Source organism: Diuraphis noxia, unplaced genomic scaffold (genome assembly GCF_037042655.1).
Source record: "Diuraphis noxia isolate RWA-SAM2 unplaced genomic scaffold, SU_Dnox_SAM2 contig0002, whole genome shotgun sequence".
In the NCBI taxonomy this organism is placed as follows: Eukaryota; Metazoa; Arthropoda; class Insecta; order Hemiptera; family Aphididae; genus Diuraphis; species Diuraphis noxia.
The window spans coordinates 75,009,215-75,079,482 of NW_028301712.1; the positions used below are offsets into that span (position 1 = coordinate 75,009,215).

At 28.1% G+C, this 70,268-nt stretch overlaps 2 protein-coding genes and 1 long non-coding RNA gene across 7 annotated transcripts; 1 reads left to right on the plus strand and 2 right to left on the minus strand.

The window, feature by feature from the left end:
• Positions 1-8,150: 8,150 nt before the first annotated feature.
• Positions 8,151-19,660, minus strand: LOC149058915 (uncharacterized). 2 transcript variants are annotated; one of them, XR_016190414.1, is made up of 5 exons: positions 19,525-19,660; positions 13,160-13,273; positions 12,933-13,094; positions 12,746-12,850; positions 8,151-9,517 (listed from the first exon to the last, which is right to left on the minus strand). It is a non-coding gene; the product is annotated as an uncharacterized LOC149058915 (long non-coding RNA). The 2 variants fall into 2 exon arrangements; XR_016190413.1 differs by having other exon boundaries at positions 12,746-13,094.
• Positions 19,661-19,821: 161 nt separating this feature from the next.
• LOC149058916 (uncharacterized) lies at positions 19,822-51,230 on the plus strand. Of its 3 annotated transcripts, XM_089219609.1 has the most exons (5): positions 32,955-33,077; positions 37,072-37,296; positions 37,390-37,525; positions 38,714-38,847; positions 39,134-51,230. In XM_089219609.1, exons 3-5 carry the CDS (start codon positions 37,414-37,416, stop codon positions 50,933-50,935), a joined length of 12,048 nt encoding a protein of 4,015 aa, XP_089075735.1. In that variant the 5' UTR covers positions 32,955-33,077; positions 37,072-37,296; positions 37,390-37,413; the 3' UTR covers positions 50,936-51,230. The 3 variants fall into 3 exon arrangements, with proteins under 3 accessions (XP_089075734.1, XP_089075735.1, XP_089075736.1); XM_089219608.1 differs by lacking the exons at positions 32,955-33,077; positions 37,072-37,296 and adding an exon at positions 19,822-19,953; XM_089219610.1 differs by lacking the exon at positions 37,072-37,296 and having other exon boundaries at positions 32,973-33,077.
• An 8,375-nt stretch (positions 51,231-59,605) lies between these two features.
• On the minus strand, positions 59,606-68,979 carry LOC107162283 (X-ray radiation resistance-associated protein 1-like). Of its 2 annotated transcripts, none has more exons than XM_089221451.1 (5): positions 68,609-68,979; positions 62,082-62,347; positions 60,730-61,039; positions 59,963-60,050; positions 59,606-59,873 (listed from the first exon to the last, which is right to left on the minus strand). In XM_089221451.1, the coding sequence occupies exons 1-5, from the start codon at positions 68,615-68,617 to the stop codon at positions 59,650-59,652; spliced, it is 897 nt and encodes a 298-aa protein (XP_089077577.1). In that variant the 5' UTR covers positions 68,618-68,979; the 3' UTR covers positions 59,606-59,649. The 2 variants fall into 2 exon arrangements, with proteins under 2 accessions (XP_089077577.1, XP_089077578.1); XM_089221452.1 differs by having other exon boundaries at positions 67,746-68,979.
• Between the last annotated feature and the right edge of the window lie 1,289 nt (positions 68,980-70,268).

Consider the following 70,268-nt stretch of genomic DNA (forward strand, 5'->3'; position numbering starts at 1 on the left):
CAGAATAATGATTCCACTGTGAAAATCTTGGTGTCACGTGGGACCCATAAAGGAACTAACATCGTTGTAAAATTAATATATTTGCTTAGAATTTAGAACATTATAAATTCTTCAGTCACCGTCGTGATATTTGAGACAAAAATGAATTTCACTCGTGTAGTTGTGTGGATACAAATTTGAATATAATTTTTATTTTTTTTTTATTGGGAGTTGAGACTTGGACATCACGGGCCATTAGCCTGTGGAACTGTCGGGCAGGGAACTGTTGGTTTTGGTACTCGTGGATGTTTTTGGCAGAATTTCGAATGTGCACCCGTAGGTTTCTGCCATTTCTGGGTGGGGAGTGGTGGCCTCTCTTTCCAGACAGCATGAACTGCCTCCGAAAAGCGATGCCACCCGTGGGATTCAAACTGGTGACGGTGCACGTTGCAACCAACGCCTTAATCCGCCCGGCCACTACACCACCTACTATAATATTTTATTATACCGACATATAATATAATATTTCGAGTATATTTTATCTTTAATGTAAAATTATAATATCATTCATAGTATTGTAGTTGTAATTGTATCTTTTAAAACAATTCAAGTGAATTAATGTTTAAGTTATTAAAAAAATTCAGTCAAATGACAATATTTTTCATAATTATTATTTCTTTTTGTACTTTCGATTAAGTAGTTTAAAGTTAAGTATTAATGTTTTAATGTCCCGACGATATATAAATAAAGCATAAAAATAAATCTTTATTATAGTTGAATAAAATACTAATGGACATTTAAGCATGTTTGCAGGTGATAAAAGAGAATAATTAGTTTTTGTATTTTGATGGAAAATAATTCTCTATTTCTCGTGTCTTAAAAATTAATTTAAACAGTTAATTATCTTTAAACACCAACGGTTGTCTAATTCATTATTTATTTATTTAAAAAGAAATTTTGGAGCTAAAATATTTTATCCAACTGTTTTGGAGCATAATTATTTTTAAGGAAATCTAAAATGGGATCATACAAAAATTGATATTGGATTCATTTTAACCAACTAAACATGGTACAATTGCAAATAATCAAAATATAATTGTATGAGAAATATTCAAGCTATGACTAAACGATGAACAATTTGTATGCATTATTATATATTTAAATTATATATATTTTTTTTTTAATCTCGAACAGACATAGCCACAAATGTTGGTTAATACGTAAAAATATAATATGCCGTATGAGTTTAAAAAATATGCCTATTGTTATGATGCATATAATATTGTATTATATATAAAATCTAGATCACCGTGTAGGTTTTAATATTTTTTTACTTTATCCACAGCCAACTCGAACATAAAATTGAGAAAAAATTGCCATAGCAGCAAATGTAGTTTGACGGTGTGAGAAACATATAGTACGAGAGACGAATAGAGTGACTTGTGCAAATGACACAATATTATAGTTTTAACTATATAGGAAGTAGGTAAACGTAGTAAAAAAGGCGTAAAACTTTTTATATTCTACGAGTACTGTGCGATGAAAACTTTATACTACATAATACGCCCCATGCTCGTCGGAAGTAATCCAGAATAATCGAATTTTTGTTACCGTTTAGCCAATGGTATGTACAATAATAATAATAATTACATTTCACCTACTGTACGTGGGCACGCAAAACTCGCAAGTCTTTAAAACACGTTCCAATAGTTCCTTGTAAATTATAAAAGTTCCTGCAGCTGCGACGACCGTCATGTCCAACTCCACTATAAACCGTAATGATTTTTCAAAAAAAAATGTGAAAATTCACCTGTCGAAAGTAATAATTCGAAAAGATCGAATACCATTTAGAAAATAGGACTTTTATAGCAAACATTATAATATAATTACACATCAACTATACTCCAGCTTGGCTCACACAACACGCTAATCTTTCCTACACGTACCAATAGTAAATTATAAAAGTTTCTGTAGCTGCGACGATCATGACGTCAAGTTCAACAAAGCCTTAGGTAAAGATTTTTCACAAAATATTAATAGTATTTTCAATTTGATTAGCGCTGTAGCGTATATTGGTTAAATTACGAGACAGAAGACTAGGTTACAATGATATTTGAATTTGTATATTAATAATTAGTATTTCTATAATATTTATAATAGTCCATCATTCTATAATAATAAACCAATCATAGTATGCAGTCCATTACCGACCGTTAAACTACATTATCTTCCAACGAAAAATATAGATTGTGTTCATACGCCGGTTTCCTAATGGAATTTTAAAACCTAGCAGCGATTAAAAATTGGATTATTTAAATTTCGTGGTAAAGTTCAGTAAATACCATTACGCTTATTAAAAATGGTAATCGGTTTTGATAATGTTGCTAACAGATTATATCCAAACTGTATTTTACGCTTAACGCATTGAGATGAGGCAAATAATAATATTGAAAAATGTAGAGCGTCGTCGTCAGTATAATATTATACTGAATTTACTTTACAATATTATGCTTTAGTGATTATTTGATGAAAGCCTCAGACAATTTATTGACCATACTAAAACAATATAATTTTCAAATACAAAACAAGTAGAACTACAACGTAATAATTGCATTTGAGATAGAAGCATGTGCAACATACAACAACCGAATGGAATATTAAATGCCGAGTATATCTATATTTATCTATTAAACTGCTGCAGATATATAACAAAGATAAATAAATACAATTTAGGAAATATTACAAAGGTCTTTATATGAAATTGTTTTACTTTGAAGATAAAATTCTTATTATATTAATATGTTGCCAAGAAACAAGTCCGGGTCAGCTAAAGGGACAAGTGTATAATACATATTTATATACAATATACATATATATATATATACATATATACATATTATATATACATACACGTAAAGTTCCCTCATAAATGATATATTGTGTTAATGGTTCACCGAAAATACTTTTGGCAACAACTTCCTTTGTGACCACACTCTCAGTAAATCAAAAACAAAACTCAAATGTTTTTCTCGTTTTGATTCATCTTTTAGTTTATTTTATTCGTTGTTACGTTTGCGTCATATTATGACTATAATTCTAAGCCGTACATAAAATAGCTTGGTTTCTGTTCAAAAGAAAAATATATTATACATTATATATTTATTTAAAATTTCATTTCCGTTAATAATAACAAGAATGGCATAATAAAATGTATAATTTTATTGATCTCATCGTGTGCCTAAAGGTGATGCACACATGCACTAATGATTTCAAATTTACACAAATACAAGTTACTACAAGTATTACTATTTAAATAACACACGGACCCATTACAATAATATATTAGTATACCGAACAGTTTATTTATTGCATTAAAATGATTTAAAATAAGTTTAGAAGTTCGATAATCTATACAACGCGTGTAATTATACTCTGTAGTCTGTATACCATTAGTGCACTTTGATTTAAAATATTTTATTACATTTCTGTTTATTTTATTTTATTATTTTTTTTTTTTATTGATATTAATAGAAACGGGAATTACCCGTTTCCGCCAAAATTTGAAATGACCGATTCCGCCATCGCCCGTTTCCGCCAATTTAAAAAAAGGTTCGATTCCCGTTTCCGCCAATTTACCTGCTATTCACTTATTCATAATTAATATACACAACATTTTGTCATAGTTTTAATAAATATAATAATAAAGTAAAAATCACTTATTCATAATTAATATACACAATATTTTGTCATAGTTTTAATAAATATAATAATAATACATAAATACATATAATATTTTGATATTTTGTCAAACCTAATTTTAAGAAATACAGTAATTGAAATAATTTCAAAAGTCATAATATTTTGTTAATTTATTTAATATAATTAAATGCAACACTCTTTACGTACGAATAACGCAATATTAGTTTATTTTTAAAATCAGTTATAGCCTTATTAGTCCTATCACATTTTAACAAAGTGTATCATATATGATACAGTACAAGGCAATGTTAGATACAAACGAAAAATCCCCTTGTAAATTTTTACTCATTAATGTATGATAGTGTACGTACCAAATATATGGAATATATTACAATAATTTTACCATAGCAGGTAAATTGGCGGAAACGGGAATCGAACCTTTTTCAAATTGGCGGAAACGGGCGATGGCGGAATCGGTCATTTCAAATTTTGGCGGAAACGGTACATGCCCATAGAAACATCAAAACAATTAAAATAAATAACATTTATTCAATCTATGAAATATTAAAATATTTTTTATAATATATCTATCTACTTTTTTTTTCAAGTGTTGTATAAAATATTAAAATGAAGTCATCAGTTCATTTTATTCTTATAATTTTATAATTCTAAGAGTCAAATTCAATATGAAAGTAGGTAGCAACTTTACTGTAGGTGTCGAATGTACCTCATAATCGAGTTAGTGTAAAAGTTAAATGTTAAGTTTGAATTCAATGAGATGTCATTTCGTTCGTAAACGATTTTGAATAAAGACGGTCTGATAACCTATATTATTAGGTACTTAATATGAATCATTCTATTGAATATCGATGTAAGTACATAAAAATAATAATAAATTATCCAATAAACAATTTATATAGAAGGGAAGGAGAGGTTCTGATTTGAAAAACGCAAGTTTGGCCACAGAACACTCCTTAAATGGTACACAAAATAAAATTACTTAAATAATTTAAACATAATAATTTATAGTTATTGTACAATATATATTATATATAACTTTAATTAAATGACTCATCATTATTAAAGAAAAACTTTGTGGGTTGTCCTTATATACTACATCACCCTGTGCATAATAGAGTATTTTTCTTCTGTTATTTTTTTCACTAGTACTTATATTATAGATACAATATTGTGTTTATTAATACATTGACAGACAACACTGCTATTATGTCAGTAATTACGAACCTACAGGCTAAAATTCTATTGTCATTTGTATGAATTATTATTAATTGATTTGATCGAAACACAAATAAGAATTGTTTATAACCATTTTAGGTACAACAAATTTTGAAAATTGTATACATATTAAACATAAAAATTATATTTTATTACATTATATGTATGATATTAAGGTTTTTTCCCTGAAATATTAAAGGAACGTTTCGTCAAGGGTACTTATTTATTTATAATATTATAATCATCAAAAGGTCTAAATATTGTAATCATCAAGCATGCATACTCCATACTCAAGCTTACCAGCCAAATATGGTTGGCATAAGACAGTCTCTGGTTATTTTATTTAACTACTAGCTCTGATTTATTGTCTTGTAGCATGCGATAAATGTTGTCAAACGATCGTTAGAGAGGGAACTCAAGGTGAATGGTCGTCATCGATTCAAGATTATAAACTGATAAGTCATGTGGCCATGCCGATGGTCCGTCGTCCGTCGAGTTTCATGTCCTACGAGGACGTCGTGGTCATTGAAGTAGGAAAGATTATTGTGTCAGCTGATACTGCGACCGATAAGGACAAGGAACCCCGGGTCAGAGACGACAGATCGAAGGAACCAGGTACATATCGATATTCTGAACAAACCTTGTGCTGTAGGAATGGTGATGACGAAGGCGATGACGGTAACAGCGACGAGTGATAGAAAATCTTGTAGTGTTTCGCTATTTCCGTATGAACTGCACAATAATTATAAAGTTTAAAGGTGACTGTGGTTATAATCAGAATGAATATTTTTATAGAACACTGTATAGTGTAACTATAATATTGTGTGAAACATTAAAATTATATAATAAATAAATTTTTTTTTTTAAATAAAAATATCACATACGGTTATTGTTATTTTAATAGTTAATTCCATGGCGCTGAAATAACTCCACAAAAGTACAAAAGTATAAAAACTAAGAATTAATGAGTTAACTACTTATTATATGAAATCTAATAATTACTTTATCAACGGACTCCGTCGAAAAACAATAGTTTCTATTCTGTAACCATCGTTAGCAGAATGTAATTAGATACTTATTTTCGGCTTCATCCTGCTTCAACGTACCACTATTGAGTCAAATCCATAAATCATAATAGTTTATTATTAAATCCAAATTATGAGCCATATATTTTTGCATTGATGTAGCCTATCTTTGATGTAATTTAATCCATATTATATATTATTGTCATTAACTTTTGAGTCCATTGAGGTATGAATAAGATCATGATATAAACAGAAAATTGCATAAACCGAATCCAAATATTTTTAAAATGCCATCGTGTGTACCAAGTCCCCTCAAAAAGATTTTTTAAACCAGGTATGCAATAAAATACTAAAATTGCACTTCTTCGTTTGAATATTTAATTTCGTGCAATTGAAACTTCAAAATAAATTTCTATAGAAAAAATGTGTTTTAATATTTATGTTTCAGAATGAACACGACGTACCTATGCATAACCTTATATATTAAATATTCAAATATACAAATTGAACATTTTATGAATTTTTAACGACGAAATTCATCAAAATTCTTTTCTAAAATATTTATAAACGTTAAATATCATCGTGGATTTACATTCAAATTTTGTTTCAATTCAATAAATAAAAATTAATAAGGAACCTTGTATTACATTTTAAAGATTTTGATCAATCAAAAAATTATTAACCAAAAACTATGGAAAAAAAATCAAAAGAGTTCTTGTTTCTATAAATAGCATAAAATTTGGTGAATATTTCAAGTATTTACAGTTTTTCATTTTTGAACTACAATCAAATATAAAAATAAATTTTGTTAAAAATTGGTTTTGTGTTAAAATTCTCGCTTTTCACTAATAAGTGATGGTTATCATTATTATAATTATTAATTTTTTGATTAGTTGAATAGATTCACTTTTCTACCAGAAAACATATTGTATAAGTTCAGAATTTAATCATTTTCAATACTCCGAAAAGGTGATGACAGACACAAAATTAAAATTAAATAAATTACTATATCTCTCCGCTTAGAATCTAAAAACACCTGAAATTATAACTTATGTTGTTACTAAAACAGTAGGGTATACGTAATATTTATAAAAATGTAATTATTACTTTAATCTGAAAAAAAAAAATGTATTTTTGAAATATTTTAAAACTGATTCTAGTACGAAATGAGACTTTTAATTCCACTGGGAATCCACGGAGAAAATAATGTTCCCCAGAAACCATGTCTTCAAAACACATATAACGGCAGACTAACTGGATCAAGTCTTTGATAGGTCACGGTATATTCTTGTAAAGAATTTATTGATTAACGATTAAAAAAAAAAAAAAAAATAGAAATAGAAAACGTTTCCCTTTTATGGCACTTTGCAAAAACTTTATTGTGTTTGGTTTTCTTTCAAAACAAAACATATCGCTGCTCAAGAGTACAAAATAAAATTTAAAAAATGTATTGTCGTCTCCAGTTGTATAACACTGTTTATTATTTCAATTAAAATTCGTATAACGCATCGGTTTGAGATTCGCAAGTTACTCGTGCGAAATATATTTTACGTATTTAAATGTATTATATAATTACCCATATTCTGTTATTTGTTACCTATTATAATATATTAATATTATTTGCCAATCACTATATAAAATTGCTTGTTTTTTTTTTTTTTTTTTTTGATTTAACTTATCTAAATACTAAATGGAACACCAAAAATTCCTATAATTAGTATTACCTGCTAAGTAGTTTTAAAATTAATAATAAACGAGACTTGAAACCAAGGACAATGGAAAGATAATAACATTTTTAAAATTATCAAATATATACAAAATAATTTAAAAATAAATTTAAAACATAAAATTATCACCTATATAAAAAAAATAAAAAAATACCTTATTGTTTTGCTCTTAATATTTTATCCTCTATTTTTGTATACTTGTAAATAACATACTTATAATTATAACTAATGACTATAAAATCTGAGTTTAAAAACCAATAAAAAAAAAAAAAATACAAATACAAATATGTTTTATTACATCGATAATAACCTTTAATTATGACTAAGTTATGTTTAATATATACAAAATAGAATACAATTCAGTCATACTTTTAGTCGAAATGTAAATAGGAATTATGAATTTTAATAATGTTACGTAATATAGTTGACCAAATTTGTATAAAATAAAACAAATTTGTTTCATTTGTTTTATTTGTGTCCAGTGACTAATAATAAATGATAAGAATTCTCACAAATTACTGAGCACTTTAAATTTGTTAAACTAGTATAAATACAAAACGAATAGGATTTGTAATAAAATTCATTTTAACCAGTAACGTATTTATTGGGTTGTTGGGTGGATTATGTTATGTGTATCGATTTATGTGTAGTTATTCATAAATCATAATAAAATAAATAATAAAGAAGCATTAAATATAGCCTATATCTATTTTTAATAGTTGATAAATTTGTTGTAATGTATAGCTATACAATAATATATAATATGTAATATACTTGCAATATTTTTATATGACTTAATAGACGTCCATCCACTTGCAATATCAATATCAGTGCAAACAAGTACCTATATGCTTTATATGACATTAAATATTTACTTGTGCACAGAATATTTACGAGACCAACTATTTTTAAAACAACACTTTTCCAATCGTTCTTCATTGTTAAGGGTAGGAAAAATGAGGGATACCTATACCTCAACATAAATAATATGGTTTTTTTCCTTTTCTTGAGAGTTGTTGGGAGTAGCCATTTGATTATACGTCTGTCTAGATTGTATATCACTAAATTAAAGACTGAAACAATTACCTACTTATAATAGGAGATGACCAAATGTTATTTTTTTAAGAATCACAATTTATATGAATTTTTATTTAGTAAAATGTTATTTTTTTGTAACCAGAAATAAAACAATAAAAAAATGTTTGAATAAAAAGAAAAATCAAATATAATTAATACGAATTCAAATTAAATCTCTAAAATTAATCCGAAATGAAGTGCTCCTCTTATCAGTTATTGGTATGATTTTTTCAGATAGGAGATTAAACTTATTTGGGCATGACAGCTGCTATAACTGTAGCAGTGATCTACTATGGAGAATAACATACACCTAGAACTTTTTTACTTGTTACTAACAAGTTAGTATACGGGGCAACCGAGCATAATTATTGATATAATTCATACAAACCTATAAGCATATTATAAAAACTAACTGCAATTTGCTAATTCAGTAATATTGGCCTCGAAAAATGTTTGCAAATATTAATTATCTTACCAATAAAATATTCAACTCTCATCTCAATATCAGTAAACGTGATTAAGATAATTATATAATATAATCATTGGCTGTAAGAAAAGATCTGAAATTCTAATAGTGTTACATTGATATGTTATGTTATTTTCTATATTACATGACAATGGAAGTTATTTAGTAATAGTTAATCAAATTAAAATATGAAAGGATCATGTGCTTCACTATGAAAATAGTATCGATCAGTAATTTTGCTATCCCGGTGATGTATTTGTGGTCACAAATCTATCAATATTCTTCTCTAAATTTCGAATGATTTTATACTGAAAAAACAAAATAAAGTTAGATAAAAAATATTTATAAACGACACACATCATGAGGTTTAGGTTAGACAAGGCCAATGTTTTACAATAATAATCAAAACTGTGCTATAATTAATATTTAGTTTCAGTGACCATTGTTTTTAATCTCAGAAACAGCAAACAATATTTATATTTATAATATTGTGTAAAAATTTGAGACACGCAACTATCACTCCATGTGGTTATTTACCTGAAAATTTTAATTTACCTAGATTTTATCGTAATTATTGCATTATTACATTAAATTGTTTTCATGGCACTATTAAAACATAAATTCAATATAGAAACGGTACTTAGGATTTCCCAGAAAATTATGATAAGACCTTGGTGATAAGAACTGTGACAGTTTAGCGATAAAATGTTTATAACTCGTTAATTATTCATTCTATCTTAATTCGTAATTATTGGTTAGGTTACTGTTTATTCACAAACAAAAATTTTAATTTAATTTTTTGTCGATTATAGCGGTGATTTTAATAAAACTTACCCTTAAATTTAAAACAAAATTAGTTCAATTTGTTCAATACTTTATTATATTCATATGACCATTTTCTGATAGCTGTATTATTTTTATCTTTAGATTAACAAAAGAAAAAATTTCAAAGTTATTTAGAAGTAAAATACTAGGTATAAGCTATAAACGAAACTTGTTTTAATTTTTTTAGAAAATTTTATTTTGCTTTTTAAAATTAATTACTCTAGGGTAAAATATTATAACAAATTTGATAGAAATAATGTTTAAATGATATTATTTTTACCACCATAATAATATGATTTAGTATTAATATTATAATATCTTTGCTAATATAGTTTTAAATGTTAGAATAATGTGTATATATAGATGACATGTTCAAAACTTTGAAAATGTACAAGTATAATAATAATTATAGTAATGAAACAACAAAAAAACATTAAATACGTAGTATTATATAATAACAATGCACCTACATGTTGGACGATATATTATTCAAATACGCAACTATCACTGTGACTAACAAATATGAATTTTTCGTAACGATTTTATGTCGGCGCTCGCTTTGTATTCCTCGGGAATCCGATTTAATGACCCGGAATTTATTTTACATCGCAACGAGAAATATTATTTTAATAAATTCAATGAATTTTTTTTTTAATTATAATGATGAAAAAATGTTAACTATAAAATATTTTATGTTGCTTCAGATTTTAATGACATTTTTTTCCTGAACAGTATTTACCGGTCATTTAAATAATACCGCAAATACACGTATTTTATTTATGTACATAATATTTCGAATGTAAATACAAATAAATTTGAATAATTTTCAAAAAAAAATCCACATACATGTATGTCGTCTTTGTCATCCACCGCTAATACTAACATAGCATCGACAAATAGCAACAATTACGTGAATACAAAATTATTATTGTATATATTATATTATGCTAACTATATATGTTATATGATGTATACCTACGTAGCACTTGCAATCTTAATTTAATATGCAAACCGGCTAATATACACGTATATAGTAGGAAATTGGGGAGGGCCTCATTGGAGATTACACCGCTCAAATAATTCTTAAAATAAGCCTTCCAAAAAAAACTCTACGTTGACGATTATTTTTAATTTATAATTCGTATAGGTACATGGGAACGGTTAGCATTTAACAATTTTAAAATAATTATAATTGCATCTTAATTTTAGAATCAACATGATTTGTTTATCCTTGGTCCGATCATCTCGCATGTTTGTGAAGTACAAATATATTGTTTTTTTTTTTTTTTTAATATTCTGCGATAAAAAGTGCACTGTGTTTTTTCTACTCTATTAATATTATGTTTGATTACTGGAATTTAAAACATCGATATAGGGGAAGGGTAGTTATGTTAATTTGTACCCAAGTTAAATGTAAGCTTTAGTTTAAAAAAAAATCAACTTTCACTTCGTAAAATTGTACTGAATCACCTCTATAATATTTTATATTATACTCGAGTAGGTACAACCCCAGGGTCTATTTAACTATTGCCATCGGTTTCTCTTATCATTATTATTAACAATAAAGACTCGTATGGCCTTGTAACATTTACGAGGACGACGTATGAGAAACTTGGACAATAATGCCCTCTTGTCGCTCGTAGTTTGTTCTACCGAAGATCGCAGAAAATCTATCGTTTATGGTTTTGTATTTTACGATAATATGTTACCATCGAACTTTATGTAAATTATGATGCCGCGCGTTTCGTTTATATTTCAGAAAAAAAGTTAGTCGTCGAGAGGTTTTACAAACGAATAAGCGTACCTATGTATGAAAGTCACAAAAGTGTTGATTTTGAACAACGAGTTCGGAAATATGTAAACGCATTGATGTGTAAAAACAAAGTTGCGAATCGGGAACTTTAAGGCTTCAAAAGAAATATAACACGTACTGTCAACAATGATTGGTAATATAAGAATAACAACATTATAATCACCAGGCCTGTGAGCCATGACTTGTGGCATTTGCATAATATATTATGCTGTGTCCTAGATACACTCAAGTGAGTTGTAAACATGTTTCAGGTAATGAAGGCGCAATAACTACTAGTTTTACACTTTTAAATAATATTTGGAGTAATATTTTTTATTATTATTTTACCAAGTTTTATGTTTCAGTGTTTTTAGTACTATTTTAAACTTACTTTGTCGTCTAAATGTCTAGAAAGTCATTATTAATATTATTTTATTACATATTTAATACATTTTTGTTTTAGCATTTTATCGTTTTATATTTCTGTATAAATTAAAAATTTTATCGTTGCAGTATAATATGGTCACACTTTTTATAATTGTAGTAGAGTACGTATTTTTGATTTTTTTCAAAACTCAATAAAGTGTAGGTAGTTATAGATTTCATTAAAAAAGTTCAAAATTAAAAAAAAAAAAAATTACACTACCAGAACCATATAACACATATTATATAAAACAGAAATCGATTATTTATAGTTTACACATACGTTATTTAATTTCAAGGAAACAACGTTCTCATCATGATAACAATATATTGTCTATAATAATATTATGCTCCTGAAGATCTGTTAAGAGTTAAAAATTTACCAATAGTAGTTTTAATGAATGCGATTTTCCAACACAAAAGCTATGTAGCTATTATTGTAAAATAATATTATATAATAAAATGATAATAATATTAATATTTTGTTGCACTTTACCTATGGAAATTAAGCCAAACCGAGGAAAACTGCATCAGCACCCACGAATCATTGTTGTATTCTTTTGTCGGATCGCATGTCGTCGGAACGCTTAAAAGTGCACATCTACAGTGTATTAGTATACTATTATTATTAATATCATTATTGCTGTACACAACATACTTAAAACACAACAGTAATTTTATACCATTATAATATACATATATTGGCACCTATTGACCGTCATTCGACCAAGCTAAATCTATCGAACGACTTCGTGTGTAATGCAATTCTGCAGCGCTGCAAATTGGATAAGACCGGAAGCCATTTCTCGGGATTATTTCGACAGCGGCATTTTCCATGTACGATACTATTCAATAATATAATAACAATAATAACATAATCATGTGCACATACCTATATAATTATAGATACCATAATTTCATGTACATGAGTACATGTACAGTTATAATAAGATATATCATATTGTAATACCGACGAATGGATTTTCGATGTAAAAAATGTTCGGATCCATGTCTATATCTTTACCTATAATATAGTATACATGTTATTAGATTTATTTAATGTAATAAATTACAATTATTATAGATTAATAAAAATATTAAATTATTAAAAATATACTAAAATTATTAGGAAATATATTACCTACTAAAATTGTGTCTGCAACAGTAAACTAATGACCTAGTTGTTGAAGCCTTATTCTCAATAAATAAAATAAAATACCTACTAAATGTTAAAAGTATATTCCACTCTTGACACATAATATTTATATTTAAAATACCTACCAAACTTTAGTATTTATTACAATATAGCATAATATATGCTACACAATATGAGCAAGGAAGTATGACCTATACATTTATTTGTATGAAAAATAAAATAAATAATATTTGTTTTTTTTTTTACTATTCAAATTCCTGAATTATTAAAATGTTATTCTTTTCATTTTTAACTATAAAAATATGATGATGAGAACTTTAATACTTGTGGTATATTTTTAGTAGTCAGAAAAAAAATCCAGGGGAAAAAGCCACGGGAAAAATAATCCACAGTAAAAAAAGCCATGGGCAAAATGAGCCACAGAAAAAAGAGTCAAATTACAATAGTTAAATATATAACAATTAAAATTAAAGTATTAAATTAGATATTATTTAAAAAAATTTTACACATTTTTGGTCAAATATATATAAAAAAATAATTATAGTTAAATATATATAAAAAATAAAATGTTAAGTATTATTTAAAATTCGAGCCACCATGATAAAAGTTACCCTCATTCCGTAAGGGCAAATCATTATTTTACACATAAGATGATCCGTAGACCATAGTAAACAAAATATGATATTATATGGTTTTAAAATAATTAAATAATTATTTTACCTAGTGCCTATCTAATACTCGGCAATCCATCAATTATTAGTATAATATATTATTCACTTTTAATATTTTTTTATCATTTAATTATTATTTACTAAAACTATTACTGTTGAAAGTGGAAATTATTCCAACTTATATTCAACTGGAAGTGATATTATAGATTTCCCATTATAAAAACGTAATAATTTTAGCAATACAGAAGAAATTTCTGAAGATCATGGACTTGAACAATATTTGATCCATCTTGGTAATGATACGTAGTTTAAGTTATTATGTCAAAGACATTTTAGATTATATCGGTGGATATATTGTAAGAAGTATAATTAAAAAAGTTGTACATCAAAATCGTATTAATTTTCTTGTAGAAAATCGATTAAACCACGAATACAGAAACAATTTAACTTTTACAACTTCTGTTAGTAGAGGTAAATTAATAATTACATATAAAGCAGTTTCATTCATAATACAACATCAACAATTTACTTATAGTTATTAAAGAAAAAAATATCAAATTTTTGATTATTGAAAGTACTAGTAAAAGTATTTTAAATAAAAGTACTATACATTTCTATTTTTTTTGCAAACACTCATTCACTAACTAATTTAGATTTTGGTTCTTCTAGTCATGAGTATTCATTGTTCACTTTAATTCGTGAAAAATGTATTAATATTAGAGTGCGACATTATGAACACCAGTTTGATGTCCAGAATGTTTTTAAAACCATTCTTCTATATGACAAAAACTTACAAAAGTAATTTTATTTAATAATATGATTATCTAAACATTGAATTTTATTTTTCATTTCATAATTTGGTTAGTACCTTTTTATTCGATTATTTGATTTTTTACTATTATATATATATTTTAAACATTAATACTAATTTACAATATAAAAAATATTTTGTATTCAGTTTAAATAATTATAATAATAATAATAAAAGATTAAAACAACGAATTTATATGTAGATTTTAATGGGTGTAATACATTTCTTAGCCTTATTGGGGGAGGGGGGTGTTATAAACTATTCATACGGCTTGTTTTTTCAGTGTAGCCGTGCCTAATAGAAAGTAATCTCTCCAGTTTATTCTTTATCTCGATGGTTGTACGCTTTATGTTATCAAACATAATTCATGATAACGTGTTAAAAATTGTATTTTTATCAGTACTCATATAATATTTTTGTAAATTGTATTCACAATATTTTCGTTACTTCCTTTTGGACCTATTGCATCGCGCAGTAGCTTAACAGGTAATATTATTTGGAAATTTATTGTTCTATTCTAAGTGCACTATCTGATTTTATTTAATCTGTGACCTGTGTTACAACTGTTCAATGATATTAGGTATTATATTGCAATAGTGTATACCGTGGAATTGTGGGAAATTGAACATGGTTTACAAGCTTGGCACAGCCATGTTTACATCTAAAATCTGGTATCACCGCGAGGGATCCATCTATTACATATAATTAATCAGAGTTTATGTATATTTTTTGTACATTTTTACGAATCAATGAAACGATTCGTTGCAAATTTCATAATATTTAATATTTATATTTGTGTAATCACGCCAAATATACAGTTATTACATTATCGCGCAATTAAAATAATATGTCCTACGAAAACGACTGTGTATTTTTTTTCCAAACGCTGATCGTTTTATTATAGATGGGAGCATAAAGGTCAGGAAATTCGTCGAGGCACGTGCTCCATCGCAGAATCGTTTCTGAATTATATATTATATTGAATGACACACCGTCACCTGGGGCAATGAATTCGTGGTATGTGTGTGTGTGCTTGTACCTGCAGCAGTTTTACGTATACGAGTGTATTTGTTCATACCTACGTGGGGAGGTTGTCAAATTATTTCCACCCGCCATCGAGTTGTTGACAAATTGACTTTGTAACGCGCGTCCGGGTCGGATCAATTTGAATGGAACACGGTGCGAGATATATATATATATAATAATATGAAGTTGTACAATATGATCGGAGAGAGTTCCAAAACTCCTTTTTTTTTTTTAATTCTACACACGTACGTGACGGAAATAAATATGGATAGTCCACACCATGCAATAATTCCGGAAAATTTCCGTCACGCAAAGAAAGCAGTTTTTTTGAAGGTTTTTAGTAAAAAAAAAAAAAAAAATAATATATAAGAAAGCCTATTATATATAGATAAGCCAACATCGTGACCACGGTACTTGTATCGCGATCGATAAGCGCAAAGCGAGAGATAGTCAAAACATTAGATCAAGTATAATAATATATGTATATACAAATATGAAAAACCACGAGTTGGCTACTTAACGGCAAAAAAATTAGTAGAGAAATATTAGAAAACTCATAATTGCGCTACTACAGAGTACATTACTCCCCTCCCCTCAAAATATGCAGAATTTTGCAATTTCTGTAAATAAATCGAAAATTCGATATTATGTAACGGGCAGTCTTTTACAATGGAACGTGAATTTATAGTTTAGTATCAGCACCATTAATCGTTCATTCATACTGACACTTTTCTGTATTTTATAATTGGATACTCATGGGTGTGCTTTATTTTTTAACGAAGGTACTACCTACCTTCTACTAACCATTCCGTTTCAATACCATTTATTTTTTTAGGATTTCGTTCAAACCCTGCAACGACAGTCTCACTAGTGGATATTAGTATTTTCGTAATCGCGTGAATCAAATTAACCTAATGGCTTTGAATTTAACCGGCGATCCCCTTATTACCGAGGATCTCTCTCGCAATATTATCTTATCAATGATTAAGCTTATAGGTAAATCTTTACATGTAAATGTAAGTAATATTAACTGTAAGTAGTGATAATAATCGACTTCCCCAAGTTAACTTTTTTTTAACTAGTTAAGTCAAGTTAAATATAAAAAGGAATTTAACTTAGACTCAACTAAATCGGTGAAAGTTTTTAATTTTAACCATTCATACCAAAGCAAAATAAGGAAGTTTGAAAAAGTATATTATACCTACATAAAAACCAAAATATATGTTTTATTTTTATATTATGTACATTCATAAATTATCATTTTAGAGAAATTTTTAAACGTTGATCTGGGTTATTTGGTTGTGTTATTTTTTAAATGTTTGAAATTATGTTTGACACTATCCATAAAAATGGATGTAGGCATACAAATTTTTAATTACATATTTTGCTGTTGAAATTCATAAATAGTGCATTCAACATACTTTTAAGGTTAATTTTGTATTTATAATACATTCGACATGATAAATGATATTTTTGATTATTATTTTATTTTTAGCAATAATTTGTAAAAATAAATATATAATTTGGAACTAAAGGATTTTTATTAGAAAAAAAATGAAACGAATGTGAATATAAAAGTAACTGACTGAAAAGAATAAAATTGAAGGAATTAATGTAATTCGTTCAGTTTGAAGTTGTTTTAAACAAAAAAAAAAACTCGTTATGTACCTAATTTAGTCACTTTTTTAGTCACTAAATTAGTAATCTTTAACTTCTTAACTCGACGATGCAGCCTAATTTAGATAAAAATAGACACGTTTTTTTCGACATTATATTTATTGGACGTTATTGTTTTTTTTTTTTTTTTTTTAACTACAATAATTACAGATTTTATATGGCATCAGTCAGTCAATCAATTTAACGCCAACATATATTCTTTTAATCCAGACAATATAATAAATATAATATACCCTCGTGCAACATCGACGTCATACTACTATTACCTACTGCTACTAAAACTGCAGTAATTCTGGCTCCACCACTATTTCTGCTATTTACGTGGTGATTTTATTCGACCAATCGTTTTTAGAGACGCGCCATAATAATCGTATAGGTACCTTTTCAACGAATATTTATTACATCGCAACATGATAAAATGGATAATTCAACTTTTAAATTCGCAATAACATCCGTTAGACAATAAATATCATTGTTCGTCGACATAAGATAATTTAAAATAACGCGATTTGAGTAATAAAACGTGAGTAGTATGATATATATACTAAAGAGTTCCAAAAATGTTGATTATTCAAATAACACGTAACACGCCCACTGTTAAGGTCCTGTGCATATTGATTTTATATTCCAAACATACCTATACAGTACTTTCCTCTTTTTAACCGACTTTAATAAATTATTCAGAAATTTCAAATACACACTATGTATAATATAATATATATTTTATTTTTTTCTTATTCATTTTGGAATCCAATAAGCAAATAAGTACAGTATGCCAAATGTGCAAAGCCACAAATATATTTTAGTATAACTTCTAATATTCGTATGTATTCCGTTAACACCAATCTGACGCAAACTAATGCAGTTGCGAAAAAATATGATTTTTTAGAGAGAGAGAGGGGGATATAGTTAGGAGTAGTTAAAAAACAAGGTACGCTAGCTATACGCATTCTATATAATAGTCTTAGTAGGTTATAAATTTATGAGGTAAAAAAATGTCAAAAAACTTCCAAATGCAAAAAAAAATTAAAATTAAGCCACTTTAGGTAGTAGCTTTTAAGGCTACTACATGGACAATATTGTTATTGAGAAAAGAATGAAATTATGAAAATTTTAATAATAAGATTATAATGTTTCAATACGTAACACAAAAACGCAGTTAAAAATGTATTTTTCAAATATCGTCAAATATAAGTCATAATATTATTGGTACCATTTAGATTTATTTTGATGTAAGACATCATCAGTAATAAGTTATTTTGCATGATTTCTATTTTCTTTTTCTTATTTTTATACAATTTGAACTTTGCAATGTTCATGAATGACTATGTTATTATTATCATTCCAGATTTTTTTTTTTAAATGTAAATAATAATCCAATTTTACTTTGTTATCGTAATGTGTTTTTTACCTTTTTAAATACTCACACCGTTATTTTCATATTTTTTTATGTAATTGTAAAATACTTATTTTTAGTTATTGCATAATTGTTACAACTACTTACAAGTTCTAAAATACATATTGGAGAACTAATAAAATGAGTGGAATAAGACTATTATTATTGTGACGTAGTTGCTCTGCTTCTATTATTCCACTTGTTACAATGCCATAAATAATACGAATGAAAGAACTTAATTTAATGAAATTCCGCTACATAATACAAAATAAATACTATATAATACATACTCGTAGTATTAAAATATATTATAAACAACATTATCAAATGTAAGTAGATTGCAACATATTTTCAAAAAAATAGTTTTAAAATATTTATTAAATTTATTTTCAAAATAATAATAATAAAAAAAAAAAATAAATCTATTGCGAATACGTCACTGTTAATTAAAATCATCGTGAAAATGTATTTTTTTAGAAGTATCTATAACTAATGAAGCATGTAATACTAATAAATTTATTGTTACCTATATACCTACCTAAGTCTAATAATTCGACGGCTAATTAATACGCGTTTATGGAAAGCGTCTTAATAGGGTTTGTCTGCGATAGCCAACGTGTTTGGCAGTAGCATCGTCCTTGGACAGCATTACCGAACTCCTTTCGGGAGAGGGTGGTCACGAGCGGAGGTGACATGGGTGATGGACAGTTGAGAGGGTAATACTCGGTGGTGGTGCAACTGACGTTCAAGCGGGGTTTCTTTTCTGGCTGAGCAGCGTTAATATAATAATAAATTAACAATAATATCACCTCGTTGGCTCAATGTGACTGGACGGCGCGATTTAGTCGGTCGGTCGACGACAGTCGAAGACACACGACCAATAGATAATTACTATATTATTATATTACATCTTTGTGATACAATACGCCTACACGCAGCCACCGCAACCACCGACGTCTTACATCCGGTAAGTTGTTAAAACTAATAAATAGGTTAACTATTTCGTGTTTGATACAATATTATATTGTTTTTCGCGTATAATGTATTTATCTACGTATCATACTTTCGAAGTAATAAGTGTATATAGAATAAATCACTAAACGTGCTCTCCCCATTGTACCTATCCTAAAATTGTGCATTTATTCTATTTTTTTGAATTTTTATGTTAGGAATATATTTTTAAATAGTTACGACGTTAAGTCGCATAAAAATCAATTTATTTAACGGTTCAAAAAAATGTAATGAATCAGTCATTATGGGCTACTAAATCATGTTGATTGGTTAAAAGATTACTATTTATTTGTTTGATTTTTGTATGATTGTATTAAATTACTTTTCATGCCATTTTAGAGCAGTTTCCATCTTATTAAACTTAACGCACCAAAAAGCATAGGTTTAGAAGATATGTGGGCCATATTATGATAATATAAAGTTATGGTTTTTAAAATTAACAAAATATTTTCTGAGTTTAATAAATACTAGACTAAAATATGATATTTTTATTTTACAGTTTATATACAACCATAGCTCATATCTTCCAAACCTAATGGACTATTCTTAGTTCACTATTCATAGTTTTATAAATCAAAAACTATTCTTTTGACATTTGAGATATAAATAACGGTGATCTTGGTATATCAAAATAATTCTGAATTTATGATCTATGATCTCCTTAACGATCATAACAATTTACAGCATTTTCAATTCTCATTTGAAATTGATATATGACATAACAAGTGTATTTATTTTTTTATATTCTCTCTAAGCATATTGTTTAACCCTAAAAATTAGAAATTAATACATTTTAAGTCTAAAGAATAAAATCAGAATGCTCATGGTGGACGAATCATATTGTATGTGAATGGGTTTTGAGGATTAAATGAAAAACTTGCGATAAAAAAATTATATTCATTTAGTTTGGTATTTAAAATTGTTCCTATTTTCTTTTTGTTTATGCCTGCATTGGTGTGTGTGCCTATGATCTTGTCAATGTTTTTAGTATCTATTACAATTTACAATAGTGTATATAACTATTATTTAGCCATACAATTGAATTTGTATCTATTCCAGGCACAATATTGTATTTTTTTTAATATTATATTGTGACTTACTGACTTAAAATGTATACAAAAGACTTGTTCCGCTATGTATTTACAATAAATAAATAATAAGCATACTTTTCTATATGAATTTAAACCAAATGACAGTGTACTTTGTGGTGCTAAACACCCACCAATTGGTATTCTTCTAAATAAGTTTATTCAATATTTGAATACGAAAAAGATTCGTTCAAATAGTATTTATTTTTTTTTTTTTGTCTTAATATCATTTACAAATATCTATTTAATAAAAAGTAAACAATAAAAAATTTGAGTGTGTATTAAATTATTTATATTCACAATGATGCAAACATTTTAAACGAAATAAGTATGTACTTATTATAGTATTGTATTTATTATAATTGTATTATTTAAATCAATGCAATATTGCAAATAATTTATGGGTTTATTTAAGTGAAACGAATTTCGATATTTGTAACCAAAATCGTAAGCATATTATCAATATAATATTATTTGGTAGGTATGACGACCAATTCAAGTCATCAATCGCTAATAAGTATCACAAAACATTATAATGCTTTAAAAAAAGGGTGTAGTGTATAGGATTTTATAACATAATGGAATACGTCACTTCCATGATCTTTGTTTAGCAACATCACAGAATGGCAAAATTATTCATTGTATGGATAATTATACAGAGTGAGGCATAAAACACACATTATTTCTAAAAATTATTTACTTTTTTCAATTTTTTTTTTTTAAATTTTAGATACATGCTGTTCTAAAACTATATACATTTTTAATATTTTTCACCCTTATATTTATTAGGTAAACCACTATCAACTTTTGATTTTTAAATGGCAACCTATATTAAAAATATCATAAATTAATAAGGCTATTTTTTTAATACATTTTCACGTTTAAATTTTCATTTTTCGTTAATCCGTTGACGAGATATAGTCTCCCAAAGTTGGATGGTTTTGGGGTGGTGTTCCTGTGTATAAATTTACTAATAAACCACTTCATGCAAACTATTAATTACGTAAATATATTTTTTGCCCACTACATTTGTACATATTTGATTGTAGAAACCCATACTACCACTTTGGTGTGTTATTTCAATGAGTTATTAATTTTTAAGTTACTTTAAAAATTAAATCTAACTTTAAAACTGTAATTGTTAAATGATTTAAGCAGCAAGTTTAATTTTTTTTCGATTAAGGTACTAATAGACAAAAGTTATGTCAGAGAGACTTTATGTTGTAATACCAAAATTGCAATACTTTCATTAAATTATTAATAGTAATTTTAAATATTAAGAGGACACCACATGGGCATATATTATCTCCATTATACCCAACGTATAACATGACATATTTTACATTCACAATAATACATTTTACTGTACAACTTTTAAAATTGTATTAATTTTATCTCTTATAAAATTTTAAGGTAAAAATATTATCTAAGGCATATAAAAGAATTTTATTGATATTATTATTTTTAAACAAGTTATGAACGTTTTAAAATGTACAAAACAAAATAGTTTAAAAATAGTTATTACTTACTTAAAAATAACAATATCAATAAAATCCTTCGAGATGCTCCAGATAATATTCTTACCTTTAAATTTCATAAGAGGTAAATTCACTATAACTTTAGAAATTACAAGGTAAAACGTATTATTGAGAATGTAAAATTTTTCCTGTTGTACTTTTGTAATACGGAGAAAACAAATGGCCATGGGGCGTCCTCTTAACTCTTAACCATTGATTTCAACTCTTTGTGAGATCTATAAAATGCAAATTACATTTCATTATTCTAATATGTGTATTTCTAAAGACAATGTGATTATTGATTAATAATATTTTTTCGCAAATAATTATACAGTTTTATACAAATATAAATAAAAATATTTCAAGAGAAACCCTTATTATGCTTACATAATAATTAATTATTTTTCGCTGGAAAAATATCATTAAAATATCTATCCTTCGTTATTGGTACATTTTTATAATATGCCAGTTAGAATTTAGATGAATTATCAATAAATAATTTATAAAAAAAAATTGTAACTATTATTTTTAAATCATAATATTGATAAAAATCTAATATCACATTATTGTATTTAATAATATCTTGTAACATTCCTAAATTTTAATAATACCTTTTGAAAATTGTCGTAAGTTAAATACGCATATAATTTATATATTATGTGGAAAGATATTTATGTTTGATTCCCGTAACCTCACCGCCATGCCGGTTACATACGTGAGATACAAAAGTTCACTACAAATGACTTGCATACCAAAATTCGTCAGACATAATATAGAACTCGGTACCCACATAATGCTCACGTCATTATCATTACTTTTTTTTCTTCTTCAAAAACGGACCCTTGGGATTTTACATCATTTTTTATACCTATACTATATTTAAGATTAACTAGCCCCATTTTATCGGCCAAAAAAAAAAAATAATAATATAACATATGTACGCATAATAATAAATTATATATTATCCAATCAAGTATGCAAAATCGGGAATGTGTATATTTATGATATACGGTTAATAACGACGTTGTATCCCATCTGACTACAGGTACACACCAACAGCGATGTCAAATAGCCTAATATTATACCGAAACAGATGATTTGAGATGACGTCCCCCAAGGCGGGTGATTTTGCAGAACTCATAAAACTTCTCGTGACGTATAATGAAACTGAAACTTACCGCATTCAATGAAAACGTTTATTACAATGATCCATTTGGCGCAAAGGATTTCGTAAAGCGAATATCTAAGTAGGCTACTTGAATATTTCATTAAAAGTTCAAGTCAACTTCCCCAGACCTCTGTGACTTTCACATACGGGTTTATCACGGTACCGGAATATATGTACATATTAATAATTCTTACACCTTCGTTTGGGTATAGTTCAAACGAATCGTTTGGTTGCTAAGCTCGTGTGATACATATATGGTATATACCTATGTTTTCTCCGTAAAATGGTTTTTTCATTATCCACGTGCAGGCCTACGATGAATTAAAGTTCATAATGATAATCTGATAAAAGAATAAAAAACAAAATAGTTTCAAAAAAAAAAAAGTAATCAATTATATATTGTTACATTATAGTATATCTGTATTGTAGTATCTGTGCCGTGCGGTAAAACCTAATATCGATTACCATAGAGTCGTCATATATAATTTATCTGAAATTATTTGGAATCATTATCCAATATAATATATTATTATTATTATTATTATTATCATCATAAATTTCACATTATTTAAGTAAAATCAATCTTTTTACGAAATTTGTTTACACGTATTTGATTATGACAATACTTTAGATAATCAGCTTGGAAATAAAGGTATAGGAATACACTATTTTAGTATATTTTGAGCTGTACATTTATACCTAAGTATACCTACCAATTACTAAGAAATGTGTAGCATAATTTTAGTTAAAAACAAAAACTGTGAAATAAATGTCCTTTGGAGATGATCACAAAATGTATTTAATTGTGACAAATTTTTAGTAGGAAATATAAAACACTACCATTCAACTCAAATTATAATTATTTTATACTATTACTTTATTTCAAAAAATTCAGAGAATATAGGATCTCAAACAATCCGAAAAAATGTTTAGTATTAATGAATTATAAAAAGGTCTAAATATCTTATAAAAATATATATTCAGCTTAGTTCGCATAAAAAGTTATAATTGTTATAAGAATTTATTATCTTAGCTTGTAGTAAATATACTGTGGATATACCTACCTACTATAATACTATATACACAATGATATTATGTTTAAATTGTGTAGTTGTTTTTAAGAATTGTTACAGAATATTTTTATCTCTTAAGGACATTAAACATAAAACATCTCAAATACGATGTATTAAAAAAATATAATTTTTTTTATGTCATAAAGTTATCAGATTATTTAGGATTTTATTTTACTATAATTCTGAACGTTTATAATAACTTTAATAAGACTGTATAGTCTGTAATATTGTAATTTGTTTTTATTTCGGTGTAATGATCAATTCGCGATTTTTTCCCTTAACACGGGAAGGAATTATAATAATTGAATGAAAAAAACTAAAATTGAAAATGCTGTAAGTTTGAGTACATAATGTCATTACGTTTGAGAAAATATTGAATTTTTCACAATTAATTATTTAACCTATTAATAATCCTTAAATAGAGCAGTAACTTGGCATATTCGTTGTATATTCACTCAAGAATAAATGTTCACTTGCCCTCAAAGTAATTTAATAATACAGACAAAGGTTTATTCGAACACATTTATGTCCATATATTTATAATTTCTTGAAAAAAATGTATTTGTATTTTTTATATTTTTATTCTCTGCGAACATAAAAATATTAAATTTTTTTGATTTCTAGCTTATTCATATTGTTGTAAGTCTTCCCAAATATTATCCGTTTAAGTGACAACATTCAAGTTATCTAAAAAATAATCCAAAATCGTATACGAGGATAACACGAGTAATAAGTACACGATTTTTCCGTAGATATTTCGAATAATTTATATAGCCCTACCTATCAAGTTTCATACGATCGACCATTACATTAAACTATAAACAACGGTTTACGATAACTTTAAGTTAGCTTTTCAACCGTTTATAGTCGCGTTACAGATCTTTCTATTGTGTGCCCATGGCTTTTGGTATTTAATCGTTTTGTAAGCGAAAAAAAAACCATGGACAAAGCATTTCGCGTATACACGCATATATATTGGTATACACACAATAAAGAACTTAAGTTCAAGGGGAACTACTACAAAGCTTACTGTAACTTTTGAAATTTTAACACAACGTCTGAATCGTGTGTACAATGCGTTTAGTGTTCGGACTTTTAGAACGAATTTCCAGACATAAAAAATTAGTAAGTATACGGTACGTGTAGATGGGTAATAGGTACTTCCGGCAATTTAGAACGCGATACACGGCTTTACTGTAATGACTTTATGATCGAAACGCACCGATTGTAATGCGCAATAGTTCTCTCCTTAGTCCTTGTATATTATTCTATTATATATAGGCGTAGTTTTTTTTCGATTCGTTACAAAGACGTTGTACGATAGGGGGGGGGGGGGGTAATCTTCTAGTGAGCTACAAATAATGATGATAATGACGATGATATGCTCGTAAGTTAAACGCGTTCTTCACATGTCATCCACCTACTGCAGCTTTGCAAAAAAGTACGATTTTTCTTGTATTTTATTTCTTAATTTTTATTTTTTATTTTTTATTTTTTACCACCACCGTCAACAGACGCAAACACAAACAATTTCCATCTCCTTTTTGCCGCGCTGCGCTTCTCATCCGAGCGGGTCAATCAACGCGAGTTAACATTCACAGAAGGGTTCATTCGGCGGCGGCTGCAGTCTGCAACTGAAAAGAAAAATTGAAATGCAAAATTGCGTTGTTTTTTTTTTCTTTTCATTTCGTACTCTACACGGGAAACTCGTGCGCCGCATCCTTCTCCGCCGTCGAGCATACGTTAATTGGAACAAACACTTTGCTCGCAGATCACGTATACCGTAGTAGTGGTAATGGTATTATCGGTAGCAGCAGACTGGAGGAGTAGATTTCGCCCCCCCCCCATGCTCAGTATATAGTATTTGATCTTCTTTTCACCATTATCACCCGGGTCAGTGAACAATTATCCGGAGGCTGCATATATAGGTGCATTACAGTTCATTGGAATGAAAAACGGAACGGGCCAAGAACAGTTATACATTATTATACCGTAGGTACCTGTAGTATAAGTCTGCGGAAGTAAAAATTAGAATTATTATACAACCAAAAAATAGTATAGATACCCGGGAAAATAACAAAATAATATTAATTTATTGCCGACATATCGTCGTTAATACGGAAAAAAACCTCATGAGAACAATAACCTCAAGACACATATAAAAAAACTATTTTTAAAACAAATTGTCAATATTCTACACTATAATGGATTATAACATTTCAAAGATAATTCATATTTTATTTTGAAAACAAACAGAATAAAAATTTGATATTTGTGGAAAATATATCGAATAATAATTTAAATGGCACGTTTTAGGTTATATTAGGTACGTAGGAAGTTTTTTGAGTTACAGTTGGTGTCATGATAAAAAATCATAATCTGTGCATAGAAAGTATTTCACAGATGATTTGTACCTAACAGATAACACAAAAGTTATTTTTCTATTAATTCTGTGGTGGATATGGGCTATAGAACATAATATAGGAGATATATTATCAAATCAAAACTTTTTTTTTCGAGTCAGCGAATTTCAAAACCTCAAAACACAGAAGTTTTATACTACACTAGATAAAAAATTCCTTTATAATTTACATCATTGTTATTGATGAAGTTCAGCTGTGGATAATCGCCATTTTGTCGGTTGGAAAAATATTTCATTCATATACATAATAATAGTAAATAATAATAAAATAGGAACCAACACCAGATGGCTCAATACACGGAAACAATTTTCAAGCTTTTCTACCCAACAAATAAATTTTAATCGGTGTTTATAGAAGAAAAAAATTTAAAAGTTAAAAAATTTAAATGTCAGTAAACAGCTCAAAATATTTTGAAAATTTTATCAAATATATAAAATGCCTATATAAACATTCAGTGAAAATGTCAAGTATCTTCGGTCATTTGTTTTAGAGTTACACCAAAATAAGAAAATCGCTAAATGATAAATCTAGTGAAAATCCAATGTTGTGAAAATTTAAATTTCAAACGCTCATAAATATTTAATTTGAATTTCTGGTTTTCTGGCATTTTTTTTGTATTAAAGTTTAAAAAACTTGTAAAGAATCTTGTAAATTTTGAAATCTCTAGATTTAAAAAAAAAATTTTTAAGAATTTCTAGCTTAAAATAATTTGCAAATTTTCGCGATTTTTACGTATGTTGCCAAAATTCAAACTTTGTATGCTTGTAAAAAAAAATTGTGACTGTGTATTTATTTTATTTTTCAACTGCTATTTTAACAATATTTTAAGAGCCTTGCATTAAATTTTTAAGCTTTTCTACCCAACACATAAATTTTCATCTATATTAATTTTAAAAAAACTAATAATGATCGAAAATTGAATATTTCTATAAATAGTTCAACTTAAATCGAAATGTTTTGAAAATTTCATGGTGGATAGAATATACTTATATAAACATTCAGTGAAAATTTCATTTATCTATGGTCAGTTGTTTTAAAGTTACATCATAAACCAAAATCGATTATGTCGAAAATTGATTGTGCGTAAAATTTCTCGTTTTTCCTTAATTTTTAGTTTGTTTTTCTCGATTATTTAGAAAAGTATTAAGAATTTTTTACTTATTACCCACCCAAAGTACCAGTCAGACTCACTGTTTGATCAAATGAGGTACTAAAGTCGAAAATCGTAGCATTTTTACTGCCCCAAGTCGTGATGACAGACACAAAAAAAAATAATAATAAAAAAAACATACATCATGATGGTAAAATCAATACATTCCTCGGTCCGCTCAGAATCTAAAATAAAATACAATACAACATAACTCATAATTAATAATTTTTACCATATGCAATACCATTTAATATCAACCAGAAAACCAGGTTACAAATAATGGCTGGAGTACCTTATCTAGTTTAGTATTATAGAGGTCTGCCGCAGGGGCGTACTCAGGAATTTTCAATGGGGGGGGGGGGGGGGGGGGGGGTTGAACATTTTGTTTTTTATCACGGGGACTTTGTCACCTTCTTTTTAAAAATATTAAATATAAACATGGTAATGTACTCTACAGAAAATAAATTTCAAAAATGAAAAATGTTTATTTAAAGAACAAAATTAAGTTTTCTTGGTTTTTTAGCCAATTCATTTATAACTTCGTCGTTATCTGGTTATCATAATACAGTTGTTAATAATTGTTGTAGATAATGCTTATAATCGTTGTATAACGCATGTTGATATAAAATTGAAAATAAATATATTTGTTTATTTTTTCCCTTAAAAATTTTTTTTAGAAAATTGCTCCTGTGAATTATATTATGTATACGCAAAAACGCACAAGAGTGTATCGGTTAGAGAGGTAATGGGGGGGGGGGGTTCAATTCCCACGACCCCCCCCCCTTGAGTACGCCCCTGGGTCTGCGCCTCAAAATTGTTTGTAAATATAGTACTTAGATGATTTTTTATGTCGGTGACGTTATTGTATTGTTGTAGGTAGAGATAATTTTGCCTGGACAAAATCTATACAGTCTCCAAATCTCTACGCGATTTATATATCATCTATGTATCATAATAATAATATACGATAAACTTCGATCGAAAATAATGGACGCAAAATATAATATATAACATAGACACGTCGCAGTCGTACGTAAATTGTAAAATGTTAGGTACTTTTCAAATTACAGAATATACGGAACGCCGTAACTATGGGTGTTTGTGCAGTGTGCGTTATCCAATTAATAATGTATTATATAATAATTATTAAAACTATTATAGAACGTTCGCCGACCTGCGTCTATCCCCATCATTAACATAAGCGCACATGGACGATTCGAGGGGAAGATAAATATAAGCATTAATATTAATGTACCATAAGCGATGGTGCTTTGCGGAAGGATTTGTTAGGGCTATCGAATATAATAATATACGGTATGACCAATATATGGTTTGAGTCATGCAGCCCTGTATGGAAAACTATCCTAGAATATCGTATCATAAACTTTAAATGAACTATTATACGAACGGATTACTCAACTTGCCTTAAACTTATAATATAGATATATAATATAATAACACACGGCAAGGGTTGTTTGATGTATTTGAACATTTTTAATGGAACAAAATACTAACGTCGTCGCGGGTTTCGTATAGAGAAAATATATTGAGTATTTTCGGCGGTAATATGCATAAATACCGGGTATATAGTAATAATATTATGATGGTAGGTATATGGTATAACTGTATAAACATGGCTCGAGTTTGAAATTATCTTGTTTATATGGTTCAGGTTTGCTATAAGCCCTGATGTCGATGAAATGAAACGATAACTTTCCATTGTTGTACAAACAGCACGGCTTTAATTACATTACAATTTAAAATAATAAATTAATATAATTATTTGAGTGGCAGATGATGCCATATAATATAATAATTTTCTTGGTTCGTAAAAATTGCCACATAGCACTCGACAAGCCTAGTAATAATTAGTGTCTTATTGTGTTATTCTACTGATTAAAACAGTACGAAAACACAAATCTCCAAACAATAAAATAATTGCATGCTATACTACTCAGTACAAAGTTTAAAATATTGCTATAATCAAAGGTAAAGATTTAAACTAAAAAGTTATAAAATATAAATAAGATTATTAAGTTAAACTGAAGTTTTATCTCAAGAGATTGAAGAATCACGTATTAGATATTATTATACATAGCATAGCTGATTCCATTCCATTTCAAAATTGGATCTTCTAATGCTTATAAAAAAATGTTGTAGCAATTAATTTCTTTATATACCTATAAAGTAGTGTAAAAAATATTTTTAAGAAACCTAATATTATATTTCCAAGCTTTTTGATAAAACTTTAATATCAACATTATTGATAAAAAACTAAAAAGATAAACAATTTCAAATGTCTATATGTAAAAGTGCTGAAAGCCAAAATATTTCAAAAATTGTTTCATATCAACGATAATCAATGAACAATTCATATTTCAACGGTCATTTCTTACAAATGGCAACAAAAAATAGATTTTATCAAAAACTAATGATGCATAGATATTTAAATATTATTTCTGTTTTCCACAGTTTTTGTGTCAGTTTTTTCAAATTATTATCATAAAAAACCAAAGCAAATTTTCTGCTATAAAATGTGATGACATATGATTAAAAAAAAAAAATAATAAAACCATTAGGCACCTATATAATTTTTCTTAAACTCGTATATAATGTAAAATGGGATGTAAATTACCAATAATAAAATAAAATTGATGTCTTTATACATCTATAGCACTATATGGTATTGTGTATTCTGAGTTTTGTAGATAGTAGATTACAGGCCAACAGTAAGCCATTAAACACTTAGATAACACTAGGTGTTAAGAGATTTAAATATTAACTACATATCTAATGAGTGAATAGTGTATTTCACATTCCTTATTGAAATACAAAATAAAAACTCACTATTTATTACAACTTCGTGTTCTGCTTCACATTCTCTATATCATACAATACCTATGTATTAAGATTAAACCAAGTTCAATAATCGTACAACGATACCGACCTACATATTGTATAATAATATTTACAATAATATGATGTTTACCTACATGGGTATTTTCGAGAAAACGTGATCGATAAATAAACCAAACATATAAATGCGTGCGCCCGCGCACTCACACACACACACAACTACACCCCCACATGCATGCATGCATATTATACTATATGGTTTTAGTACGTATGTGTGCGAGCTAGTGCTTCGTTTTCAACGTTGATACGCTTGTAAAATATTTGCTCGTAGGTACCTATACAAACAACACCGCAATAGTCCCGAACAATGTGTATACGTGTATAAAACTATAAATTATACGAAGAAAACAATAATACGAATAACTGCAAAACCCGCAGTGTGCGGGGTTGTGAATAAATGTAATAACTGTTAACCGCGTGTGCCGTAAATTTCACATTTAATATAACAATATAATAAACTTTAAGGAGTAAAAGAAAAATACCGATTCTTTTGTACCCACATCGCATGGACGTTTATGTGTTCGCGTCGTAATTGTAAAATACATCCGATACAAGCTATACGTCATAAGCGCTTGACCGGAAACTTTGGACACGCTTATTATTATGTAATAGGATCATAGCAATGACATTGAATAATAATTATTAATATTTAATGTTATACCTGTGGGTGGGCCACAGGGAATTACCTACTATATTGTCGTTGTTATACAACCACTGGATACAAAAAATACTTATTATGATAAAATAGAAGTCTTGAAACAATATGTTGTATAATTCTAAACACGAAGTTTTTTAAAATAGTATAAAACACACCATCTGCAATCACCAACTTAATATAACCAAATTAGATATACGAAATTCCAATTCTTTTACAAAATTTAAAAAAAAATTAATTGGTTTAAAAAATTAAAAAATACAACTAATCAAGCTAAGCTTTGTCGTAGGGTGACGCTTCTTATTCAGCATTATTCGTCTTTGATATTACTCTTACCACATAAACGTCTTATTATGCATAAACTGTATAGGTTGCTTTTTTTTATAAAATAAAAATATATATAATATCACATGTTATAAACCTTTGGTTTTACAATAACTATTGTTTGTTAAAATTAATTTTTACAACTAAATTCATCATAAACGATTCTTTTAAAAATCGTTTCTCCTTTATTATTTTGGTCTTGCAATATTTTATGTAAGTAAAATAATTTTTATAATCTTTAACGAACCTTATTTTTGAGCAAAGAGTTCAAAATATATGTTATAGCACTTATAGCCCATTCTACCTTTATTGACTTTAAACAATAGTAGTTTGTACCTGCAGGTACTTTAAATAGTTAGATGTTTCTTTAATTTTCTCAACAAAATGCTTCCTGTGAAGTAAAACTGCCGTTGACCGTGAAAAATTATGAGTATTAACTTATAAAAATGTTCGATAATATTAATATAGTATTAATTAATAATATTCAAATATAAAATTATAATTTATTCTCTATTTACTTTATCTAGTTCTGTACCTTAAAATCGTTACGCGTAACTGCTTTATACATTGTAGGCAATAGCATAAATATTGTTTATTATAGAAAGTGATTTTTATGTATGTGTTAATTGCTGCTTTATCAATAGTTCATGTCATCAACAGTTCATTGACAATCGAGGCCAGTCACTCATCCTAGATCGATCATAATATATTAAACGGTCGTTTTACGAGCTGAAAATATATAAAAACAAGATTTTTCACGACGAAGGTTGGTATATATTATGCATAGCCGACCAAATAATAAGCTTTATACTAAACATACAGAAAACACATTAACGTTGTGACGTTTTTCCAAATGGTACCATAAAATTCTCATTATTTTCCCATTTCCAAATCTCATCCCCGGTGATACGGAATCGCCCTGCCCCCGATCTATGTTTTATTTGTAAATTCCGCATTAGGAAAATAAAGCTCCTTTTGATGAACCCCGTGATGAATTTTTCCAAATGTTTTCCGTTTATTTAATAACTGATTAAAAATCTTCTCTCGGCTGTATAGCTAACAGCTTTCTAGTAAGATTATGTAAGGAACGATAACAGTATAATGTATTTACATTTAGTTCGATATTCTTCTACAATTATCTGATTACATATTATAAATGTGTAATATTGCATCTTTAACCGGTAAAAAAATCATGAATTGAGATGTATTCTGGAACGCACTAACTAAAGGTTCTGAGTAAACCCTTCGCAGGTGCATAATTTAATTAATAATACGATTCGTTGAATTACAAATGAACCCTATATATTTTTATTATCATTATATGTTGTACAATCTTAATTCGTAGAAACATTTTAAGATTTTCTTTGTATATCTACGTTATTGAAATATGGAAGAAAATAATAAACCTTATCATGTTGAAAATAAAAAGTTTCCCTATCTCATAGGTTCACAATATTTTTTACTATCCGTAGGTACCATTCTCTTGAACAAACTGTTATAAGTACTAAAAACTTTTTTTTTCCTCATTATAATAATTAATACGATGAAGTTTGATAATTAATTATGTAGTTCAACTTTATACAAATAATCAAGACGAGAGCTAAATATATTAAACACAATTGTTATTGATTAATTTTTTCGAAAATAACAAAAAAATCGATACTTTAATACACTAAAAATATAAATACCGAACAATGGGTCCAAGCCAATCCATTTTCAATGTTTTTTTTTTTTTTTCATTAAAATTAATGTTAACGTAATAAATTAATAATTTTAATTTAAATCATCATTAATTATTATTATTCCTAAATACGTACATAAACTATTGTATGGAAAAAAATGTTGGCATAATGATATTTGATTAAAACATAAGCATATGAGTAGAATTAATATAAAAATTGTTTTTTTTTTAAATTATCACACGGAAACTTAGGCCATTGGGAATAGGGGGGTGGTACCGTTGGTTTATGGAACGGTAGGTTGGTTACACACTTACACGTGAGTAAGTTTTGGCAGAATTTCTATTGGGCACCCGTAGATTTCTGCCATGCTCCGGAGTAGGAGATGGCGGCAAAAAAATTGTTAAATAGCTGTGATTTTTGTCGTAATTATTACAATTTCAGTAGGTATGTTATTCTCAAGATAACATCATTAATGTTATTTTGGCATTTTGCGCATAGCCAAACGTACGATTCTAGGCAAACACAGTTTGTTTTTTTAAAGCTAAGCAAGTAATACCACTCTGATATCAAAAGTAATGGATATGCTAATTTTAAACCAATGAAATTGTATCATTGTTTCGAAAAATTATTTTTAACACAGGCGATCTGTTAGCCTACAATTCCAAAATATATTATTAGGTATATTTATATTACTATACTCTATTCCAAATAAGTATGATGAAACCGCGCAGCCTCTAAATGTTAGGAGTTAAAACCATCGGTGATTGACTGCTATGGTCGGCAGTGCACACAATACTGTATAATAATATGATCGAGTCGCGACGCTATGATTTTTCTAAACTTATTTGTAAAAGCATAATATTTTATTCACTAGACTCAAGCAATTTAGTTAAGAGAACGCTATACTTGCATGTATTCTGTACATCTTATATGCGTATATGACCTAGACTAAACGCATTTACGCAGTCTGAGTAGGACTCGCTCAATTTTGGTTCTAGAGTAAAAATACCTATTACAAAATTGAATTGTGATAATATTTTTAAGGGGCAAGACGGTGCATTTTTTCCATGATCCCAATATATCGTTCATTATTTCGTTTAGAAATTTCGGCATATTTTAATGACCCTTAACTTTTCAAAATTTAAATATTTAAAAAAAACGCACCGTCTTGCCTTTGGAAATACAAATATTATCACAATTCAATTTTGTAATAGGTATTTTTAATCTAGAACTATAATAATTGAGTGAGTCCTACTCGGATTGCGTAAGCACGTTTAGTCTATGTCGTACGTGTGTGAAACAAAGAAAACACACGCGGGTGTGCCTTCCTCTTAACAGTAATGCAGAAGGTTGAATTAATTTTTACCAAAAACATTGAATTTGAAATTATCACTGTGTGTATAAAATATAATAATATACCTACGTTAAATGTTTTATGACGTACCACAAATTATACTTTTAAATTACCAAAAAATAACTAACATCGTTATTCATTGTTAAGAATATATAATTTTGTTTACATTTAATCTTAAATCTTTATACTTAAAAAAAAAAAATGTTTATGTATTTCAATATTTGGAAAGGGGGAAATAATTTTTCGAAAGTGATTAATTAATCGAAACATGTAAATATCAAAACCCAATTAGATAGTATTCTAATTTTGGGACAAATTTTTTATTTATAAACTATAATTAGATTATTAAAAGAATAATTACGTAAATATTAAAATTGTATAACACCAATACATAAATAACAATGCAGCGGAAGTAATTCAGGCACATATTAATAGGTTATGTAAAACCGAATTAGATGGTGCACTTCTTATTCGAGCTATGTAATTTTCAATAATATAAGCAAATCAAAATCATTATCACTATTTAGAGAGAAAGACAGTTTTTATGAGAAATTATTGATTATTAACTACGCATCACTGATATTTATCATTCAAGCAAAATTTCTGACCATTATCATATTATTTGATGCAATAATTACAGTAAATATGATGTAAAATAATTAATTTATCATATTATGTGATCATACTACTGCATTGAAGTAAATTTTAGTTATCAGTAAATTCAGAAATACATCACATTATGGATTTATTTGACCTGCAATGCACTCGATGCAATATACACTATCTACACTGTCACGCTGAAATAGATTTATGCGTAACAAAAACATGTGGTTGTAACTGTGACGCCTCAGAATAAATCTATTTTTTCTGGTCGGTGGTTGGTAAACAAACAGTTTTACACCAAATTTAAAAATTGCCACGGAATTCAAAATTATATATAAAACATATTGAATTTATGTCATACTAAGATATACTGGACTGGTATCAATGACCCTCAAATATTTCGACACCGGCGTGAGGTACAACTAGGTGTTATCTATACATGTCTTTTGAGAACATGTCCGTAACCCAATATTCAATCCACAGATATATACAATAATAAAATAATTTAATATATAATATGTATAATATTGTATGCATCTGTGGATCAAAAATCTAAATATACAATAATAGCCATTAGTTACGTTGTTTGTTACTAGGAGTGCTTCACCCCTAGTTATAGTGTTTATGGATGGGGATTAGAGGTATCGAAACATATGAAGATTATTCCTCATAGTCTGTGATTGATGTATTTAATGATTTTAATGATATGAAAAAAATAACAATATAATCTACACAATAAAATTATGCAGTAGTTAGCTAGTACGATGCAGCTATGACCAAAAAAATATTGAGATCCACTAAAAATTACCACGCGTTGCCTTAAAGTCACCAGCTCGTTTTCGTGACACGTACTACAGGATTATCAACGGAAACTAAGGACCGATCTTACAATGTCCTGTTATAAGTGTCCGTTACCTCTAACTAGAGGTTAATCTAATATATTTCTTATCGAACCAAATCTTAAAAATCCAACCATTAACATTCACTTAATAGAGACTAATCACTTGATCGAGTGTCAGACTGTCGGTTAAAAATTAGATTAACTATCAGTTAGCGTTAATGAACACTTGTCGAACTGGTTTTAAGCTGTGTAATAAGGGAATCGTTAAAATGGTTTACAGAAAAAATAGGGATATGCAAATGCAACAAGATGCTGAAACGTTGTGCAGGATATCATGTTATGAAGGACAAAGGATATTTAGCCTAGGCGCAATCTCAATTAGATATTATCTTTCGACCTGTAAACCATACCTATCACAGACAATATTATGTATAAGCCATGCCACAAGATGGAAAGCTCGAGGAGCGAAGTATGAAGTGCAATAGTTTGAGCTTCCAACACGATTGTTTGTATTATTCTCCTAGTGCCTAGTACATTTAAAACGAATAAAAAATATATGTTAAATTCATACTTTTTATTGATTATAAATTTTTTCCAGGTTCTAGCTGACATGTAATAGATTATGATAGAACATACAACAATACACAACATCTTAACATGGATAATTGCAGTGATTTTATTTATATTCCAATCACTCAACAATTTTATTGCATGGATAAAAAAATACGTGAAACGTGAGTAATTTTATTTGAATATTTAATTATAATTTATTAGCAAACCATAACAGCTCACACAAGGAATACAAAATTTGCTGTAGAGTGTAGTCTAAGCTGATAATATTTTTTTTAGGTGTAAAAAATTATGTGGGAAAAGGTTATTAAGTATTTTTAGTATCTATATTTTATATAATAAATTATTTAAAACTAACCATTAATGCTTGATTTGATAAATACATGTAATAATTTAAAATACTTTTTTATTTATTTCTTATAGCAATATGAATTTAAATAGTGATTTTTATTTATTGATAAAATCGTAATATTTATATTTGTATTCGTTGAATATTAGATTATTTTTTTAATAGATGTATTACAGTAGCTATAATGTGTAATGATGTAATGAGGTTAATGTATGCGTTCGATGACAGGGATGGGAACAAAAATGTCACCCTCTCGGTATTTCCCAAATAGTTTAGGGAACATAATTTTACATTTCGACAAGGATAATTAAAACTTATATTATTTATAAATTACCTGCCGATAATGTCCAAGTACGCTTATAGAAAAAATTGCTTTTTAATTGCTTTTTTGGAATTCATTCATTTATAATATCAACTGTATTATAATACTTGAGTAAGTACTTGATGTATTTTAAAACACATAAAATTACCTATACTCTATCATCTATATGGCTAAGGCTTATAAATTATAATTATAATTTATAATAACAAATTATTATGATGTGAACGTTTCAGATTATTGATTATAAATAATTTAATACTTAAAATCTAAAATAAAAATGAAAGTGTGACTTCACTTATTTCTTCATAATTTTCATACTTAATTTTAATGAAGTCTGTTTGCTGGAACTGAAAATATTAATTACACTTGCAGTTGACATAATAAGTAGAACGTAAAATGTATAAATCCTACAAAGGTACACAGAAACTTGTAATTACATGATATAACAAATGGTCAAATAATATAGCATAGCGTTTTTTCGATACAAGACTCAATTTCATTGTTGAATAACGTCCACTAATAATAAAAATAAAAAAAACACTCAAACCTAATAAAAAAAGAATTCAGTTATCGGGAAATGTTTAAAAAGTACAAGATTCTGTAGTTTTATAGGTAGCATTTCGATACACAATGAGTCATAATGAGTAAACATTTTTTAGTTATTTTTTTATTTTTTTATAGACGGAGAAAAAACTACTACTATTGTGACAGGAGATACGACAATATCATCAGAATCGAATACGAATAATAACAAAGCACCAGGCAATGTTATTACTGTGCAAGAGTTGATACAAAAACACTTTGACATTCCTCTGGTAAGCCTAAACAATTAGGCAATAAAAATAATTATACTCACATTTAGTTATTCAAACCAGATAATTTGATTTAATTATTAAATCTAATTTAAATAGAACTGATTTTCTCATTTAACATAACTATTATGTACCTACCTGCTTATAATATCTATATGGCTATATGTAAATAGGAAATATGTTAAGAGTAAACAATATTTAGGTACTATTTTTAGTAAAATAATAAACTTTAATAATAGGCCATTAACTTATATAACATATATAACAATTTATGAAAATTATTTTTTAGATAATTGCAGAGGATGAACCAAAAGTGTATAATTTCATTAAAAGTGCTCAATTATTAACTTCTAATGAAATTTATAAAGAAAAAAAGAAAATCGATCAATTTATGGAGAATTTAGTCGATGATTCTTATGTTGCACGTGGTCTAGGTTTGATAACTGCAACTGTTGGACGTCAATCTGAATTTTACTTGTACTCAAAATATAATAATAATTTTGAAAACATCGTTATTAGACTGAGTGGACGAAACGGAGAGATTGGTGAAATCACAATATTAAGCGAAAATCCTGCAAATATTGTTGAAACGAAAACAATTCCAATCGATTATTTTTATGACAAAGATCGAATTAAAGTTACTTACACACCATTCGCAGAAGGAGTGTATACATTAACTTTAGTACGAAACAGTTTATCCATTTGCCGCTCTCCATACTATATATCGGTAGAAAAAAGCCCAACGAATTCTAGATCTCAAATCCGGTTAGGTACAAAGAAATATAAACCAGTAGCTAAGTTTGCTAAAGTTAAAAGTTCACCTCTTGAAACATGTGACAATAGTTTACCTGCCATTGAAAACAGTAAACCACCTATTAGTAGAAATATTCTTCCAGCATCTGAAGAACATTCTACACGTACAGACGTTATGTCAATGGTAACAAAATTTGAATCCAATAGTATAAATTTTCAAAAAAAGGTTCATAAACGTACATCTAGCATATCTGAAAAAAATTCTGAAACTAATTTTATCGATGAAATTTCAAAGTATTCAAATATTCAACCGAAAATTGAAACCGACGACGTCAGTAATGTTAATGTCAGTGATTTAGATTCACCAAGTGTTCAATCAAAATCTAAATCCACTGACGAAAATTTTAAAAATTACGTAGATATAACCAACAAAAATATTAAAGCATATGATATGAATGCCATAAATTTCGAAATTCAGCGGATAAAGAAGCCCTTGACAAAAGTCAATGAAAATATTAAAATTATAAAAGATATACCCTTGGTAAAGAATGTATCATCAATTCACTTAAAACCTACAAATAGCGTATTGGTGGAAAGTTTAACTGACGAGAATTCACATGACATAGAAATACACAATCAAACAATTAAAACAAATGAAGTTATAAGCAAAAATAACCATGTTGAAACAATTTTAGATCCTACTACTAAAATAGAGGAATCTGAAATCAAATGTATAGACAATGGACCATGTTTACAAAATGAAGTTTCTTGCTTTGATGATGATGACAGAAAAATTGTAGTTGCAATGAAAAACAATAATGAGTCACCATCAAATGCAAATGATACTGTAATTCAACAAATTACCGATTCGGCACAATACAATTTTAAAAACCATCTTGAAAGTGTAATTACAAAAATAGCCAATAGTGTTTGTGAAAAATGTTCTTTACAAGTATTAAAAATCATATCTGAGTTTCCTAGAGATATAAACATAACACATAACAATAATTCAAATGAAATGCACTCAAGCTTTGAAAGTCTTCTAGCACATCCAATTAGCATTAATATTAATATGGATAATATGTTTGAACACCACATTAGTGCTACAAATGAGCATAATAGTGAAAATTTACTGAATAATAATAGTACAGTAAAAATAAAACGCCTAAGTACAACTGATAAAAATTTAAAATGTCATTATCTAAATGAAATTGAACCAATAAATAAAAATTCTGATGAACTATGCGGTGACATCAGTAACATTTCTTCAGAATTCGTTATAAAACATAATGAACACAATAGTGAAATAAGTAAAGCAATAAATGATAAAATTGTCGATCATTGTACTATACCATTCGCCAAAAATACTATGGATAAACACAAAACAATAGCCCAAAAAAATGAATTGTCTTCAGATGAAATAATGAAAATAAAATGTTCAGAAACAGAAAATGTATTACACTTAAATCAATTAAATAATAATACCACTCATAAATCAGATAATGAAATTGGAATACAAGGACGACATTTACAGAAATCTTCAGGACATAATATGGATTTAACTAAAACAGCTCAATTCCATAAAAATAATATAAGTAAAGAAAATGATAAACCCTTAGACACAATTGATTTAGTAAAATTTAGTGATAACAAAAACCCTAATGAAGAAGTAGGATTAGATGAATTCAAAATCAATCATGTTTTCATACCGGACGAACATACTAATATTCAAATGTCTGTCATAAACAACACAGTATTGGCGTCGATGATGGTTCCATTAGAAACTTTAGAATATACATCAAAAAATGACGAAGAACAGAGAAACATTATGTCCAATAAAAATGTTACAGTAACTTCGATCTTAAATAAAAACCAAAAATTAATGATTGGACAATCAATCGAACCTTTACCAACCAGTTTCAAAAATAAAATTATTGAAAAAATTACACAACTATATTCAAATAAGACTTTACCAAATACAGATAGTACTACAATTTTAGAAACCCACGATAAACATCTAATAAATAATTCACAAGAAATTCAAATTAATGACATTGCTAACAATACAGAAATAAATACGAAATATATTGAAACATTCACATCACAGTTAAAAACCCATATTGAAAAAAATAAAATATCAGAAATCATATTAGACAGAAAAAAAATAGACAATAATCATCTATTTGAAAATGTTGAAAATTTAATTAAAACAAATATAAATTCAAATAATACGCATACACAGACACCACCTGAAATAAAACTTCAGACACTAGTAAACACAACTATGAATCACTTAAACAACCAGCAAATAGACAATGAGTTTATGGAAATGAATATAGACAACGAAACCCAAGATGTCGAAATAAAGAAAATTAATAATGATAATATAGTACAAGACACGGAAGTTATGTTAGCAGAAAAACCGAGTTCTACAATAATTGAAAATACAGATAAACCAATATCATCTAAAAACAAAGTAACAGTTAAAACTCAGGGTGAAATTCCATTAGTAAATAATTATGATTCTATTAGGATAGATAATACAAACACAGATATCAAACAAAGAATGCAATTGATCAATGCAAATGAAAATGAAAAAATTATAGAAGGTAATGTGATGGGAAAAAAAGTGTTGCCAAGCTTTCAAAAATCACACAACACAGTAATTATTACTCCAACTTCAGAACTTCAATCTACATTAGAAACACAGACAACGAATAATTCAGAACTGGCAAAAATAGATGAATATAGCTTAAAAGAAATTCAAACCACAATTAAGATCATTGCATCAAATATATCTGAAGAAACAGATGTAGTAAAAAATATAAATAATAAAGAGGAATACGAATCAGTAAAATTACAGATAACAGAAAATGTAATAATAAAAATACCACATATGGTTGAAAAAAAAACTATAAATGAAATAGTAGAAAATATAAGTACAAACACACCTATAAAATCAAATTCAACTGAAAGTTTATCAATGCAACAAACAATAAAACATGAAATCGAATCACTAGAATCAAAAATAGTATTTGATGCTAATGATGTAATTATAAAAAGAGAAATTATATATCAATCAAAACCAATAAATATAATTCAGAATATTGTTATCCATAAACCAAATCCACAAATAATAACAGTGCTGAATGCACAAGTTTCAAAAAATGCAGCAAAGGTAACACTAGGAATAAATACATCATTCCTAGAATCTACAACAGTAATTGGTGCTCCAAGTGAATCTGATTTGAAATTGGACGAGATTCTTATAGGTAAGGAAGCAGAGATTTCTTCCTTCATTAATACTTCTATAACATCTTTAGTCCAGAAAATTGTAGTAGAATTCGTGACTAATAAAGATAAAAAACAAATTGAAGCATTAGTAAATATTGTACAAAAACCAATAAAAGATAACATCGTAAACGCAAAAGTCTCAAAAATCAATTCTATTCCAGAAGTTATGGATGAACCAGTAAATACAAAAAACGATGTATCAGTTACATACTATATAAATGCTAATGATAATGATAATGTAATGAATACAGAACAAATTAATGAAAAAGAACATCCATCTCCTATTAATTCTTTAAAAGAAATAGATAGACTTAACATAACAATACCCATTAAACTAAACATAGAGGTATCAAAAGAAGTAGTTGATGAATCATTCGCTAATTTTTCAACTGTAACCGTAGGCGTTCAAACAGATGTAGAAAAAGTTATTGAAGAAGAATCACCATTACCAATAAATTATTTAGGTGAAATTGAACAGGGAAATATGAATATGAGCATTAATACTAAAACCAAAACTATTTTACCAATTGAATCAATCATAGAATGTATAGATGAACCCGAAATAGTTTATGGTAATACTAAAACTGAAATCCTATCATGTAATGAATCTTTAATCGAAATAATGAACCATCAAAATGATTCAGAAAAAATTGTTGACAAAGAATCAATTAATACTTTGGGTGAAGCAGTGAGAAAAAATATGGATTTTAACATTGATACTCATAATGAAACATTTTTACCAAACGAATCAATGATTAAAACAAAATTAAAAGAAGATACAACTGTAACAGTCATAACATCATGTAATGATTCCTTGAATGTGATATTAGATGATAAAAAAGAAATATTAAATTTTATTGAAGATAAATCTCTGACAAACACTAATTCTTTAGATAAAGTAGTTGACAACAATATTAAGAAATTAAACATTGATATGGAAACTGAAACACATGTAACAACTGAATCTGTAGTGGAAACAAAAACAGTAGAAAATATAACAGAAACTGAGATATCAACATGTACCGATTCTTCCATTCTAATTGTAGACACTCAAACAGATGTGGATAAAGAGCTTGATGAAGTTACTCCAGCATCAATTAATACTTCAGATGAGGTAGTGGAGAAAAAAACAAATATAAACATTGATACAAAAAATACAAAATTATTACCAATTGAAACGTCTTCTAGTACAGCGAAAGAAGTGATAGTGATAGAATGGACAAATGAAAATTTATTACCAATTGAATCCACCATTCACTCCATTAGCAAACCAAAAATATTAGAAAATATAACTGAAACATATATCACATCAAGTACTGAATCTTTAACTAAAATGAATAACGACCAAAATCATACAGTAAAAAATATTAACCCAGAAACTTTTGTAGAAAATCATTCTCCATATGAAGAGGTGGGAAGAAATATAAATGTAAAAATTGATACAGAAAATGAAAAAATGTTAGCTACAGAATCAACCTTAGAGCCTATTAAGGTACTAAAAGGTTTAGAAGACATTGCTGAAGCTCAAATTCCAACATTTACTGACTCATTCATTGTAACTGTAGATGCTCCAATAAACGTAGATAAAGAACGTGATGAATTTACTCCTATACACATCGATTCTTCAGACCCGGTAGTGGAGGAAAAAAATATTATATACACTAATAACGAAAAAGAAACATTACTACCGATTAAAATATCTACTGATTCAGGGGAAGAAATGAGAATGGAGGAAAAAAAGACTGAAGATTTATTACAACTTGAATCAACCATAGAATCTATAAAGGAACCAACAGAAGAAAAAGATTTAACTGAAACTGAAATATTCGAAAGTATAGATTCTCCTAGTGTGACTGCAGACGTTCAAATAAATAAAGATAATGTGATTGATGAAGTTACATTGATACCATTACATTCTTCAGATGAGGCAATGGAGGAAAAAACTATTATAAACACCGATACAGAAAAAGAAATATTATTACCTATTACAACATCTACTGGTTCAAAAAAAGAAAATATCATAGCGATGCAGAAAACAGAAGAGATCTTATTACCAATTAAATCAACCGTAGAATCTATAGAGAATTCAACAGCTATAGAAAATACACCTGAAACTAAAATTACAACATGTACTGAAAAATGCATTACAATTGTAGACGCTCCAATAAACGTAGATAAAGAACGTGATGAATTTACTCCTATACACATCGATTCTTCAGACCAGGTAGTGGAGGAAAAAAATATTATAAACACTAATAACGAAAAAGAAACATTACTACCGATTAAAATATCTACTGATTCAGGGGAAGAAATGAGAATGGAGGAAAAAAAGACTGAAGATTTATTACAACTTGAATCAACCATAGAATCTATAAAGGAACCAACAGAAGAAAAAGATTTAACTGAAACTGAAATATTCACAAGTATAGATTCTCCTAGTGTGACTGTAGACGTTCAAATAAATAAAGATAATGTGATTGATGAAGTTACATTAATACCATTACATTCTTCAGATGAGGCAATGGAGGAAAAAACTATTATAAACACCGATACAGAAAAAGAAATATTATTACCTATTACAACATCTACTGGTTCAAAAAAAGAAAATATCATAGCGATGCAGAAAACAGAAGAGATCTTATTACCAATTAAATCAACCGTAGAATCTATAGAGAATTCAACAGCTATAGAAAATACACCTGAAACTAAAATTCCAACATGTACTGAAAAATGCATTGCAATTGTAGACGCTCCAATAAACGTAGATAAAGAACGTGATGAATTTACTCCTATACACAACGATTCTTCAGACCAGGTAGTGAAGGAAAAAAATATTATAAACACTAATAACGAAAAAGAAACATTACTACCGATTAAAATATCTACTGATTCAGGGGAAGAAATGAGAATGGAGGAAAAAAAGACTGAAGATTTATTACAACTTGAATCAACCATAGAATCTATAGAGGAACCAACAGAAGAAAAAGATTTAACTGAAACTGAAATATTCACAAGTATAGATTCTCCTATTGTGACTGCAGACGTTCAAATAGATAAAGATAATGAGATCGATGAAGTTACACTGGTACCATTACATTCTTCAGATGAGGCAATGGAGGAAAAAACTATTATAAACACCGATACAGAAAAACAAATATTATTACCTATTACAACATCTACTGGTTCAAAAAAAGAAAATATCATAGAGATGCAAAAAACAGAAGAGATCTTATTACCAATTGAATCAACCGTAGAATCTATAGAGAATTCAACAGCTATAGAAAATACACCTGAAACTAAAATTCCAACATGTACTGAAAAATGCATTGCAATTGTAGACGCTCCAATAAACGTAGATAAAGAACGTGATGAATTTACTCCTATACACATCGATTCTTCAGACCAGGTAGTGGAGGAAAAAAATATTATAAACACTAATAACGAAAAAGAAACATTACTACCGATTAAAATATCTACTGATTCAGGGGAAGAAATGAGAATGGAGGAAAAAAAGACTGAAGATTTATTACAAATTGAATCAACCGTAGAATCTATGGATGAACCAACAGTTGTAGAAGTAGAAGCAAAAATATTAAAAGATATAACAGCTAATGAAATCACATCTTGTACCGAATTTACATCTGCAACTGTAGATAATCAAGCAAATGAATACATGCATAATGAAGAAGAATTTCTAGAGTCAATTTATTCTACAGATGAAAATTTTGGGGAATGTATGAATGTAAACATTGATAAAGAAAAAGAAACAGTATTTCTACCTGATATATCTACTGCATCTGAAGAAGAATATAAAAAAATAGATAAGCTCATCGAAACATTATTACTTGCAGAATCAACCATACAGGAACCAATGGCAATAGAAAATAAAAGTGAAGCTGAAATATCAAAATTTACTGATTCTTCCACAGTGCTTGCTGATGCTCAAATAAATGTAGATAATGAGGTCGAAGAAGGTACCATAGTACCAATAAATTCTTCAATTGAGTCAACAGAGGAAAAAACTATTATAAACACTGATACGGATAAAGAAATACTGTTACCAATTAAAACATTTACTGATTCAGAAAAAGAAATCATAGCGATACAAAAAACAACAGAAAACTTATTACCAATTAAATCAACCGTGGAATCTATGGATCAACCAACAGTTGTAGAAGATATAACTGAAACCGAACGCTTATGCACCAAAATATATTCGAATGAAATAATTGACAATAAAAACTACATAGTAAAAATTGACGAACAAGAAAATCCGGTAGAAAATAATTCTTCGGATGAAGTAGTGGGGGAAAATAAGAATTTGAATATTGTTAAAGAAAATGAAACCCTTTTACCCACAAAATCAGTCCTTGAAGCTGAATTAGAATCAAATATGGTAGAAGATGTAACCGTAACTGAAATACTAACATTTGCTGATTCACCTATCGTAATTGTAGACAATCAAACAAATATAGATGAAGAACATGATGAATATACCCCGGCGCGAATTCATTCATCAGATGAGGAAAAAACGGTAAAAAAACCATTTATAAACATTTATATAGAAAAAGAAATATTTTTACCAATTCACACATTGGCTGGTTCAGAAGAAGAAATCATAATAATTGAAAAAACAAAAGATATATCATTACCAATTGAATTAACCACAAAATCTATAGAGAATTCAACAGCTATAGAAGATACAACTGAAACTGAAATTCCAACATGTACTGAACAATTCATTGCAACCGTAGACGCGTCAATAAACGTAAATGAAGAACGTGATGAATTTACTCCTATAATACACATCGATTCTTCAGACCAGGTAGTGGAGGAAAAAATTATTACAAACCCTAATACAAAAAAAGAAACATTACTACCGATTAAAATATCTACTGCTTCCGGAGAAGAAATGAGAGTGGAGGAAAAAAAGACTGAAGATTTATTACAACTTGAATCAACCATAGAATCTATAGAGGAACCAACAGAAGAAAAAGATTTAACTGAAACTGAAATATTCGAAAGTATAGATTCTCCTATTGTGACTGCAGACGTTCAAATAGATAAAGATAATGAGATCGATGAAGTTACACTGGTACCATTACATTCTTCAGATGAGGCAATGGAGGAAAAAACTATTATAAACACCGATACAGAAAAACAAATATTATTACCTATTACAACATCTACTGGTTCAAAAAAAGAAAATATCATAGAGATGCAAAAAACAGAAGAGATCTTATTACCAATTGAATCAACCGTAGAATCTATAGAGAATTCAACAGCTATAGAAAATACACCTGAAACTAAAATTCCAACATGTACTGAAAAATGCATTGCAATTGTAGACGCTCCAATAAACGTAGATAAAGAACGTGATGAATTTACTCCTATACACATCGATTCTTCAGACCAGGTAGTGGAGGAAAAAAATATTATAAACACTAATAACGAAAAAGAAACATTACTACCGATTAAAATATCTACTGATTCAGGGGAAGAAATGAGAATGGAGGAAAAAAAGACTGAAGATTTATTACAAACAGAATCTATAAAGAAACCAACAGAAGAAAAAGATTCAACTGAAACTGAAATATTCACAAGTACAGATTCTCCTATTTTGACTAAAGACGTTCAAATAAATAAAGATAATGAGATCGATGAAGTTACACTGGTACCATTAAATTCTTCAGTTGAGGCAATGGAGGAAAAAACTATTATAAACACCGATACAGAAAAAGAAATATTAATATCATTTAAAAAATGTATTAATTCAAGGGAACCAATGATAGTGGTAGATGAAAAGACTGAAGATTTATTACAAATTGAATCAACCGTAGAATCTATGGATGAACCAACAGTTATAGAAGTAGAAGCAAAAATATTAAAAGATATAACAGCTAATGAAATCACATCTTGTACCGAATTTACATCTGCAACTGTAGATAATCAAGCAAATGAAGACATGCATAATGAAGAAGAATTTCTAGAGTCAATTTATTCTACAGATGAAAATTTTGGGAAATGTATGAATGTAAACATTGATAAAGAAAAAGAAACAGTATTTCTACCTGATATATCTACTGCATCTGAAGAAGAATATAAAAAAATAGATAAGCTCATCGAAACATTATTACTTGCAGAATCAACCATAAAAGAACCAATAGCAGTAGAACATAAAAGTGAAGCTGAAATATCAATATTTACCGAATCTTCTACTGAAATAATTGATGATCAAAGTCGCATAGAAAAAATGATTGGTCAAGATTCTCCGGTGAAAAGTAATTCTTCTGGTGATGTTGTTAAAGATAGTATGAATGTGAATATTGAAACAGAAAATGAAACGATTTTACCAATTGAATTAAACAAGGAATCAAAATCAGAAGAAGATATAACCGTAAACACAGTTATATCATGTACTGATTCTTCCAATATAACTTTAAATGCTCAAAGAGATGTACAACAAGTTATTGAAGAAAAAGCTTCAGCACCAATCGAAACATTATCACTAATTGACAATTTAACTGATTCTGTTAAGGAACAAATTATTGAAAAAAATACTGAAAATAAAAATCCGATAGTAAATTATTCTTTAGCTGAAGTTGTTGACCAAGAATTGTATGTCAAAATTGATACAGATAATCAATTATTACCAATTAACTCGTCTTCGTCAACTGTTGATGATCAGATAATAAAATTTTTTATTGAAAATGAAATTCAAATTCCAAATTATTGTTTAGTGGATATCGCAGAAGAACAAATTCAAACGAACATTAAAAATAATAATGAAACTAACACACCAATTGATATTTTTACATCTGTAGAAGAACAGTCAAATGTGAAATATTCATCCGAAATTAAACAGATTGCAAATATCGATTCAATGGTACAGAATCAAGCGAAAACAGAAAATAAAACTTTATTATCAATTGACAATTACACTGAGTCTGTAAAGAAACAGATACAAGTAGAAGTTATGAAAAATGAATCAGTGATATTAATTGATCATTCAATCACACACGATGTAGCATCATTAGAAGAACCGGATGTAGTCAAAAATAGTACTACAGCAATGATTTCCTCTGTTACAGCCGCGGAAGAACAAAAGGCTGTAAATGCAGCTGAAGTAGTAACTGGCAGTTGCGATGAATCTTTAGACAAAAAAATTTTTAAAAAATGTACACGTGATAAAACTCCGACATCAATTAATATTTTACCTGTAGCCGTTAAGAAACAAACAGACATAGAAAAAGTCACGGAAAACAAAATTCCAATACTAATTGATACTATAAGTGAATCCGTAGATAAACAGATTAAAATAGAAAAAGCCACTGAAAATGAAGCTACTACACTAATTACTTGTGAATCTGAGCCTAAAGTAGAAACGAATGAATTTGAGGTGAAAAGTGGAAGTGAAACTTCAATACTAGTTAATTATTCAGCCGCGATCGCTATGGAACAAACTGAGGAAGACAATTTAACCAAAAGAACATTAGCAAATTATGACAATACATATAGAAATTCTAAAACAAATTTGATTGATAAAGAAATTAAAACAGAAAATTTAGATAGTTCAAATAAATGTTATTTAAAATTTGGAGAAACGTCTAAAATGCATCGTTTGGAAAATGAAGATAATTTACAGAAAAAATCGTATGGCATTCAAAAACTGGAAATGTCCGTTCAACGTATGAAAACTTCCAATGAAGATTATTATGAAAAAACTTTTGTACAGTTGGAACAAAGTGAAAAAATTTCCAATATAGATGATGAAAATAAAACTATTATTGACGACAAATTGTACACAGTAAACGAATCCGACTTAAATGCAATATTGTGTGCATCTTCTCTTGAAGAAGCCCTTACCTTGTTGGACTCGAAGATAAAGTTTAAATTTAAACATAAAAAGTCATCTAGTAAGATTAGATCTACGGAGTACATTCCAAAAATTCAAACATCTGACAGTAAAAACAATTGTGTAAATACAAACTTTACAGACGCTCGAGAATTCTTTAAAGAAATTGAAAAAAAATCTAAAAAATAAAAACACAATAAAGTAAAAGTTATATTTTATTATTTTATACTATTCAATAATCAGTAAAATTATTGTTTCATGACATTTACTATAAGAAAAAATTGACAAAAATATCGAAAATTATAGTGTCTTTATTTATTTTTTTAACTACTTACTTAACATCGTTTGATTTTAATCTTAAACACACTTATAGGTGGATGACAAAATTTGTAAAAAAAAAAAATGTCATATGATATACCCACATTATATACAATCCTTGAAAACTTTTGATTTGTATTTAACACAATAAAATTGATTTTTAATAAGAAAAATATGTATAAAAATATTTTTTTTACCTTTTGCATCATATTTTTTACTATCAACTTATTATCCTCTATTTGTTTCAATTAGCTTTTGTTTGAATGATGCCTTTTTTACCATCAGCATGTTTTAAAAAATACAAAACGAACCTGGTTTTTAATTCACATGCACTTTTTGGTGTGAAGGACTATTTAGAACCATGCATTCAAAGAAAAAATTTGGCTCATGGTTTATATGTTTATTCATTTACGAGTTTAAAAGTTAAAATGAGGTCATTTTAAAATATTATCTCAAGAAATTTATCTAACAAATAGGTATTTAACTTTTTAAATACCAAAGTATATAGGTATTGGATTGATTTTTAAAACATAATGAATTAATAATTATAACCACGTCAACAATTTTTTAGACGATTGTTTTGTAGTTATTTTATGACATATTATATATCAATTATACACCTGAAGTCTAATCATTAAATACAATTTTAATAAATTTAAGATTCGCAATAAACACATGGCTTATAACTTATAAGTAATAAATAAAGCATAGTATATTTTTATGATTGTAGTTCTATGAAAATGAAATACAGCTATCTGAGCAAACGCCGAAAATTAATATATGATTCATCTAAACATAATCGTATAATATAACAAAATTCAACTCCTTATTGAAGAATGAGGAATGATGGTACCATCATATACGTCATTATTGAAATATCAATATTTTCTTAGTACCTATTACAGTAGTATAGTATAACACATCCAGCGCCGCAATTAGCGGGGGTGCTGGGGTTGCATGGCACCCCAAAAGAGCCCTATCATCGTATTTAGGGGGCCCTTTTCAGACATAAAAGTTTTTAGATTAAAAACTCATATTAACTTTTATTCCAATTTATAACACATGATGAAAATTGAAATTTTTCGATATCATTGTGTAGTTACGTCCAGCATCTAATATTATGTTTTTATAGTATTGGTTATACTTATGAAGATAATATTTTATACTATGCATTTTTAACTACCTATGACTTGTACTTAATATTTTAATATTAATATTTAATATTTTTGTATCGTTAGTTTCAATATTGTATTAAATAATAGTTTTCGACTCCATGCTATTATCATTGATGTTATCTGATAAACAATTGGGGAAAATAATTGGATTAGTGCTATTTTTAGACTAGTTCAGTGTGTGATGACTAATAACTGATAAATGACAATATTTTAGTTAGTGAATACATATTTTGATTTCACTTAAACAATAAACATATAAAATGTCTCTAAAATATGTTCGTCCTAGTGGTGCTCCATTTCTAAAATGATAATTTGTATTTGTATAAATATATATTTTAGATTCTGAGCGGAGCGATGAATGTATTAATTTTACCAATTGTTTTTTTTTTTGTGTGTCTGTCATCACGTTTTGGGGCAGTAAAAGTGCTTCAATTTTTGACTTCAGTACCTCGTTCGATCAGAAAGTGAATCTAATTGGTACTTGGGGGGGGGGGGGGGGGTCAAAAGTAAAAATTCAAATTCTGTTTTGGTTTTGATGTAACTCTAAAAAAAATTACCATAGACACATGAAATTTTCACCGAATGTTTATATAAGTATATAAGTATATTCTATCCACCATGGAATTTTAAAAAATGTTCGACATAAGTTGAACTATTTATAGGCACATGCAATTTTCGATCATTATTAGATTTTTTTTAAATTAATACTGATAAAAATGAATTTTTTGGGTAGAAGATCTTGAAAATTTAAAATAAGGTTTTAAATATATTGTTACAATAGCAGTTGAAAAATAAAAGAAATTCGTATCACAATTTTTTTTATAAGCATTCAAAGTTTGAATTTTGACAAAATACGTAAAAATCACGAAAATTCACAAATTATTTTAAGATAGAAATTCATAAAAAAAATTCTTTTTAAATCTAAGATTTAAAAATTTAACAAGATTCCTTACAAGTTTTCAATCTTTATCACCAAAAAATTTTCTATCGGAATTTCAAATTAAATTTTTATGAGCATTTGAAATTCAAATTTTTACAACATTTGATTTTCACTAAATTTAGCGATTTTCTTATTTTGGTATAACTCTAAAGCAAATGACCAGATACTTGAAATTTTCACTGAATGTTTATATAGGCATTTTATATATTTTATATAATTTTCAAAATATTTAGATTTGTTTTGAGCTGTTTTGACCCAAAATTTGATTCGCACCTGGGCCCTTTTATCTCTAGTTGCGGCACTGAACACATCGGTAATTTTTACAAATGAAAAAAGCAATAATATCCCTGTAATATATAATATGTCAAATAGTATTGATAATAAGGATTACGTTACTTTTTGGAAAGTATAATTATCTAAAATTCCTAATCATAACTTAAAATAATTAATAACATTTAGATAACAATGATAAAAATAATATTCATACTTCATAGTCATAATACAGATATTATCTTCTGATTCGTAATCAAATGGTTATAATAAGCGTCAAGCGATATTGGGATAATAATGTGCAAATTCGACAATATACGTATATAACATCTTGGACCAAGATAGATACCTAATTCTCAAATTGTCACTTGCTCAAGTCTAAAAGTTACTAGTTAATTAGAAAATAAAATTAACTTAAATTAGTTAGTTATTTTTTTTCATATAAAATTGACAATTTGACCTTTTTTAACAAATTAAATAAACTTGACTTAAACAAATAACATAGTAATTCGATAAAATTAATTACTGTAGGTACCTACTTTTATTAATAACGAAATTCAACAAAATAATTTAATTATTTTTTTGTATTTGTTTACGTAATGATCCACAACTATACTAAATATTATTATAATAAAATTCATTACCTATTATGACGATAAATAATTGGTTACACAGTTCTCAACTCCGCATAAAACAATATAAAAACATGAATACAAGATTGTGGAAAATAACCATCGACAACACGTAACACAGTCGTCAAATGATTTATTTATGACTTTGTGGCCCCTATTAAAATCTATACGTAATACCATTGGTATACATTAAAATCAATGATAGTACATACAGTCTTTACGAGAAGATTACAATTTTTGTTTTCTGTTCTTTACCACCAGGATTTATCAGATGGCTTATTTAAAAATAAAATTTAACTCGCGTCCCGTAGTGTTGTTAAATAGCTAATTCATTTACTTAATTAACAAGGTAAATCAAGTAAATAGTAATCACGATGAACAATACGCTACAACGAGTTTGCATTATATTTGTACCGACTAGCCAAGTTATCGATGTAAATCCATGAATGAATAAAAATAAAAATAAATAACTAATAATTATAATGATTAGGTGATGAACTAATGGCTTTTTTTTCGCATTGTACCTACCGAGGATCGGAGAAGGTGAACTAATGACTATAATTACAATGAACAAGTGTTTGAGATGTAGAAATTAAAAATTAATAGTTATATTTTTATTTTATCAGATACGCTGATTCAATAATATTTCTGCTTATAATATAAATATATAGTATAACCTGTGAGTATGCAATATAATAACTATTATTATAAATTAATATATTTAGAGTTATTATTACTATTAGGTATATATTTATATACACAAAATTGAATATATTTTTTATTTTTTATTTAGGAATAAAATTAACTTAACGTGACAATAAAATAAATGAACTCATAAGTTACTGAATAAAATTTAAAAAAATATAACTCGTTAAGTTAATTCTTGCTTCTAAAAAAAAGTAACTTATCATTTAACTTGGTTAAAAGTAACAAGTAACTTAACAGTAACTTTTTAACTCGTTAATGCCCAGTCTTGGCAAGTGGTATATTTATATATCGTCTCGATTATTTAAATGGTTTTCTAAAACATCTAGATAGATTAATGTTACTGTTTTTTTAGTTTGTAGTGTTTGTACGATGTTATTAAAATATTATATCATGATTATAAAACAATTTAATAAATCATTATTAAATACAAACGTAAGTCAATAAAATATTTCAAAATTGGATGGTATTCGCTCAAGCAAATATATTGTGGCAGTAAAATTTATTTGTTATTAATAAGATTATTAAAATTGGAATGTAGCAACCACCGTCCACCAATCTAAAATAACAATAATAACATCAAATAAAGTATGTGTTTAAAAATTGCATTTAAAAATTTGAACAAAGCAATGATTATATTAATTTTACAAAGATATTTTTTTTAAATTTTTTTTTTTTTTTTTGTGTGTTTGTTTTCACAATCAAATTCCATAAAGTCTTATAGCTTTTTTTTTAAAAAAAATAATTAAAAATTTAATTCAAGATTCCCAATAATTTTTTATAAGTGTAAATTAAAAAAGCTTAAACTTAAATTCATAGTATTTTTTTATAACCATCAGAAGTTCTATTTGACAAAATTACGATAATTTACGAATATTTTAGTGTCCGTGAAGTTAGTCACCTAACTTGTCCCACCACATTCATATTTGTTCATTCTTTAGTAAGTCATTAATAAGTATTTGTAAGCACAAAATCAGAATTTTTAAGTCAACAACTTTCGCATTATCCCTGAAAGTTTTCCAGCCGGTTATTTAAACTTTTTGTAATTTTTTTCACCACTGCATTAATAGTAATTTTAAGACCAAATTTAAAACTAGAAAACTGTCATTTTATTTTGCCTTTTGTATTTTCGAAATTCGTTTGTTATTCGTCATCATTCATATTGGTTTTTCTAAAAAATTTTGCAAACAGGATACAGGAATAAACGTGTTCTACTGACTGTAACTAGTTCCCAAAAAAAGGTGTTGAAAAATTTAAAAATGTCTTTATAATGCTATGGACTAGCGTCCCGCATTGCTTAGTTCACGGTCAACTAGGTAATAATTATGTAGACACCACCTGAGAGGGTATAACAATTCCGAGGGAGTGGCCATGGATTATTAAAATAATAAGAGACTACTAAAGGTAAAAGTTGGGCGTGGACACCAAATAACATTATGTAAACAATGGGGGATTAACTGAACATTTATGAAAACAGATAGATAGGCGTTCCATGTCCTCAGGACGTTAGACACGACTATGGGATAAGAATTCCAAGAAACGATACCCAAACTAGGAATATACTGTCATAATAATAGATACAGTATTATCAAGCATGCAGCTGCACGGGATGTGTACTGATCTCATATGTGGGCGGGTGGCATTTCCGTCAGTTTAGATGATTATACCACATCCGTGAGAACAGCGACAAGAGCAAGTAGACTATGGGGAGTAGAGGGTAGCACTATATAAGGGACCCCGAAACGGCCTGTATTCAGACGCGACTCGACCAGACTAGCCAGAGCACCTTCACGCCAGTCTGTTGTTTAATTTAATTCATTGGACTTAGAAAATTTCTTATAAACAATATTTTGAACTTAGAAAATATTCGAGTCAAACCGAATTAATTCTAATCATTCAGAATACTTAACTTATACATTCAGCTTTCATGTTATAAATAAATATATGTTTTACCACAATAAATAAGCAATTAATCTAATTAAGAAGAATTCTACGTTGTGTAATTAACTCAAGAGTCACCTTCCAAACATCATCCTTGACTACTGATACCTGTAGGCGACGTGATCACTACAATAAAAACGTCACGAACATAACAAAAAAACCAGTGTAAAATTATAAGTCTACGTTTACCTAACCTATATCAAAGATAGCTACCAAGAAACGGTCGACAAGATAAGAGATGAAGTGCAAAGGAAAAAGTATTTGGGTCTTGATTAACGAGATGACAAATTCAGAAGGGCGATATGTTGCAAATGTTATAATTGGTAGGTTACCGGTAAATGAGCCTGGTAAAATTGTTTTACTTGCCTTAGAAGTTCTAGATAAAGCAAACACTAAGATCAGTAAACTCTTCGACAAAACACTTTTTTCATTATGGTCAAAAAGAATACAACAAGATGACATTATTTTGTTTTTGCCGATGCAGCACCTATATTCACATTGGTGAAAGCGGCAAAATCCATATAGGCCTATTACTCCAAGATTATTTATGTAACCTGTTTGGGCCACGGTCTTCATCGATTATGTGAAAAAATCAAGTAGAGTTAGAAATATAAAATCCATTGACTTATAGGTAGGTATCCAACATGAAAAAAAGATTTTTGAAAGCACCAGCTCACATTGAATAATTTGGACACAAAGCTCCTGTACGCCATTAAAAAAATGATAGATATGCTCAATGCTATGGCAATAAAAAAATAATATGTGATAAAAATGTGATAAAAATGTTAAATCGAGTTTAATATTTATTCACACAAACTGTGGTTTCTTATCATTAGCCATTCCCTTTTTAGAAACTCAGGGAACACTTTTAAATGAAGAAATTTAAATTGTAGATAGTTCAAAAATTAAAAGCAATTAAAGTTCTAAAAGGTGTTGTAATTTACAATAAATTGGAACAAATTATCGAGAAAACTGAGTGGTTTAAGACACTGTCAAAAATTTAAAAAATCATGTCAGGAGAAGAAACAACAACAGATGGCTATACAGATGATTTTAAAATTAACGACTTTGTACATTTCAAGTATTCGCCATTTTCTTACATTGATGTAGAATGAAGCTTTTCTCTTTACAAAAATATGTTAACTGATAATCGCCGTTCATTTGTATTTTAAAACCTGTCAAAATCCCTAGTTGTAAATTGTAATTCTTAAAGTAAATACGATTTTATAATGAAAAAAAAAATCTCAAAATTAAGTTCAGCGATTTGTTTAACATGGCTGGATAATTTTATTTTTCTAAAATTAGAAAAACTTCAGTTATATTTGCATTAACGCCTAACTGTTTCAATATATTATGAATTATGATATACATTTGTTTGGCGTAAAGTGCACTGCAGACATCTATCTATCAACTTATCTCAGTTTAAATGTTTAAAATTAATCAATTACGTTGAGAAATATGAATGGTTTGATTATTTGCCGCTTTTTTTAAAATACTTAATATACAAAATAAATAAGTTTTTATAATCAAATCAAATTAAATTATTGCTTAAATTAATTTAAGTTTTTCGGGAATAATAAATAATATAGGTTAAAATTTAAAAATTATTATTAAACAAATAAAGACGTAAACTATTTTTTGATACCAAAATCAATATTATTGTGCTAGTAATAAATTATGGACAATTTTTGGCCAACCAAATAGTTCTGACGCCTCCGCCAAATTTCAACACACTTAACTTGTTAATTTAAACTAAGTGGCTGTCGATATTTATACCAAATCCTATCCATTTAAGAAATAATTGGTTAACTATTCCTACTACGTGAACCAGTCTTGATAACTGGGTTGTTGGATCAATACAAATAAAGTTTCCTAAGTTATATTTTACAGGTCCTAGGAACTTATGACCGGCGTTCATAGACTAACACAATTTAACATGATATATTAAAGTATAAAAGATTTATTAAATTAATATAGATATATATTTAAATTAATATTAAATTAATAATTTTTTGAATCATTGAAAAATAATATTATTTAGTAAACTATCATCTGAGTAACCATGGTCTTAAGGGTGGTATATTGAAGACCAAAAGAGTAACGGGAGTAGGAGTTGAAACAATCGAATTTTGTGGTTTATCCATTAAATAGGTTTATTTTTATTATTATACCTATAGTAAATCCAAATATTAATATTACTTAAAAATGTTGAGATGACTGCTATCTATAGTATACATTCATTGCCATTCTGACTAAACTGTTATCCGATAGTCTCTATATAGCGGTATAAGCTCAATTATCTGGCTATGCCAATGATATATAATTCTGCTCGTAATCTACGTTCCTGTGTTCTGTTAATCTATGCAAATTCACCAAGTGTGACATAAATGACAAGTCAGTAATCTGTAAATCGTTGCAATGGTCGTACAAACAATTAGTGAAAAATTAAAGTATCGATAAGGTATTATTACTTATAAATTATAAGTTTTTGAGTTACATCAAAAAACAAAATCGATTTTGTAAAACTGGTTTTGTGTAAAAATACACATCTATCCTTTAGTTCTATTTTTTCCTTGTGATTTTGAAAACTATTAGGAATTTTTAATTTTCATCTGCAAAGAGTAACATTTTATTTCTCGCAAAAAAAATATGCGATGAAGTTGTAAATCGAAACATTATTTCAATTATTTAACCATGTACACACGCACAAAAAAATAGAAATTACTGTAAAATCAATACATTTATTCTTCTTTACAGAATCAAAAATATTATGAAGTAAAAGTAATATTTTATCAATTTAAACTCATTTAATAATCAGTAAAATTATTTTTTAATGACCTGGACCAGGTTAGGTTAGGTTAGAAGAAATTGCCAAAACTAGAATAATTAAAGTGATTTTATTTTTTTACTGTTTACTGTTTACTATCGTTTGGTTTTAATATTAAACACACTTAAAGTGGATGATAATTTTTTAAATTCTATCAAATTTTTTTTCAAACTAATGGTATTTGCCGTTAATATAACATTCTTCAATGATGGCCAACAAATTAGCGGTAACACCGAAGAATTGTGAGTTATCAAATTGTTCGATAAATTGATTGTGTTTAGACTGACAAATGGAATATGAAGTATCTGATAAACAATCTCTGAAAAATTTTGATTTTTAAGTAAAAAATAAAATTTATTGAAGATTCAATTAAAAAAGGAAAATGTATAAATAAATATATATTTTTACCTTTTGCATCATCATTCTTATTGTTTTCTATGTCTGCTTCGTCTTGATAAGTTTCTATTTGATTGTCACCATTTGAATCATCGGCTTCCTTTAAAAACGCAAAACACATAGTGTGGTTGAGTTTGAAATTCAGTCACAAACAATTACCATAATTAATAAACCAATAAAATTTTTATTGTATGACTACTATTGCCCAGATATCAATACGAAGTGTATTTTTCTATAGGAGAGAAGACATTTTTAGGCAATGTATTCAAAAGTACATAATTAAATTTGTATAACAAATACTTTCAAATACAAAACTTTTATTTTGTTTTTTTTTTTTTTGCCTTTCTGAGTTATTTTTTATACCATATTTATACATTTTTTTAGTGTTGAGTATAAAATTGGGTTGTTCAAATTATGATCTCAAGAAATTTTGTTAAATTGAATGTGATTAAAGTTATGTAATGTAAGTAATATTAGAATTTAACATAATTAAAGTACCTACTTTTAGTTTTGTATTTTTGTGAGTAAGGCATGAAATAATACTGTCCCGCATTGTTGTTCACATTTCACCAATAAAAACTATAAATAACAATAAAATAAAAAATGATTTACAAATATGCCCTTGATTTTTATAAGGATGGCGAAATTTTTTTGAAAAACGTAATAATCTAAAATGCCTAATCATAACTGAATATTAAATACTTTTTCTATAATTATAACAGTAATAGGTATTTATATAGCAACAATACATATATAATAATAATATATTAATATTGTACCTGATTTATTATCAAATAGGGTATACAGGATATTCGATTATTGCTCAAGATCAATACTTGCAAATTGTGCAGAGTCGACAGCATATTGAACGTCCTGGGACATGACAGATAATTGTCACTCAAGTCTAGAAGTTTAAGCAACAAGAAGCAATGGCAATTTGTAATGCTCTCGGGGATATCCGTCAGATTATTGGCCAACATATAAAGCTGTTCTAGTTTTGACGTAGATAAGCGGTATATATCATCTGGATTCAGTTGGTTTTCTGAAACGTCTAGACGTATTAATGTTTCTGCCAAATCACCGTCAATACTAAAGAAAATTTATAATTTTATAGCGTGTAAAAAGTTATTCAAATATTATATCTGATTATAGAACAATTTAATAAATTCAGGCGTTAGTCATCACAAAATGACGGAATTAAATGTCATTCATTCAAACAAATACATTATACCAATTACAATTGTTCGTTATTAAGATTATTAACATTGGATTGTTGCAATTTTAAACATGTATCTAAAAATAAAAATAAAACGATCAAATACATTTTTCATAAATAATTCTATTTTGAAATTTTATATATTATGGGAAAAAACCACTACTTGACATAACGTAAAAAAATGTTTCTTTCCCATAATAATGTTAATGTCATCATCATTTGTCAATAACATTTGATAAATCCAGTATTCGACACTAGCGATAATAAAAAATCACGATCGAATGCCAACTGAATGTACAAAAAGTACTCATAGAAATCAAAAGATACTATTTTTTTACGAAGTCGACACAACGAGACACTCAAGTGGTTTACATATTGTGTATAATGTATGATATATATAGATACAAACTTCTGACAAAATCGCAGTTAACCATAACAATTTAATTACATTTTCTTTACCTGCATGCTACATTTGAAATTCGAATATATGTTGTGTGATTACTATGATTTATTCTTTAATAATTAAAAATCTCAGTAATTTGACATTTCGGGTGATTGTTTATGCTCCCTAGTCCCCTAGTTGTAATTCTAGCACGAATAGTTATTGTTAAATTTTATATTCATACACCTAATCAGTATAAAATTTCATCTTCGTGCATGACACGATTGCCCACGCATGAACTCTATATCTCCTATATATACCGCTTATATCTCATATTAACTTTGAAACTTACGTCTGTTGTTTGAATATTATTAATTGAAATTAATAACTAACTTTTAAAATATTGTTTGTATAAATTATTGTAGACCATATTATAAATGGCTGTTTTGCTCGTTTTTAAGAGTAAATAAATTCCCTACCGCTAATATTATAATCTCTTATGAAAATCGAAAAGAAAAACAATCGTCACGTACGGTCTGACCGATGTCAAACGGTTGCGTCGCAGGCTCAGTCGCCGGACGGACTTGAACGTATAGAACGACTCTAGTCGCAGTAGATTGTCGTCCGCGTTCACGGTGCTCACCCGGTCGAACGGGCCGCCGTCGAAACGTTCGCCTTCCACGTGCAAGTATCCACCTCCCGAAATGTCCAGGAATCCTTCCGCAGACCCCGGTCTGACCGTCACGTTTTCGGGGGTGAATTTCGTGCTGAGACTTCTGTCATCGCTGCATCTGCGATCCTGGACCGGCAGAAAAATACCGGTTTATAAACGCGTTTCCTCGCCAATAATATAATAACATACACACACACACACACACACGTCCTTGTTCCCATCACACGATGATCGATCGATCTAAAATCTAACGCGTCCTGCAACTGCTGCAGTTATTATAGTGTAATGTTTTAAGATACCATCATTCTGGGAATAAGCAAATAATCCTAACCTAACTAGTAAATCCTAGTGGAACAGTGGAACACCCTAGTTCTGTCTATACCTAATAGCAGTGTATGGTAAATTCTATATACGAAGTAGTGCCGTCATAATATTAAAAATAAAAAGTTATACGATTTACCATTTACGCAACCAAATTAAAAGTTAGTGAGAAATTTAGTTCAATGTTTGTATAGTTTTTTTTAGAAATTATAAAACTAAAATTTTATTTTTGACTACACACGAGGACAAGTACGCAAAAACGATTTGATTGAAAATCATCAAATCAATCCAATTGAATGGCACGAGGACCACGGCATCGTGACAAATCTCATTATTTCCGATCCGAAATTCATCACTATTCACTATGGTTTCCAAAGGAATATAAGAGGTTGACGCGCTAAGAGAAAACACCTATATAATAAATACTATTCACAGGTCCCTCACGTTAGGGCGTATCTACTACTGCAGATCTAGTGATCTATTAAATGTATTGTAGTTTTCCATAGTATGTTGTAATGTAAGTGTATACTTATATTACTATGTTTATATATATAGCTTTATAAAATTCAATTGAAACATTTATCAAATAGCCAAGAACCTTAATTAATCTGTTTTTCCTATTTAATGGTAAAACATATACCTAGGTATAAAATTAATCTGTTTAGTGTCAAATATTGCATTCACAAGATTATAATGTTGCCAGGGTCTTGAAATCTGAATTCACATCCATTTGTATTCATCCAGATAACATCGTATTAATTGTGGAATAAATGTTTGGGCGGGAGATCCGTAGGTACTCCTATTTGTACATGGATGTATAATGTATTTTTTTAAGCGAATTTGGTCGAATAAACTGCAGAGTGGGGAAAAAGAATGTACCTCGTTTGATGAATTTATATACAACACCGTTTAAGCACGATTGTGGTGCTTGGTAGTGCCAAATTGGTATAGAAAATAAAATTTGTGGCTTGTGCGATAGGTACCTATACACCATTTTACAGTGCATGCTTGATGCTTTGTCATTGGTGTTTACTTGAAATCGAAAATGTGTGTAATAGCGAATAGCGAAAAACTTTAAATATTTTGAATTTATTTCATGTAGAATTTTTCATCAATTTGTCATATCCAAGTGACAAATTTATATCCGTTTTCAGAATTTTTATCGCCTACAACAAAAATCGATACCTACGTTATATATAAGTTATTATATCATCCTGTCTAAAACATTCGATTTTTTTCTACGGCAGGTTGCGAACTACCCGACGGTCCCGACGTATATAGACACACTAATGGTTAAACATTTAACACACTATACGTAATGCAAATAAACTATGCTATATGGATCATGGTCCCAACGAATCACCGCTTATTTAATTAATCGCCAAAAAAAACTTTTGATTTAAAACAAGTATAATACAATATTTAAGTATTAAGTTCATGTTAAAAATCTTTAATAATCATAGTAAAACGTTCAATTCTATCTTTAGATCTTATTACAAATAAAACGGTTAGATTGCAGCAATTAATACCAAATTCGGAAACACGCCGCCACGGACACCGAGAATCATAATTTATGCGGTTAAATGTGTTGTATTTAAATACGTATATTAGAATAATTTTGCATCCTTTGAGTTGTAGAAATTGATAAATTACTTGTAATTTAAAAAATATATTTAATTAAAAAACCACACATTTTGAGTAAAAAATGAACGAAGACATATTAAACAAGATAGACACCTATCATTTAGTGGTTCAAGCAGATTCCGTTTGGGTCTCTGACATAATTTACTTTATATTATGATAATTACAAATAGGTATTTAATTATATCCCGAATTAGATGTGACCGACCAGGATTATTTTAAGTAGGTACCTACGCCACACAAGTTGGATGGGTTTTCGGTATAAGTTCTACACCACCGGTCGCCAACCTTTTGGACCTCACGGACCACTAAATCCATACTCTAAATTCTACGGACCACTTAAAGCTTATATAATACATTTTTACATTAATACCGTTCCACTGATAAGTCTTATACCAAATTAATAAAAAAATATTTTATATTTTTATGACATGTGATAATGATGATGATTGCATTATTAATAAGTGCGTTTATTCTTATTTTCTGTTTACCAAATTGAATATACGATCAGCAACATAATACAAAATTTTGTCATGTAGTGATTATATACGACATGCGTTTGCTGAATAAAATTAGGTATATTGCAAATAACGTTCAAATTTTTCTGCGGACCACCGGTTAACGACTGCTGTCCTGCACGGTATCATATCATTTGGAAGAAGAGCTCCGTTTATGCATGCATCGAAATGTAGTAGGTATAGGTATGTAGCCAACTTTGTTTTGCGTAAAAATAATCCAACCTTTTCTACCGATCGTTGCTGACTGTCGTTCAATGATAGACATATTTTAACCTTCAAATAGTCCAACTAGTAAGCTAGTTAAACTAATCGGGGACTCGACTAGTGCAGTACCTAAGATAAATATTGGCCCAACTAAAAACCGATCTTAATTTCGAGATCCAACTCGGGTGCAGCTTTTTATGGGAAACCATCCTTTTTTTCCAAAAACATAACTATTTATCCTCAAATAATTCTAATTGTTTTCAATTACCTATCTAAAGTTAAGAAGAAATTAATAATACTAAAAATATAAAATTATATAAGCCATCATTAAAAATAGATTCATCTGTCACCGCTCGGAATATTTTGTTCGTATTCACTGATTAATCATTGAAATCAAATCAAACGAAAAAGAAAGAAAATCGAATATTTTAATATGCTCTGACATGATATGTCAGAATTTCTCAAATCGAACATCGTTTAATATGAACTCTTGAATTCTTATCAAAAGAACACTTTCACTACTTAACTTAAAGAAAATATTTCCTAACCAATTTTAAGATATTGATGTGTGGTAGATGTATCTATATTATACTGAAACAAATGTAAACTATAATATTTAAACATTTTAACTACCTATAATTTTTGTGAATATTTATGAATTCAATTGTGTCGTACAAATGGTTTTGATGCAGCAGACTTGTCTTTAATAAAAAGAAATTCATCAGATCTATTGCGATATAGTCAATTACGTACACTCAAGAGTCAAGACCTTCTAGACCAAATCATGTTCCCGATTTAAATTTAGCAACACAAACATTGTACCTAATTTTTTTTAAACCTTATCGTGTCCTACCGTGTAATCGACGAATAAATAAACATAGGTAATGTTTCTAGAGAAAACTAATTGTTAGTATTTATATTGCGAATTCGTACCAAATGCAGTGAAAATATTGACGAACACGACGGTTAAAGATATACAGGCCACTATTATATACAGATAATGGTTATAGACATTGGAATATGAATTCCGTGAGTTTTAAAAACTATAGTATGATAATATTCAATCTCGTACATAAAAATTTGATGTGCTTTCCAGAATTATATATTTTAAACCCGCAGAGATAAAATTAATGGACGGAACATGATTTTTTACAAGTCCTCGACGGGGCCCGCGGGGTTGTGGTCTTTTTTGGCAGATAAGAAAAACTGTACGGCCGCATAACCGCACGATAAAGATATGGACAGAGAACACGGCACTGCAGTTTTTACGGTTATATGCCCAAACAATGGACACAATGAAATTGTACCCGCAAAGTAATCGCAATTAATCCCCGTGTGATAGATAAGATCGGATGACCCATCCATTACTTTATTATCTGTGTTCAAGCCGAGGACATTTTCGTGTAGCAAATGAGAGATGTAATGCACCGAAGTTTCGTCCTGTTTTGTAAACGCAATATTATAAAAACAATTTTCCCATCTAGGCATTATCAACCATATCAAACATGCTCACCCCCAGATTTCACTTTTGATAATGAGTTTATTCAAACTCTGATTTTTGACATTTTTAAATAGGTAGGTAAAGGGTCCGTCAGAACAAACGCATGTTTTTCAAAATGATGCTATGCTCAAAAGAATTTCAGTAAAAAATGTTTTATTACATCAAAAAATGCATACGCATATTATGCAGTTTTTTTATATGTAACAAAATTTAGGTTTTGAAAATAATATCAGGCATATGGCGCCCTTGAGCCACAAAGTAATAGGGATGCAGGCACTCGCGCAACGATCAGTCGACCAACCTAACCTAACCGAAACTTTTCTCACCACTTGAGTGATCTCGTCTTTCAATTCATCAAAAGGTTTGTGGTTTGTATTGGTAGATTTGATGTTATGTGACTTTACTAAAAAAATTACATGTTTTCAAGGCAGAGGAGCAAGGGGGCCACGGAATGTCCCCAAAACGTGAAATGAGCCATATGTATCAAAACCTAAATTTTGTTACATATAAAAAAACTGCATATGCGTATGCATTTTTTTATATAATAAAACATTTTTTACTGAAATTACTTCGAGCGTAGCATTATTTTGAAAAACCTGCGTTTGTTCTGACGGACCCTGCATGTAAATACTTTAATATCATATTTTCAAATTGTTACACCCCCTAAGGATATTTTGTTCTTTTTGAGTTAAATGAAATAAAAATAAAAAGTTATTACCTACCTATCTGAAAAACTTCTGGTTTGAATTTTGAATTAAATGTATAAAAATATGATAAAAATAATTGTACAAGATATCAAAAAAAAATTAACCACCTAAAAACATTGATGTTCCGATTTGAAAAACCAAAAATTTGTATCACTTCTTTAGTGGGTAGATAGAAGGTACAAACATTTTAAGATTTTAAAAAAATTGTCGAAATAAAAATATTTTGAACAAAAATAGGTTCATTTAAGTGTATACTTTAATACAACGTCCACAATTGATGATAAAGTTTTTGACTTTTTTTGTTTTTTAACGGCCAATTTTCAGGATAAAAAATTGAGATAAAGAAAAAATCCGACGAGAGATAATAGATAAAGTTCTCCTCTTTTTAATGACATATTAATTTTAAGTCTACAACAAATAGGTGAAGAGAAAAATAGTTTGGCGAAGAGCATGTTTTAGTAACAATTTTCGGGTGTATAGCATCCTCTTAAGTAAATGTTCTTGTTGAGTTCAATAATAATTTTTATAAAGATATCAATGGTCAAAAAACCAATAACATAGGTACGTTGTTTTCTTAAACTTATTTTAATGGGTCAATAATGTAATGTACAAATTTGAGTGCGGACACCAACCTGTTTCGAAGATTCATCATTTTGTTTTTGTAAATCTTCAAACGAATCTTCAACCAGTACCCAGTGTCCGACTAATGATTTACGTTTATAATCTTCTAATTGGGAACCTAATAATTCAACGACCATAAACATAAAACGAAAACCCTCCAAAAATGCCATAAATTAATTGTATTTACGTTTAAGTACAACAAGACGTTTACTCCTCGGCCACATGTTTTTTTTTTTTATTACGTAGGAATTGGTTGGAAAATTTTTTTACGTATACTTATGTATAAAATTGATCAATGTTTGCAATGTAAACACAAAAAACCGTGGCAACAAAACGACGACGCCGGTTTCATGCGAAACCATAATATTTTATATTAGTATTAGTAATATTACCTGCGTATTATTGTCACGTTTACAGCCGTGGACTTCCTATATGTTGTAATTTATGCTATATCGGTTGTATGATATTAATTTATATAGGATACCTACATCGAAGCCAGTGGCGTAACAAGATGGGAATGGGCCCCAAGGCAATTAATAAATTAGGCTCCTTAATGCTATATATAGGAAAAACCACATTATACGTTATATTGTTGTTTAAAATATAAATACCTCTATAAAACCGTTAATGAAAATAATAAACAGATAATAAACTGATACTCAAAATAAAAAGGAAATCCACTTAATTACTAAAACAAATTTTAAATATTAACATTTTATTAATATTAATTCATTGATTCTATCTAATCAAATAAAATAAAATAAAGGCTATCAAATCAAATTTATAATCTTTTACGAGCTTTAATATTAGCAAATTGATCTATCACTTCACAGTCGTTTTTCAGTATCATTTAATTTTTTGTTTATAAAATTACCCAAGTCATTGGATATTTTAAATAATTCGGAGACCAAAGGTTCTTTTGTCGTAGGTGTTGTCAATTTTTCATTCGATACTGTAGTCATGATATTACTATCATCAGATGAGTCAACATTTTCCATTTCGGTACTAACAGTACTTATATCACATTTAGTTTTAGTTAAAAATTTATCCATTTTCGGCAACTTTTGTTTCATTTCTTCTCTTTGTTGTCTCTGTTTTTGCTTAAAGGCACCACTGGTTTTCTTTTTTATATCCATAATACACTTTTTTATGACAACGTTAAAAGCTATCGAATTAAATACAATTTTAGTGTACGCACTGCGCTACGAACACGATAACGTTACGCTGATGACTGAATAGTGAATATTATGCTACGTAAACATAATTAGATAATAATATTTTCAATAATATTTCACTCGACAATATATTATAGGTAATAGGTATAATTAAATTGACAACAGACTATTTTAGGATTATTTACGCGGCAATTCCTATGTACGTCCCAATCGTCTTTAATATTAATTACAAACCTTGGTGGCCGTTGTGCGATAAGATAACGATTACTCCGTAGTCGAACACCGATCATTGCATATTGTGTGTATTTATAGGTATACAATGTTCATAATGTTCATATTTAATTTCTAATATTTTTAAAACTTACCAAGAGCTCTGAGGGCCCCTAAGCTCTAGGGGCCCCAGGGCACTGCCCTGCTTTGCCCGATGATAGCTACGCCACTGATCGAAGGTGGTTAAAGCAATTTTTTTGGAAAGCTATTTATCTCGTTTCTATGCATTTATGTGCATATAAAGGTATAGCCTCCAATTGCCCTCCATATAGGTAGGCGCCAGGAGATAACCGTAATAATAATAATAATATTACCTACATAGGTATTATATAATATTATGAGACCTCCTCGGTGAACATTAAATATACATTAAATATTCTACCCACGGTTAAAGATATCGTGATAAAAATAAGGTCTCATTTCGACGTTTTTACATTATGCAAACGAGTTTGCATTTACATTATTTTCGTTAAAACATTTATAATGGTTTATGAATTTATGATGAAAATGCATAAAACAATTACATTATTATAATATAATATAATTATTAATTATTATCAATTATTAAATAGTATTTATTAGTTTATGAGGTTATTAAGGTATAATTATTATTATAAAACCCATCTGCATTTTTTTATTTCATATATTGTGTCAAAGCTACCTACAACCTATTTAACCAAATTTATCAATAGCAAAGCAAAAAATATAGTTATGAAGGTTAGGTTGTATTTTCTTGGACATGAAATCGAAATTATATTTTCCGATTTAAATTTAAAATTTACTTATTGATATCGGTTTTTTTTATATCGATTTTAAATAATATAATATAGATTTGATAATTGTATGATTTTTAATTCGGTATTAAACCTGATTTTTCTTTTCTATCGATATTCTAGTTTTTAATCGAACTTTGATAATTTGTGTTCATTGTTGGCTATAACTCTGATATAACTCTAAAACACCATAACAAATTTTCTCAATACAAAATGAATAGAATTTAGAATTTAAATACCAACAATTTATATAGGTACCTACTTATTACTTACGTTTTACCTCTTACAAATTATATTTGTACTAACAGCCAAAAAC

Coding starts and splice junctions, on each gene's coding strand:
- LOC149058916 (XM_089219608.1), top strand. CDS start 37,414: ATGATAGAACATACAACAATACACAACATCTTAACATGGATAATTGCA. Junction 37,526..38,713: donor GATAAAAAAATACGTGAAAC/GTGAGTAATTTT, acceptor ATTTTTTTATAG/ACGGAGAAAAAACTACTACT. Junction 38,848..39,133: donor AACACTTTGACATTCCTCTG/GTAAGCCTAAAC, acceptor ATTATTTTTTAG/ATAATTGCAGAGGATGAACC.
- LOC107162283 (XM_089221452.1), bottom strand. CDS start 67,904: ATGGCATTTTTGGAGGGTTTTCGTTTTATGTTTATGGTCGTTGAATTA. Junction 61,040..62,081: donor CGTTTGACATCGGTCAGACC/GTACGTGACGAT, acceptor AATTTTCTTTAG/TATTGACGGTGATTTGGCAG. Junction 60,051..60,729: donor CCTATTTGATAATAAATCAG/GTACAATATTAA, acceptor GCGTTTTTAAAG/GAAGCCGATGATTCAAATGG.